The sequence below is a fragment of the Canis aureus genome, chromosome 24 (genome assembly GCF_053574225.1).
Source record: "Canis aureus isolate CA01 chromosome 24, VMU_Caureus_v.1.0, whole genome shotgun sequence".
NCBI classification, from domain to species: Eukaryota; Metazoa; Chordata; class Mammalia; order Carnivora; family Canidae; genus Canis; species Canis aureus.
Genome location: NC_135634.1, coordinates 830,356 through 893,399, shown reverse-complemented (window position 1 = coordinate 893,399; position 63,044 = coordinate 830,356). Strand labels below are relative to the sequence as shown.

The following is a 63,044-nucleotide window of genomic DNA, read 5'->3' as shown; positions in this document are numbered from 1 at the left end:
AGAAACCCTCATCCCTCTGAATTACATGTGTCAGAATATTTTAACCATAGTACTACGGATAGTAAATTATCCTTATTAACAGGAAATATGTCTCACATTGGAATCTGAGCAATCAGATGGGCAGAGAAAAAGTGCTTTGACTCCCTCTTCATCTTTTAAAGATAAAGGAGAGCTTTTCTATGTACAAAGTCAGTTGTCTAGATAGCCTTAGGGAATAAGAGTCTGCAGCATTGAATCCCACTGCACAGCCAGCCAGGACGCCGGTTCTCCAGGTCTTCTTGATCCCAAACCCCTGGGCCTGTCCCCCAACACACGCTACCACCAGAGGTCATTTGCAACTGCTCTCTTAGGAGCTCAGGGGAAGGGGGAAGGAGCTAGATAGGATGGGACATGTGGAGGCCAAGAAAATTAAGGCCATTCCACTTTAAGTTCTGCGTTAGCACATGTCCAGCCATCCCAGGCCCCTGTGAATAAGAGCTGAAATTTACATTACTTCAGTTACAGGAAAAAAAAAAAAAAGTTTACAGCTTAATGTCCTAGAAAGCCCCACATTAGAATAAAAACTGAGCCCAAGCCAAGGGCAGGAAGCCCCTATTAGAATAAGAACAGAGCTCAATGCCCTTGAAGGCCCCATATCAAAATGTAAACAGAACTTGAGGAATTGCTCCAGCCCTTCTGGAGGTCCCTGAGACCAGCCCTTAAAACTAAGCTAAAAAAAAAAAAACTAAGCTAAAACCCACCTCGGGTCTAAGTCCCTGCTCCACTGTGTCGGGTGTACTTGGATGCAAGCTCGAGTTTGTAAATCAACCCTCCTGTGTTTGCATTGGTGTCGGCTCCTTAGTGGTTTCTCGGATTCACAATCTTGAGCACAACACCCCCATGTCCCCTCCCCACCTGGGCTGACCCCCTGTCCCCTCCCACCCAGGCTGACCCTCAGTCACCTCCCCACCCACAACAGCTGGGCACAGGCCCTCACACAGGTCCCATGGGCACCGTGGGCACTGCCGCAGTACCCGGCCTCCCAGGGGAAGGCAGGAGGTTTTGGCAGGACACACTCCCATGGTGGCCCCAGGGCTCCCTGCCCAGGATGGCAGCTGGTGACAGGTCAGGGTCTGTGTCCCTGACGCCGGTTCCTCCTCCCCGGTTTTCCCGCAGGAAATGAAGGAGGAGGCCCTGGTCTCCTCCAGGGACATCTCGCAGATAGGCCTGGACGTCAACAGCACGTTCGGCAGCCACACCATGTTTTGGGACTGCTACCGGGTCGGGTGAGGCTGCTGGGCCAGGGGGGTTCGGGGCCCCAGGGGAGGCCTGGGGGCTTCTGGGTAGGAAACACGGGGTTTCTGAGGCTGGGGGAAGCAACAGCAGCCAACAACACACCGCTGCATGGTAGGGTGCTGGGGATGACCCCCGTGACCCCACCCCCGGGGTTCAGGGATGAGGAGGCCACTAGGATGGGGCCTCCAGGGGTTGCTACGTGAGCTGAACCCCAAAGGGGTGAGGGATGGCCCCCTGAAAAGCAGGGGGCTGGGGTGGGGGCCGTGGGGGGCAGTAAGGGGACCTGAGGGCCAGGCAGCATGGCCGTGGCTGGAGCAGGACACACACTTCGATCCGATGAGGGCCAGACGGCTCAGGGTGACACCCACCCTCGATGCTTTATATATTTCTAAAGTCTATGCATTTTATTCGAGACAATTTGCAATTTGTAAACATATATAGTATGATGACCCCCAGATAATGCCCCCGGTCCAGCCAGGGCCCTTCACTGACCACGCGGGGCCCGAGGGGCAGGTGTCACAGCAAACCCCAGACTGGGGTCACCTTTATCTGTACACGTCTCCGTGTGCATCTTAGAGAAAGGGGATGCCCTTTTGTCCGCAGGCCCCCCACGCCATCCCCCTCATTCCCCACCTCCACACCATCCCTCTACATCATCATCCCCCATGGCATCGCCCCCATACCATCCCCCCTACACCATCCCCCTCACACCCCCACACAATCCCCACCCACACTATACCCCCACACCATCCCCCCTACACCATCCCCCACACTCCACCACCATCATACCTCTGCCCCCACACCATCCGCCCCCAGCAAGGACCTGGTGCAGCTGCCCCCTGTAGGACATGCTCAGCCTCCCCGGGGTTCTCTGGACAGCCTGCTCCCATCAGAAGCCCTAGTGTCCCATAGAGTACCCAGGGGTTGCAAGGAGGAGGGAATGCCTGGAGCCCCCGACAGGGTGGGTGCAGGTGGGTGGAGCACAGGATGCACTGTGCCCTGCCTCCTCCCACTGTCCCTCCTGGAGGGCAGCACACCCTGCACAGGACACCAGCCCCTAACCCAGAGGGACCTGGGCTGGCCTGGCCCCGGGCTCTGTGGGGGCTGGGGTGATTTGATCCCATTAGGGATCCAGCCCCCCATGGCCCTGGCCAGGCCTGGATTCTGGCCCCGGGCTGAGCCAGCCCTCTCACAGCTGGATGTGGCCTCCTGGGCCCTGGGTGTGCCTCACAGATCCAGGTCGCTGACCTAGGGCAGCCCTGGGGATCCCGGGACACCCCAGGGTGGGGAGAGCAGGGGTAGGCCGGTGGGCCCCACCAACACCCACAGCAGAAGGCAGGCTCCTCCAGGTGCTGGGGCCCCAGGGGGCCCGAGGCCGGGGTCCAGCTGCCCTGCGGGGACCCAGCACAGGAGCCCATGAGCTGCAGGTCCAGGTCAGCTCTGCTGTCCTCAGAACCGTCTCTCAGGCTGAAACCTCAGGACACACGCCCCCACACGGAGTCCACACATGCTCCCAGGTGTGGGACTCCAGCCCCCGCCCCCCCACCCCGTGTGATTCTTGCCCTCGCCTAGCGGACAGAAAGGTCTCCCTCCCCAGGGGAAGGCGCGCACTCTCGGCTCTGAGCCCCTTTGCTGTAGAAAGTCAAGAAAGTGTTGTGCGAAAATACACAGCCAGCCCGTTTCTGTGTCTCCAGGAACTTTGTGCACGGGGTGTGGAGAGACCCCCAGAGAGGAGGAGGGGGCACCACCCAGGCCCCAACCAGCCCCTGCAGGGGCGCCACCAGCACACACAGCTGACGTCCCCACGTGCCTACCAGGGGCGGCCAGACACCAGGGTCAGGACCCCACGGACTTTACTGGGACCCAGCCTGTGCCCTGCGGGCCAGGAGGGGCTGGGACAGAGTGACAGCCAGGGAGCTTCAGGTCACCAGGGTCTGTGCAAAGCGACCTAGGAGGTCTGTGATCCCTCTGTCCTGGGGGCCTGGGCTGGCCGGGTTCTGGGGCACTTCCTCTCCTCCCCGCATCCCCGTGTCTGTGTGCCTTGGGCACAGAGGGCCTGTGGGGCGGTCAGTGTGGCCCTGGAAGGGAGGTCAGGGCAGCAGGCCCAGGTCTTGTGCCCAAGATTGCAAATCTGAGAAATCACCAAGGAGCCGACACCGATGCAAACGCAGGAGGGTTTATTTACAAGCTCGAGCTTGGGTCCAAATATACCCGACACTGCGGAGCAGGGACTTGGACCCCGAGACTAAGAGGCATAGCAGCTTTATAGGGGCCAGTGGCCCATGGGATACACAGAAAGGTGCACAGTCATGTCGGTCCACACGCAGGTGGCCGATTGAATTACATCTTACCCTATAGTATCCATTTGAGCTGGCCTATTACTTTGGTCAGAATTGGCGCGCAGTTTTGGCGGGCACAAAGCAGGGTTACATTGTTCTGAGCCGATTTCCGATTAGGGTGTGCCCAGCTGCTCGACTAGGGTGGGGCAGCGCCTTAAGCAATAAGCAGGTTATGTGGGGGTCATACAGGAGGTGGCAGGTGTAGCACAAAATGGAATCAGTCCTGCTCTGCTTGTCCAGGGGTAGGGGATTTTTGTTAAATTTCCTGGGTCCCACATTCCCCTCTTTTTCAGAGGATCCTATGCAGAATCCAATCAAGGGTCCAGGTTGCTCTTAGAGTGAGCCAGGTGGAATGATTAAACCAGGATTTTAACCAACCTTGTTGCTGTTCTCGCTCCCATTTATATTCCAGCGAAGAAGCAGCATTCTACGTTTAAGGCAGCACATAACCACCCCCCCACACACACACACCCTTTGTTGTAGGAAGACTAAGTCTAATCCCTTTCTATTTTGAAGGACAACCTCAGACTAGGGAGACTTGGAGGTGGGAAATTAGTGAGAACGGCACACTCTTAGCTTTAGGGGATTTTCCTTGTACGGTTGGCTTTTCCATTCTGGAACAAAGTTCTTGAGAACGGTGTGTGGGTCAGCTGGCTGGACGTGGGTGTAGTGGACCCAGGGAGTAATCCCGTCGACCTTGAGAGCGGTGGGAGTGGTCAGGATCAGGGTGTAGGTCCCTTCCAGCGAGGTTGAAGTGTCCGGTGTTGGTATCTCCACACGTACACACGTACACCCAGTCACCTGGCCGATATCGATGGGGATCGGGGGTGGCCCAGTCTCATAGAGGGCCCTCAGCTTAGGCCACACCTGCTCATGGGTTCAAGACATTTGGAGGGAGAAAAGAAGTTGGCGATCATCAAATTCAGCAAGCACCTCAAGTTTTAAAATGGGGATAACAGGTGGAGGAAGACCGAACATGAGCTCGTAGGGAGTCAGTCCCATCTTATATGGGGAGTACCTCACCCTATATAGGACGAAGGGGAGGAGAGTCACCCAGTCCCGGCCAGTCTCCAGGGCTAATTTAGTTAAGGTCTCCTTTATTTATTTTTTTTTAATTTTTATTTATTTATGATAGTCACAGAGAGAGAGAGAGAGAGAGAGGCAGAGACACAGGCAGAGGGAGAAGCAGGCTCCATGCACCGGGAGCCCGACGTGGGATTCGATCCCGGGTCTCCAGGATCGCGCCCTGGGCCAAAGGCAGGCGCCAAACCGCTGCGCCACCCAGGGATCCCTTAAGGTCTCCTTTAATGTTCTGTTCATCCTCTCTACCTGTCCTGAGCTCTGGGGCCTATATACACAATCTAATTTCCAATTACTTCTGAGAGTTGAGCTCTCACTCAGACCCTCACAGTTCCACACTGCCTGCAGGGTGAGTTTCGCACGTCTTCACCAGAGACGTTTGCCAGAGGCTTCTGAGACGCAAGTTAACAACGCAGACCTGGACGGTATCTCCAGGTGCAGTAGAGTGGTAATCTTGGAACATCCTGATTCAGAATACTGCTACCTTCTCACTGCCAGAAGAACACAGCTAGTTGAGAGTTGGCTTCTAGGCATGCTTCCCTGTGAGAGCTGAAGTCAGGGCATTACCCTCCCGCATCCTGCCTGAGTGTAGACGTAGCTGCTAACATCCTTATGTTAGTGGCTGGGAGAGGTTGGGAGAAAAGCATGTGTAAGCATTGGGCCTGAACTCACTTGTATCTGAGTTGAATACAGCGATTTCCAAAGGCCTTCTTCAATCAGAGTGTAGCTAGGTTCCAACTCCCATGTCCGAGTGGGTAGCAGACATCTGCCTCCCATGCATACACAATTCTGAGAGTTGAGCTTATGGCCTGTACCTCCACATCCTGCCTGCAGGTACCCTTCGCTTTTAAAAGGCCTAGGCTCGCTGCGTGACGGAAGTGTTGGGAGAGGTAATTGGAATGTCCCGGCACACAAGACTAGTGCCTCCAAGCTCAACCCAGGCTGCCCAAACAACACATGACTTAGTGAAAAAATTCTCATTAGAAAATATTTTGAAAAAAAATATTTTGAATGTAAGAAAAATGTAAACATATTAAAAACATGAGTGTGATGCAGCAAAAGCAGTGTTTAGAGGGAAATTTACATCATATCAGAAAAAAAGATCCAAAATCAATACCCTAAACTTCTTCCTCAGGAAATGAGAGTAAAAGAACAATTTTAAATCTAAAGCAAACAGAAGAGAAGACATAATAAAAATTACAGAATACATAAAACTGAAAACAAGAAAATAATGAGGAAAATCAACAAAATCAAAAGGTAGTTCTTTGAGAAGACTAAGAAAATTGAAAAGCCATAAGCAGTCTAACAAAAATGAAGGAGAGAAGACATAAATCACAAATATCAGATATGAGAAAGTGTCATCACTTCGGATCTCATGGACCTTAAAAGGATTATAATGGAATAATACAGATAGTTCCATGCCCTCAAATTTAATGATATAGATGAAATAGAATAATTGAAAAGCACAAACCAAAACTCAAACAAGGAGAAATCAATCATTGAAATAGACCTATAGCTATTAAATAATTTGATGACCTACTAATAACCAGAGCAGGGAAATGCATTACAAAAAAGGAAAACCATAGTCAATATCCTTCTTTAATACAGATGCAGAAGCTCTCAACAAACTATTTGTATATAAAATCCAATAATATATTAAAGTATTATACTTGGGGCACCCAGGTTGGCTCAGATGGTTGAGTGTCTGCATTGGGCTCAGGTCATGATCTGCATGTATTACTGTTAGCAATGGCAAAAAAATAAAATAAATGTTAATAAAATATAAAAAGGAAAAAATATATAAAAAGGATTATACACTTTAATTGCTCCACCAGTATCAAATCTATTTTTTAATAAATTTATTTTTTATTGGTGTTCAATTTGTTAACATACAGAATAACACCCAGTGCTCATCCCGTCAAGTGCCAACCTCAGTGCCCGCCACCCAGTCACCCCCACCCCCCGCCCACCTCCCCTTCCACCACCCCTAGTTCGTTTCCCAGATATCGTTTACTTTAAAGGACAGTACTGATGCTTTATTTTGGTTATCTCTTCCTAAATACAAAATACATCTTAAAGGATGTTCCTCTGCCTTGTGTTCTGGGAGAAGCATATCTTTGAACTACCTTTATCCTGATTGTTCTTTCCTTATGTCCATGTTATCAGATTTAAATTTCACAGTATTATGTAGCTATGAGTTTGGATGGTTTATTTTCATTCTTTTTCTTATTCAATATAAACTTTTAGAAAGTACAGCTGAAATGATTTCCGAAAGTCGGCTTTGTGATTTCCGGGACTCATTTACCTTTTGAACTTGCTTTCCTGAGAACATTTCTATTTGTTATCATTAGTAAAAATCAATTTCTTGAAGCTCATTGCTTTAACAGACTAATTTCCTTTTCTCTACTCTGTTTATATTTAAGGGGTCCTCCCTCAAACTTGCCTCTCTCCACCTTTGAATAATGCCCTAGGTGCCTTTAATTAATCCCATGTTATATATACAACTATATGCGTAAGTACGCCGTAGCTAATGTTTTTGTCCTTATTTGGTTCACAGAGAATGGTACTACTAGCCATTTCTAAACAACTTTTTTGTTACTTATTATTCTTTCTAAAAAGTCAGGACCTTCTAAAGTTGTTGGCATAATAAGCAAACAATCTACTTATTCTATTTGAAGGCTTTCTTTTTTTTCATCTGCCTCCTTGATATCTGGAGGAAGACTTAGTTATTTAAGCATCATATCCAACTCATAATTTAAGAAAGTGCAATGCAGGTATTTTCAAAGGGCTAATATTTTTTGTTTGTCTGTTTCTCTCTTCTTTCAGTGGGATGTCACCTTTGCTGTCTTTCATTCCCATTACTTCCCAAGTTGCCTCTCATATTTTGCAGTTTTTACATACTTATCACTAAATAATTGGTTTCTTGAACATTCCTTTTGACTTCTTTGAACTACCAGGATGGAGGCCACTGGATGGATAGTTTTGCTTTCTCATTATTAAATATAGTTCCTAACAATACGGAAAATTAGGATCCTAGCTCACAGAGAATGCAACTTTTTGAAGCAGGGCTCTGTCTTAGCCAACCCCAAAAATATGTGGCATTGATTTAACAGCTGCATGGCAAAAAGTGAGAAAACTAATACTGGAGACTTTAAAAACAGTAATCCATGTTTGTAACAGAAAAGATTTACTTAATCATCATCTGCAACAAGGAAGAAAAAAGAAAACAAACAAACAAACAAAAAACCCCACATGTATTTGCTGGGTCAAAGTTCCAGGGGAGAAACTAGAAACAGGACTCAGAATATGAACCCTTGCTAGGTTGTGCGAGCTTCTGTGGGCTGGATTAAAACCCATGTGGGAAGAGACGGGTTTATACCTAAACGAACTGGCCAGCTGGCGGGCACAGATGAAGGGATGAAGGGCTTTCTAAGCTGAAGCCACCGATTCTAACTTCAAACAATGGAAGATCCAGAGTTTCAGTAAAATATCTCTATTGGACAGTGTGAGAGAAAGGGAGAGAGAGAGAGAAGAGAAAGAGGGAGGGAGGAAGGGAGCACGAGAGAGTGCTCAAATTTGAGAACTGAATTGAGGTGGGGCACATGGGAGCAAAGCAGCAGAAAATAAAGCAGATTTGATACATATGATTGGGGAAAACTGCCTGCCATTAGTGACAAATGCAATGTCTAGTGAACTTGAACTTGTGAAGGGATCTTGTTAGCAAAGAAACCATGAGGTTTCCATGAGGTGCGTTTGCACCACTGACTTTTGGAATCACAGACCATTAGTCTTCCATAAGCAGTAGTCTTTAGAGGGAGTATGATACCAAGGATGGAGGGTCCCAGAATACCCGTTCACAGAAGCTGTGACCAAAGAGCACAACAGAGAAAGAAGAGTTTCTTGACATGTAGAGCCAGGGGTCATGACAAACAATGGGCAAGATAGTTCCTCCAGGAGAAAAGAGCCAGGGCCTCATAAATGCTGGTGTTAATTTTTATTGTGACAGCCCAACAAATGGGCCCTTGTTAGAAACATGAGTCTTAATTGTCTTCAAATTTTTAAAATTTTTTTCAAATTAAAGAATTTGACTTGATTCCCTTATATTTGAGAAGAAGGGTGACTTCCAAAATGACTCAAAGGCCACACCTTATTATTATTTATCATCTATACTCCAACAGAGGCTATATTGTCTATTACAAAGTATATCCTTTCCCTCTTCTCTACTAATCTGAACATGTAGATAAATGCACCCAGGCACGTGCACATACATATCCATGTATAATTCTCTAAGAGTATAGCTACTTATATCAATGTTGAGAATTATAACTGGTATGTATACGGACGCACATTGCTTTCCTTTGTATAAGGACATATTTTGTCTACTACCCGTAGGCATTGCTAAGTACAAAGAGAAAATTCATTTTTATGAATAAAGAAGACTTCTGGAAACAAGATAGGTGATTACACAGGGAAGAGGTGGGGATTTCTCAGTGACGTGGAAATGCACAAACATTTATATACTTATATACTGGATACTCTGTTTTGTGTTAAAAAATTTTATTCACAGTAACTACATGAGAATATTATTGTCCACATTTAAATGAGGAAATATGACAAAAATGAATTTTTTCTTCACTTTGCACAACCGATAAGTAATAGACTGAGATATATTTTATAAGTGAAAGAGGTACTGGATTGACTCAATGTAGGGGTGACTTAACAAAAGGACCTTCAGGAAAATCAGGTTACTCAAAAAGGACACAGAAGTTATTCAGGGATCATTTTACAAGAAAGAGTCAAAACTAGTATGGGAGGGGGGGGCAGACGGGACTCCAGCTCCCTCTCTGCTGGTTTTCTGCTAGGCCCCATTTACTCATGTTCCACATTTTGCCTCTGAATAAGCCAAAGACCCCACTTCCAGGGGAAGCAAGAAAGTTAATCATTCTCTGAATTTTGCCCTAGGCCCCAAACAGCCAGTTCCAGGACTTAGCTTCAAACCAACCTGGGCTGATACTGGCATCAATGCTTTGATTATTTATGGAGTAGCACCTATTGTTCACTTCACATCTGCCCTTGATTGGAACCTACCCTGAATTCCTGGAGGAATGTGTACCCTCGAACCTTTCCTAATATAACCCCTTAGCTCTACATGACATCAAGATTCACTCTCCTTTCCAAGTCCAGACACTCTGTCTGCTATACCTGTCATTTACACTACACAATAACCTCTCTTTTCAGTTCCTCTGGCTCATGTTTGAGTCCTCCCCTACACGCAGCCAAGGACCCACTTGGCTAGTCCTGTGGGACCTGCTCCTGGGTTCTGACTGGGTCTGCTTGCTTCAAAACTATTATTATATAATAATATTACCAACTTTTATTTTAGCGTGGAATTTAGATCAAAATACTGCATATCAGCTACAAACACATTGATTTTTGAAATAAATTTACCTTTCTAATCATCATAGAAAGTCTGATTTAGTATACAATATTTTATTTTTTGGGAAAGTTATGGATTTATACAGCTGATTGGAGTAGCCCTTAAAACCTTGTAATTAGGGATCCCTGGGTGGCGCAGTGGTTTGGCGCCTGCCTTTGGCCCAGGGCGCGATCCTGGAGACCCGGGATCGAATCCCACGTCGGGCTCCCGGTGCCTGGAGCCTGCTTCTCCCTCTGCCTGTGTCTCTGCCTCTCTCTCTCTGTGACTATCATAAATAAATAAATTTAAAAAAAACCTTGTAATTACAAATCTAAAATCTGAACATTAGACAAATTATTGAAGGAATCTTTGATCGATAATGACTGATTTTTTGAATGATTATGCAATTCATTAGTCTAAATTCTTTTAAACATTGCCTGCTAAAACATTATCTCTAGGTAAATTATTGATGTATTCCTTTAGTGAGAATATTATATGCAATTTAAACACCAACTATTTTAGCAGAAATTATTTTTTTAATTGGCTCAACTGCTGATTGTAATCAACAATTAATTTTTCCAAAAAAAAACAATTAATTTTTCCCTTTAAGAATCTGAAGTCTGATATTCCAGACACATACATTAGGCCAAATAGAACTTTAAAAAAAAAAAGACTATATGATGATTCTAAGACATGGGGAAGCAATATAATACAAAACTATAAAAGGATGAACATTTAGATGGATTATAAATGCAACCATTTCATGAATACTTTAAAATATTGAGAAAAGAAAAAAATCAAAGCATTTTTTTTCAAAATATTTTAATGACAAACAATATATTTCTGACAGTGTAAAGGAAAATCTAGTTGTCTATATCTGCCCTGCCATATGCATATAATAACCCTGGAAACCAGTGAGTGACAGTGACAAATGTTAATGACTCACAGGTCTATGCATTTTTGGCTGCTTCTCTACTAAACTATATGCTGTAATTTGTGGAGATGACCTCTGCTAGATTTAGCTGTGATTAGCCACAGATTAAGTGTGGGATTAAAGTCTCCTCATTCTAGGACACAACCTGAAGGAGCTCCTCTCCTCTGGGACATGGGGTTTCAGGGAAAAGGAAGGATTCAGAGGAGTAAACAGAAACATACAGTGCCTCTTCCTGTTTCTGCTCAGAACAAGCAGAAACCACTCCAGCTCAGGGAACTCCTGTGCCCTTGTTCCAGGGCTCATTTGGAACAGTTCTACCCCAAAGTTATGTCAGGTGACAGTTTTGCCAAATTTCATCCCATTATTTTACATGGGCTGAATATTTTGCATCTGCAATAACAGCCGAATGCCTGAACCATGAGTCTCTAATGCAAATACCACGCTGTTAAGGTTTTGTCCTGGCAACATTCTACATCTGGTGCCACTCTTGGCATCAGTCTGGTTCTGTCGTGATCATACACAATATTCCGCTGGCAACTTCGATGTTCATAATGCCTTGCATTTATGTCTTGCTTCAGCGTCTGAGAGTCTATTATGACTCTTGAGCACTCTACTGGGTTTATCGTTGCTGGACCTGGATGTAGGATGCAAGCTGGATGAGACACTCCTCTGTGTGTTTCCTCACTTTGGGATCCAGGATGAAGGGGCCTATCTTACATGGGATGTGTTCCCAGAGTGGTGAGTGGAAACACACATCTCTAAAAACCTCTGCTCAGTAATGGTAAATCTGTTCTATTTGCATTCCAGTGGCAAAAAAAAGAAGAAGAAAGAAGGAAAGAAGAAAGGAAAGGAAAGGAAAGGAAAGGAAAGGAAAGGAAAGGAAAGGAAAGGAAAGGAAAGAAGGAAAGAAAGAAAGAAAGAAAGAAAGAAAGAAAGAAAGAAAGAAAGAAAGAAAGAAAGAAAGAAGAAAGAAAGAGAAAAAAGAAAGAGAAAAAGAAAAAAGAGAAAAAGAAAAAGAAAAGAAAAAGAAAAAGAAAAGGAAAAGGAAAAAAAATACCTGGTCAAGGCAAAGTTCACTGGAAAAGTAGAATTTTTTTTCTCCATATTAAACCATGGCAAGAGTGAGGAAAAGAGAAGTATCATGAATAAATAATACAAAATAGATAAATATCCCTGCATTTTTTATGTGCGTTAGATCTACTTTATTTTTATTTTTATTTTTATTTTATTTTTTTTAAAGATTTTATTTATTTATTCATGATAGTTACACAGAGAGAGACAGAGAGGCAGAGACACAGGTAGAGGGAGAAGCAGGCTCCATGCAGGGAGCCCGACGTGGGATTCGATCCTGGGTCTCCAGGATCGTGCCCCAGGCCAAAGGCAGGCGCCAAACCGCTGCGCCACCCAGGGATCCCTAGATCTACTTTATTTCATAAATAAGCATTCTTGAGAAATTATTTCACGAAGCTAGATGACACCATTATCAAGCTGGCTCATGTAAGCCTCTCTATTTTGTAAAATTAATGCTATAGTAGTGTATACAAATCATCAATTTTAAATCTATAGCTTTCAATCTCTACACAATAGAACAATGCAAAGAAGACTGATGTTTCTGAAACAAGGCTGAGACAATTATTAAATAATTATAATTATAGTGATAAGTATTCAAAGTGTGAATGTTTCTAAACATGTTGTGCATCTGGCTAATCAATGTCTCCACCTATATGTTAAGATGTGTTGGAAGATGAAATTATTGATATTTTCTGCTCTCAAAGGCATGGCAGTAGCAGAGGATTTGAAGATTATTTGTTTGTTATGTGACTAATATTATGCATACGGTCATCGAAAAAAAAAGCTGTCCTTACCTACGTGTGAGGTGTCATGGATTTCATCACCAAGGAAGGATGTGTGCAATGATGGCAATTGCTATTTTTAAGCTTTGACAAAAATCTAGAATGTTATGAATCAGAACGATTCTGTAACGACTTTGAAATAAATCTGTGCACAAGTAGTTAGACATGCCTACAGGAGACATTTTGCCACTAAACTTTTTGAATGTGAAAAGTCACTAATTGTTTTGCATTGATATTTTATTAAAACATGCCATAAACTAGATTTAATTTATACATTAAAAACTAGAATCCTTGTTCATAAGACTGGTAGACACCATTTCTTAGGCACACACAATGGGAATGAATATTACAGATACCGCCTTTTAAACTCAGACCAAACTCAAGAATTCTAAAATCACACAAAATGTTTTTATACCTGTAATAGGTATACCTATTACACCGAAAGCCTTAACTGTTTGCTTAGGGAGTAGTGAGTGGTCCTCCAAAACCTGTCTTTCCTTCCTTCTGGGAACATGGGAACAACATATTTCTCTCTCTTCCCTCCCAGGGAGGAGTGTCTACCTAAGCAAATTACCTATGGAGTGTGAGCAGAAGTGATGTTTTCCACTTTCATGTTGAGTCCTCAGGATTGTGGCCTTATCCTCTCCACTGACAGAGCTGCTAGGGACCATGCTGATTCAGCTTTGAGACAATGGAAATGCTGTATGGGATGTGGTTTCATGACGCTGGAGATATCCAAGCTGCCAAGTGTCCATGTAGAACAAAATTATTTTGTGAATGTTGACAATTAATTTAGAACTATTACATAAAAGTGAAATAAACTTGCCTATTTTTTTTCCAAACACTGTGATTATGAGGCTTATATAAACACCAAAGAACTCATTATGGTCATCTGATTTAGCAATAAGGTGTAGCAATTTTAATGCGACCTTCTTACATGGCACATACAAAGAGAGGTGCTAAGATACAACCTTCTCATAATCTCTCTTCTTTTTCACTTTCTTTTCACATAGGTTAGCGAGTAGTATGTTTTTGGTAACAAAAAGGATGGATCTCATTTTATGATTTTGCTAAATCACACAAGATCAATATGCCAGGGGCAGCCCTGGTGGCCCAGCAGTTTGGTGCCACCTGCAGCCCAGGGTGTGATCCTGGAGGCCCCGGATTGAGTACCACGTCAGGCTCCCTGCATGGAGCCTGCTTCTCCCTCTGCCTCTCTCTCTCTTTCTGAATAAATAAATAAATCTTAAAAAAAAAAAAGATCAATATGCCAAACATCAAAAAGTACTATTGCTAAGTAATATAGCAATAAAAACATATCAGTTTTGATGTTTCTCATTTAATGGTAAAATTAGTTATCACAAATTTCTTTTCAACTTCATGTTTAAAGGTTGTCTTTTCAAAAAGAGATGTTTCACAGATGGAATGTATTTGAAAAATTCACTAGAAAACAAATACTCTTCAAAATGACACTTGGAAGGATTATACACAAAGCCTAAAGATTCTTATTGATAATACACACACAAAAAGGTCACTCTTCCATGTTTTAACTGCTTATCTTGAAATGTAGGGCACTTGGGTGGCTCAGTCTGTTGAACGTCTTCCAGTCGCGTCATAATCCCAGGGTTCTGAGATCGAGTTCCACGTCAAGCTCCCTCTTTCTCAGGGCACCTGCTTCTACTTCTCCCCCTGCCTGCCCCCTGCTTGTGCTCATTCTCTCTCTCTATCCAATAAATGAATAAATTAAAAAAAGAACTGTAATTTTTGAAGTTCCAGGAAAAATAACTGTTAAACATGAAATAAGATTATCTATGCTTTACTTAAGATGAGTTCTTTTCTACAACTTAAACCTAGAAAGGTACTTAGGAGTGGCAGGGATGTAGGCACTGGCATAAAGCATAAGGATGAATACACACTCCTGGACAAAACCTGCCTGAAATCTATTAGTACTTTGTAAGTATTGACTGAGTTGTTTTGATGCATAATTTTAATGACTCCTGAATTTGTTGTTTTTTTCCCCTTGATTCAGACAAATAACAAAATAAAAAAGTTTAATCATTACACACTTGCTCGTTAATGACTTTTAAGTGTCCATAGTTTGGGTTCTCCAAAGTGTAGTCCTGAGAAACCCAAGTAGAGAGAGAGGAGAGTGGGACAGAGAAGAGCCCAGAGTGAATGTATTCATGAGGAAGTTGCTCCTAAGAGCAAGGACGGCACCATCCTGCCTGGCCGTAGGGCCCTCTGAGCAGCACTGTGAAACTCACCCCAGGACTCTCTTACCTACTGGAAGCAGGCCAACTCTCACACTCTCCTGTTAACTCTCATCCTGCCCCAGGGGGAGCATTGCTCACAAGGGCATAAGCTACAGAATTGCATCTGATGGTGGAGAGCAAGCTCCCTTAGTGGTGGAGAAAGCTCTCAGGCAGAGAAGGGAGACAGACCAGGGCTTCTGATTAAGAAATGCTGCAAACTGTCTCTAGCTACCAGTGGCCTCAGATGGCCCAAGGCAGACATGCTGGCTCATCGATAGCATCTGCCCTCTCGACTTTGTAACTATTATATTGTGTCTGTTTATTCATCCAATATTCATGGAGCACCTTTCATTGGGAAAGAGTTCTAACTGCTTAGGAAATAATGATCAACAAAACAAAATCCTCATTCTTGTGGATGGTATTTTAATGGGGGAAGAGGGACCATAAAAAAAAAAAAAAGCAAATGAGTATATAATTGGGTGGTATTGATAGAATGGTTAAGATTTATTTTTTTATGTAAAAGAAGTTCCTGGGTGGTTCAGCAGTTGAGCGTCTGCCTTCAGCTCAGGGTGTGACCCTGATCAAGTCCCATGTCAGGCTCCCTGCATGGGGCCTGCTTCTCCCTCTGCCAGTGTCTCTGTCTCTCTCTGTCTCTCATGAATAAATAGATAAAGCCTTAAAAAAAAAAAGAAGTGTAAACAGACCTTATGGCCATTCACAAATATCTAATTATTTTAATAATTTTACTTAGATCATATCTACAAAGGTGATGTATATTGGTGCGTTTAATGTAACAATAAAGCCAGTACATGTGATCCATTCATTATATCTTAATCTGGTTGCATGTTTAGATTCGGTCATATTTTCTTTCATGTAACCTGGTTTTATTATATACACAGTTCCTACCATACTGTGTCAGATACTGAAAAGGCCATGGAATAAGCAAACAAAAGAAACAATTCTTGCCTTCTAATAGTTATAACAGCTTAAAATATTTTACTTAGGGATAGCCAGCACAGAAATAAAGCTTATTTTGTATTGAGGGATACTTGGTAGAACACAGTTAATTTGGGTCTGAGCTGAAGAAATTAACTAGAACCGTTTTTTTCCTCCAGCAATTTTTCATCTTCCGTATCTTTCATCTCCCCCACCCCAACCCTGCTTTCGGCTTTCCCCTTCTTGTCTCCTTCCTTGCCCACCTCCCTCCCTCCCTTGGTCTTTCTGTCGCATAATTGTATTCGATTATAGTCAGGAAAACAAATAAGAAAACCTGGCTATCCCCACCCCCACGTGACGTCCTATCACTTCCAATTTCACTAGCTCTGGTTTTGTTGTCCTTCCCGTCAATATGTCCTGTCGAGGAGAAAGCCCACGATGGGCTTGGAGAGGTCAGGCCTCAGTTCATCATCCACTGGCAATTTGTTTCTCATTTATAATCCTGAAGTAACACTTGGTTGACCCACTGCTGAATATATGGCACTTGTGCCATATTGTTTCCTGGAGAGAAATTATCTTCCTCACCTCTTACCACACAACACTTTAAAATGTTTTGGGGGATCCCTGGGTGGCGCAGCGGTTTGGCGCCTGCCTTTGGCCCAGGGCGTGATCCTGGAGACCCGGGATCGAATCCCACATCGGGCTCCTGGTGCGTGGAGCCTGCTTCTCCCTCTGCCTGTGTCTCTGCCTCTCTCTCTTTCTCTCTGTGTGACTATCATAAATAAATAAAAATTAAAAAAAAAATTTAAAATGTTTTGGAAGTCAGGCTAGCTGCTCAAATTCACTCTAACACAGATGACATGGAGAGAGAGGAACAAAGAGAAGGGCCAGGGCCAGCGACCTGCTCGCATGCACATGTGTACACAGAACAGGGAATACAGGGTCGCTAAATTTGAATGTGAATTCTTGTCTGCCCAGTGCTGAATTGAGTCGAATGCACAGATGGAAGTGAAGTGAAGGACATGAAATATTCCATATGTTGGTATTAAGCACCGAATATGTATCATGTCCTGAGGTGTATAAAAGAATGCCACACATTTTTTAATTTTCTTTTTCAGGGAAAGTTGGAGTCTATTCTTACTCCCTTTGAATCTGGGCTGGCTCAAAACTGCTTTGATCAATAGAGGTCTGTGCTCACACTCTAAAACATGTAGCAACTTCCATCTTAGCCTTTTGGAGCCTGAGTTACCATAAAAGATGTCCAAATGTCCAACTACTTAGCTGGGAAGACCATCTAGGGAGGCCCTAAAATTATATGGAAGAGGGGTTCTGAGCTCGGCCTTCAGTCTTTCCTCCCCTACGTGCCAGACAGAGGAGTGAAGCCATCCTGAACCATCCAGATCCATCTAACCACCAGCCAGATACTACCACTGGGGCATTGCTAGGGCATGAAACAGGAAAACCACCCAGGAGCTGTGCCCATATTCATACCTTACAAAACAGGGAGGCATATTCAGGTGGTTGTTGTCTAAAGCAATCAGTAATCTGTTGTTTATGAATAGATAAAGATCATGCCCTGCAAACATGAGAAAACTCTACTGAGTGTGCTGTTTATATGACTACAGCATATTTTTTTCACATTATCAATGACATTTCACATCTAAATATTGTGGTTGTGACTTGGACTGGGTCCAAGTTGAGGAAAGAGAAGAGGATAGCACTGAATGGTTTCTTCCATCAAAAACCTTGATATATTCTCTTTTCTCCTTCCTTTGTTTCATGATTCTAGAAAAAGGAACAGGGCCAGAACAGGAGTACAGATACACAAACAGGACAACCTTAGTGGAATGATTCAAAAGCTAGCCAGCTTGTTGTCAACCCCCGTTAACACTGATCAAAAGGAGAGACCCCTCCTCAACGGGGGTTCGAAGCTGTGATTCAGTGAGGGCATTGCTGCTTATAACCCTCCAAAGAAGTTACTGGAGAAGTCATGCTCTGTTCAGGCAGCTTGCCTTAAGTCTGAAAACATTTTTTGCGTGTTTCAGCAGCTCCCAGCCCTGTGACACAGTTTCAAGTTGTGCTTCAGTTTTCCTTTGAAGCTTTTTCTTTCCTTTTTTTTCCTACTCCACTGCTTATAAAGGCCCTCTTTCAGCTTTTAAAAAAGATAAAGGGTTGCATGAAAGTCAGTTATTTTCAAAAGAGTAAGATGGAAAAACAATAATAGGAATGGAGAAATTGGGTGAGACACAGTTTTGTGACCTACTTAAAACAGCTCAAAACATTTGAGATTTCATGATGTCAACTGTTCAAAATGAGTTTAATAAATGAGTTTAATAACTGTCTAAATGTAGTCTTCCAGTCCACATACATAGAGAATTCCTTTCTGTGGTTGCATTGTCCTGGGGTAGTCACATCATTATCTGTCGGCTTATGCTGGTTTACTACTGACACAGAACTATAGAGAACTTCTCCCCTGAGAAGTGTGACTAAACAGTATTGTAAAAATATCTTCTCTGCTATGACCAAATAATTTGAAAAAGTATGGAAAGCTGAGTTGGCTTATTTTGTGTTCATAAAAAATCCAAAGTAAAAGTCAGAATTTAAGAAGTCACCAGACATTTCATTGCCTAGTTTTCACAAAATATTTCAAGTATCTGAGAAAATACAGAATAGTACCCAAATTTTATCTTTACAAGGAAAAGCCAAAGTCAATCTATTGCCAAAATCTTAGATGATTTTCTAGTACCAGTTGCTTTAATGAAATATATAGCAAAAATAAAGAAATTCTACAGTTTGAAATAATGACTTCCAACAAGGGCTGCTGAGTTCCCTATTTCTCATGAAATACTCATGAAAACACAGAAAAAAGATGCAATGTTATAAAACTACTAAAAACTGGGGGTGCCTGGGTGGCTCAGTCCATTAAAGATTGACTCTTGATTTCACTCAGGTCATGATCTCAGGGTGGTTGGATCTAGCTGTGTAGGTCTCCACACCGGCAGGGAGCCTGCTTACGATTCTCTCCCTGTCCCTCTCCCCTGCATGTGCATGCACATGCTCACTCTCTCTCTTCCCTTCTTAAAAACAATTGAAACAAAAACAAATACAAACTACTAAAACCTGAACCTCTGGTCAAGAGTTTCCCAGGTCCCAAAGAAATTGTCACCAACCATAGCAGAGATAGGACCTTAACACAAAAAAATGAAAGGTGTTGAGAATATGATGGCAGATTTCCATCCAATCCCAGAGAAAACAAGTCTTCCCAGACCAGAAAGGAGAAATATATGTTCCATTTTCTTGCCAAAACTTACATCCATACACCTTACAGGAGTAGCCTCTGTTTTTTTAAATTTTGTTTTGTTTTGTTTTTCCAAGAATGTGAACCACATTGGATGCTCTAGTTCTCATTCATTTCCATTTCAGGGCTGCACTGGACATCCAGTGACCTGTTAGACCTTAAGATGTGAGGTTCATCACAGGGAGGACAGAGATAGAAAAAGCTGGAGTGTTGGTGTGTAATGGGTTACAGATGCTCATGCACTGTTTCTGAAAAGGAAGGAACTGTTTCAAATATTCCAGTAATAAATTCCTGTCATTAAAAAAAAGGAAAGCCCTTTCATTTCTTTTTTCCCCCTTTCATTTCAGTAGAATACTAGTTGGGGACACATTTTACAATCCAGATTCATTTCTGACTTGAAGAATTAGAAGAGCAGAAATAATTTACCTATTCTGTTTATGTCAAAACCTGAGCCAAGTCGGAGCTCTCCCCATTTAATGACTGGGAAACAAAGAACATCTGAACTCCTTAATAAAGCCAATGAGAAAAAGTCAACATAACAAGTAAAATAGCAGTGAAGAAAAATATAAAAAATATAATTGAGTTCTCCTAAAAATTTAAGAAAATATTGACCATATAAAATAGATAGGAGATGAGATAACAATTAACTCAAGTGAAAAATGTAAGTGACAGTAAGAAGGCATGCGGAGGTGGGGAGGAGGGGAGGGACACTCTCACTGGGATATGAAAATATTATAAGACAATTTAACATTTGTAAAACTTGACCTATTTTTTAATGAAAACAATATAAAATTTAATTTGTCATACTAATGAGAACTGTAGGAATGTCCCTTATAATCCAAAGAATAAAGACAAATATTTAAAATAGAAGAACATTAAATATAGGCTATTGATAATGCAACAATAAATAACAGGTATAAAGAACAGGGAATGAAATGCGACTAAAGGGTAACATGTATCCTTGAAAATAAAAGAAAAACTGATCTAAATAATATAAATGAATGTAAGAGTAAGAGAAATTACAAAAATAATTCTTGAGAGAGCACATAGTAATAAGTGTTCAATTACAACAGTCTGGCTAAAAACTTTTATTTTTATAAATAGAATCAAACAGAAAGTAGAATCAGTTGTATACATGTTAAAGTATTTCTAATAAAAATGCCAATGGTGATTTAAATTTGAAAAAATGAGGAATGATAAATGAGTAAGGCTATCTGAGAACATATTTAAAAACTATATATGAGGGATCCCTGGGTGGCGCAGCGGTTTGGTGCCTGCCTTTGGCCTAGGGCGCGATCCTGGAGACCCAGGATCGATTACCACGTCGGGGTCCCGGTGCATGGAGCCTGCTTCTCTCTGCCTGTGTCTCTGCCTCTCTTTCTCTCTCTGTGACTATCATAAATAAATAAAAATTAAAAAAATTTTTTTTAAAACTATATATGAAAACCCAATATGAGTATATTTTATACCAAATTATTGATATGCATTCTAACAATATAGTACATAAGACCTGATGTGCAAGAATGAAATAATATATGGAGTAGTTTAATAAAAGTCAGAATTTATCACTTAATTCCTGCTAGGTACTATCCTAGTGTTTAACACAAGTGAACTTGTTTAATATGCATGATAATTCTTTTTTTTTTTTTTTTTTTTTGCATGATAATTCTTTCACTTATGTGCTTGTGTTCATTGTCCATTATTGCTGTGGAGGAGCAAGAATTCCTGTCTCCTCAAAGGTCCTAGAATTGGATTAAGAATCCAATTGAAATGAGAGATTAACAGGAGACAATTACATTTAATATAGATATGGAAATTCCAAAGACAGATAAAATGAGGGATATACATCACTCCGAATTAAGGAGAAGGGGTAGGGGCCTGAGAGTTCAGAGGAAAGGAATGCATTTCACAGGGTGATACGGAGAACAGATGTTTGGTAATGAGATGTTTGCCCTACTATACAAATGGGTCTCAGATAAAAATTATCTCTGTTAATAGCCCTTATTTTGGGAAAGACCCTCAATTTAGATTCTTCTGTGTGGTTAAGGGAGGGACAAAACTTTCTCTTAAATCCAAAGGCTCTCATGTGCCTTCAGCTCAAAACAATCCACATGACAAAGAGGCACATTCCAGGGGGAGGTGGAGTGGGGTGTTTCCTGAACCCCCTCACTGCCATGACAAATCACCTCAAATTTAGGGCCTTAAAACAACAAACCTACTATTCATAGTTTCTGTAGGTTAGTTGTTCAATGAGATTTTTGCCAGTCTAAAATCAAGGTGTCTCAGGGCTGTATTCCTTAATGGTGGCTTCAGGGAAGAATCACCCTCTAAACTCATTTAGATGTTGGCTGAATTAACTTCCTGTGGTTGTAGGACTGAGGTCCCCATTTCCCTGCTGGCTCTCTGCCAAGTACCATTTTCAGCTTTTAGTGGCTGCACACATTCCTTGACATGTGTTCAGTCAGCAACTGTGGGATAAGTCCTTCTCACACTCGGAATCTCTCTCCTGCTTCTACTTTACACAAGCATCTCTGGCTGCCTCCTTCCTTCTTTCTTCCTCTTCTGCATCTAAGGGCTCATGCAACTACTTTTGAGCTCACCTGTGTAATTCAAGATAACCTCTCTATCTTAATGTCAGCTGATAAGTAACCTTAATTCTATCTGCAAAGTCCCAAGACAGTGATACCTAGGTTAGCATTTGATGGAATAACCAGAAGGTGAGACTCTTGGGGGGAACATCATCACAATTTTTCCTACCATTGCACTATTTTTATCTCAACTTTACAGATGAGTAAACTAGGTGCTAAGAGGTTAAATATCCACTAAGGATATAGGATCAAAGGCAAAAAAGCTGGATCTTGAACCTGAGTACTCCATCTCCAGAGTCTATGGTAACCATCATTATAGATAGAGAATTATGCCAAAGAGCAAATCCTAGCATAACACTATGTTATTGGTAATTCTAATACATCACAAATGAGGACAATTACTAGAACCCTGTGACACAGAATTCACTAACATTAATTCCGAGGCACTAAATATTTAAATATAAAAGATAACATTTCAAAAGTACTAGAAAAAAAGTGTCAGTGAATTTCTGTCATTATGAGATGAAAATGAATAACTAACTAAAAGAAAAAAACATACAGAATGAAAACAACATTACCTTTGACTATATTTATAAATCGGTACTTTATTTCCAAACCTATAATAAAGGGGAAACAATTCCTTTATAAAATTCATTCCCTAGGTAAAAGTTCTTAAAAATCAATTTACAAAATTAATTGTATTCGGAAATGCCTACGTAAACAATTAGAAGACATTAGAGATGAAAAAGGAGCTTCCTGTTGCCTCTAAATTTTGGCTTAGATGAGACAGAGGACAACAATGTGCAAAGACAGCCTTCACCTTCCCCTTGGCTCAACTAAACTTCAGACAGCCTCCCTCACTGGAGGCCCTGACCTTTCTTTCCTCAGAACATTCACTTTAGAAAAATGCGTATTTATAAATTCTTTCTCTGTCCTGTTAACATGTAAATCTTTTTAAAAGCCTCTTGCCAGCGTCACAACCTAAAATGCCTGTCTGGAGGATTGAGAGCCATCCTTCGAAATGTGCTCCTCGAGGAAGACAGTACCTATCAGGAACCAAACTCTGACTTCTAACTCTGAGAAACAAACTAGGGGTGGTGGAAGGGGAGGTGGGAGGGGGGTGGGGGTGACTGGGTGACGGGCACTGAGGTGGGCACTTGATGGGATGAGCACTGGGTGTTATTCTAAATTGAACACCAATAAAAAATAAATTTATAAATAAATAAATAAATAAATAAATAAATAAATAAATAAATAAATAAAAGAAATGAAGGTGACATAACAACAACAACAAAAAGGAACCAAACTCTGGTGGGAGCCTTGCTCCATGTTGTAAAACTACTTCCTGCTGTAACGATAAGAAAAAGTTATTTTTTCCAGTGGGTAAAGCCAATTAGCAAACACAGGTGGCCTAAGACTCCTCCCCACTCCAGCTTTTAAAAACTCTCTGAGCTCAGACTGAGCTCTGGCCTCTCTGGCCTACTGCGAGATTCTGCAATAAATCCTCCTTGTCTGTTCAGCTTTGTGCAGGGCAGTCTTTGCTTTGACAACACACTTACATTGGACAAGGGAGGGGAACCCAGAAATTGTAGAGAGGTTGGGAAATGAATGAGAAGAGACAGGGAAAGAATCTTCTTTGTCAGGTCTCCTAGGCCTAAGTCAGCCCTGAACTAGGGAGAAGGAAAATCTATGAACTTGAAGGGAGATTTAAATTTTAAATTGGATTCTACACTGGAGCCATCATTTTAATACCTCAAAGTGGGTTATAATTACTGAGATAAAATTTGTTTCTGTAACTCAAATATTCTGAGAGCGATGGCTTCTATCTTAGTGGTCCTTCACAGCAGGGGAGGAAGATTAAACGATTTATTTAAAGGCACTTGTTAGATAAAAATATAGATATTTCTTGATGTGCACTTCCAACTTCAGGACATTTAACCAGATATTTAAATTGCTTTTTAAAACATATACCACTTATGGCATTAGTACAGGAAACTATAACAACTCTTAACAAAATAAGTATAGGACTTTATTGGGGAAAAAAACAAAATAAATAAAAATGTATACTAAAATTCATTATTAGAAGACAGTGTCTTAGTATGTTAATTATTCCCAAATACATCTGTTATTTCTATTTATTGATTTAAAGATTTATTTTAGAGAGGCGTGTGGTAGATAGGAGCTGAGGGAGAAGAAAAGAGAGAATCTCAAGCAGGACTCCATGCTGAGCTTGGAGCCTAACATGGGGCTCAATCTCATGACCCTGAGATCATGACCTGAACTGAAATCAAGAGTTACACAGGTGCCCCAAATCTTTTATTTTTAAAATTCAAATTAGATTGTTAATGTTTTTCCTACTTTTTATAATTTATTTTTTTTATTTTTTTTATTTTTTATTGGTGTTCAATTTACTAACATACAGAATAACACCCAGTGCCCGTCACCCATTCACTCCCACCCCCCGCCCTAATTTTTACTCCAAAATAATGCAATGCAATCCACACAGAGTAATGGATTATATATAAAAAGTAAAAAAAATAAAAAATAAATAAAAAAATAAAAAAAATAAAAAGTAAAACCTATAGAATAAAATATAGGAACTTATTTTAAATACTTCAGATAAGGGAAGACTTCCTTCCTTTCTTCTTTTCTTTCTTTCTTTCTTTTCTTTTCTTTCTTTTCTTTCTTTCTTTCTTTCTTTCTTTCTTTCTTTCTTTCTTTCTTTCTTTCTTTCTTTAGTAAGCTCTATGCCCAGGGTGGGCCTTGAACCCACAACCCTGAGATCAATAGTCAAGAGTCACATGCTCTACCTAAGCCACCCAGGTACCTGAAGGGAAGACTTTTTAATGAAAGATATAAAAACTACAAAGCCTAGAGGGAAAGACTGGTGAATCTATCTTTTTGACTCTATCAAAAACCAGAACATTTAATTAAGAAGAAATATGAATAAGGTAGAAACAAGGATCAGGAAAATGGCAGTGAACAAGACAGATCTAATCTGTGTGTCATGGAATTCCAACATTGACAGACACTGGATTTAAGTCCATCTTACTTAACTCCAAGCTCATACTTTTTCACTATGCTAAAGTAAACATTTTTTGGTTAAATCTAATTTGTGCTTTATTATTTTTTTCTTTATAGGTCTCTATTGGCTCTTTAATAAAGTAATTGATCAAAATCTCCTCCCTGCAAAAGAAACTCAAACTTCATATACTTTGTAAAGAATTCAATTAAAATCTAAATTATCTGGATGAACTATTTCCCTTCTATACATCAGCTTGTGGATGGCCACCTGTTTATACTGTACTTAGAAAGCTGCCAAACAAATATATCCTTTCCAGTTGGTGATAGGAAACAATTTCCAGGCCATCACCTTCCACATTATGATTCATCTTGGCATTAATTTTATTGAAATAATAATGTACTTGGCTCTAGAATATCATTTGCCATCCAAGGATCTCCAAGTATGTAATAAACATTAATTAAGTTGCACAATAGCTCTGTAAGAGAAAACATCATTATCACAATCCTGGAATTGAATAGATTGTCAAACAAGGAAAATAATGACGGGGAACCCATTTTGAGCTAATCAGAAGGGAGCAGGTTGCCAACTTGAATCCTTTCAGTTCATTGCCATACTCAAGGAAATAGAAGAAGGGACAGGGATGAGTGGGGTTGAGCTCAGAAGAGAAGGAACCCTCAACCTGACACTGGGGTAAAACATCTCAGTTCGTCACTTAGTTTAATATATGAATTCCCTGTCATAATTCATTTAAAAAGATATTGGGTTGACAGTGTAAGAAACCTAAAAGCATTATGTGTAAGATCACCAAAAAGTCCCTAATTCAAACCTAGTCCTTAAAAGAAAGATGTTTGGAACTGAGGTAACTAGTTAAACACCAGGCACATACAAATCGATTAGTAAAACACCACCACCACCACTATTGTGGCTGCTGAAAATGACTCAAAACTCCCATTCTGAAATTAATTATGAGATATTTGTTTATTAAATGTAACAACATATCTTTAAATCTAATATAAAGTGCAAAGTTAACATTGTCATCAAGGGAAGTGACTTATCTGTAAATGAAGAACATGAAATGGAGGGGGTTCTTTTAATAAACAATTTTCTGTGTAACATGAGGCTTTTAATTGCTGGGTAAAGAAGTCACTATGGCATTTTCCATCAGGCGTGGTCACATTTGATTCTTCTGTTTCCCAAGGCCCAAGACAGTCGTTATCCCAAAAGAAAGAGTCAAATGAGAACTTCACTAATATGTTATCCGCACCCAACACATTTGTTTATAAGGAAGATGCCTCATTCTCTTTACCATGCAGCTTTGTATGGTCAACTTTATCTACTGTTAGTAATTGCTGGATTTGGGGTGCTTCTGCTCTAAAAAAATTTCACATGTTTTGCTGATTTGTAATTGGCAGGCCTCCCAAAGGTAGAGCTGTGAACATCTGTGTTAATGGGCTAATGTGTCACTTGGGTAACACACTACATTTGCATTCCCCGTAGCCCTTGTAATCTGCACAGGTGTTTCAAGTTTGTAGGAAAGATGAACTTAGAGTTACTTCTGTCCTTTTATGCACAAGGAGTTGGAAAACATTGAATGGAGATGAGATTGGTCATTAAGCTATGGAATATGCAGAGGACATTCTAATGCATTTCTGCATTTGGACTGTATCATCCAGAAAGAGTTCCTCAGTTATTCTGATTGCCTTTTCAAAAAAGACTTGACAGTGCATGCTCTTCCTATATTAGGGGTTTTCAGGAACAGGCACGTTTGCTTAGTTATAATGTAAAGTTAAGGTCACGCTAATAAATATACACTAAATGAGTAGTTTATTGGGCATTCTAAACTGCTTACTATGAGTTAATCTCCTGAAAAGAGAAGTGTTAATGCTTTAAGTATTGCACTTAAAAACAGAAAGGTAAATTGATTTTTTCTTAAAAGTTAAATTACTTAAAACATATCACAACACTGCTTTTTGACATCTTTTACCTGAAATGTTATCTTGGCTCCATTTATTCTTATTTCAAACTCTTTAATTTAGGTAAAACATTTCACAGATAGGCCTATTTCTTTAAGAGACTGTTACTTAGGAATCAGAAGTTTTGTGGAAAGAATACAACTAATAAAGAGGAACTAATATTTTCTTGTTCAAACATATTAATCATAATACTTAATGCCTATGGAACAAGCTTTTATGAGACATGTGGCCAATGCTTTTTAAGTATTTGCTCATTTCATCCGTATAGAATCCTGTGAAACAGGCATTATACTAGAGTTAACATCATTACATGTACATATTTGAAGAATAGGCACAAAGTAAAAATGTAATTTACCTGGAATTACACCAGTGACAGACCCATATTTTTAGCACAATACTGGACTGTGTCTAGCTAAGTGGGATCCATGAGGGATTCCAGTCACCTGTAGGATAGATGAGGGAACATGGGCAGTTCTTGTTTTCTGAAAAATGTACAGATTCAAAGCCATGAAATAGGACTTTGGTTTTCAATATTAGATACAAGAATCTCAGGTCTAGATTTTCAGATACAAGTGATAGTGTCTGTATCCGAAAAATGCCTGATAGATGTTGAAAAATATATATATATATAACATGTTGATATTTTTTTCTTGGTGATTATGTTTTCCAATGTTATTTATGCACCATCAAGCCAAGTATCTGTCTCTGTTCCTAGGTTCTGGGGAAGAACGTTTTCCAGATTGAGAGTATGAAATCTCTCCTGTCTCTCACAGATGATCACATATTGTTTCGATAAGCAGACCTGAATGAATTGATCTCTGGGATGGCTGTGCACTAGAATCACTGTAACTGGTAATGTTGACTACAAATCATAGAACGACATTCTGTACACTGTGAATTAAAGAGTTCTAGGCTGTGATGCTAAGTTTAAAAGTCTATTGCAACTGACTTTGATTATAGTTATAGTTATAGTTATAATAATATAGTTATTATTAATATTGTAAACTAAGGCATTACTATGGCAATCAGGGTCACTCATGCAACCTGCCTGTGTGTCCACATATTGAACAGATCTACTCTTCAGGGACTGGCACCCAAGGCTCATCCTGGTGGCAAAAAAGCCTATTGACAGCTGTACGTATCCTGTCACGCACACCATTTTCTGGTTAGCACCAAAGGTTGCTTTTTTTGTTTGCTGCCTAATTTTTTTCCCTTGTTTTTTCCCTGTCTTTCATTTGAAAGAAAAACAAAATGTTTTGCAAATAGTAGTACAGGTTTTCCATTCAAGTAGAGCAGAACAGTATTTATTAGGAAAAAACTAAATTGCACAAAGCGAAATGTTGCTTGGCCAGATACTTTTCTTAATTTAACCAACATACTATTATGAAATATCATTAGCATATTTCAACATTGCTCCATGTGAGAGTTAAGAATACAATTATGATCAAATATCTTGGTCCTAAATTTTATTTTATTTTTATTTATTTATGTTTTTGGAGAGAGGGAGAGGGAGAGAGAGAAAGAGTGTGAGCAGAGGAGTGGAGCAGAGAGAGAATCTTAACCAGGCTCCACGCTCAGCATGGATGACGGGGCTCAATCCCATAACCCTGAGATCATGACCTGAGTTGGAATCAAGAGTTGTACACTTAACTGACTGAGCCACCCAAGCACCCCTCTTGCTCCTCAATTTTTCTACTGTTCATGTATCCTGCTGGGGGTAGCTCTTTAAAGAAATACAATCATGATGTTTAAGCTTTGCCATGTACAAACACTATTCAAGACTATAATCTAAGGAAATAATATTGGATCAACTAACACACTGGTGAAGTTCTTATTTCTTTTCCTATTTTATTTCAAAAATCATGTTTTGTTGATGCTTCCCAAAATAAACTATGGCATTTATATAACAAATTTCCTAAAATTAAGAAGAAAATGAAAAAAAAAAAGAGGGATGCCTGGGTGGCTCAGTGGTTGAGCATCTGCCTTTGGCTCAGGTCATGACCCCGGGGTCCAGGATTGAGTCCCGCATTGGGCTCCCCGCAGGGAGCCTGCTTCTTCCTCTGCCTGGGTCTCTGCCTCTCTCTGTGTCACTCATGAATAAATAGATAAATATTCTTTTTAAAAATGAAAAAAAAGGGGTACCTAGGTGGCTCTGGCAGTGAAGCATCTGCCTTCAGCTCAGGTTGTGATCCTGGGGACCTGGGATAGAGCCCCACATCGGGATCCCTCTGTCTGCCGCTCTCCCTGCTTGTGTGCTCATTCTCTATCAAATAAATAATAATAAATAAAATCTTAAAAAAAACCAAAAAGATAAAAAAGAGGAGGAGGAAGTGAAGAAGGAACATTACATGATGTATATCCCGTAGGAGGTATTACCTTCAACACACTTTATTACCAAGGTACAGAGAAGCTACATAACTCCCCCCAAATCACATGAGTGGTGGAACTAGGATCTGAATCCCCATGATCTGGCTCTAGAACCTATGTTCTTAACTTCTTTTTTTTTTTTTAATGTTCTTAACTTCTACATCATACCACTCTTACTATAACTTTGGAAATGCTGCTTTCCTAATCTTTCACCTCTGTAGGTCTGTGAACTGTTTTTGAACATGAGAACCTACTGCTCTAGAAACAGAATATTTGTTTTAAATTATTCTTTTAAATTATAATTTAGATCATCTTTAATTGCATCGTCCATTCACATACTTGTAGTCTTTCATAATGGAAGCTTATACTAGTAAGGTAATCCCTGAATATAGCACAGCCGTGACTGTGTATATATGAGTTACCTGTAAGTATATCAATACACACACCTGTATTGTGCTCTGTCCCCAGAGCCCATTCCTTGTTCTCGGGGAATTTACAATTTACTAGGGGAAGTTAAGCACTTAGCAGATCAATGTCAGCGCAGTATCTAAGAGGTCAAGTACAGGTTGTGGAGGGGGCAGTCTCTACTTGGGAGAGCTAATTCAGTCTAGGATGCTCAGGGAATCAAGAGCATCCAGACCTGGAGAGCACGATCATCAGCTGGAAAGGTGGGAGGGGATGGAAGGGGTAGAGAAAGGAGGAGAATGCAACAAACCTGCAGTACCATACTCTACAGGATCACAGAACAGAACAATGGGGAAGGAAGATTCTTCAAAGTTTCCGAGGATTCTCCAATGATGACCCTCCAACCCCAGATGGTTAAGTCCTTGAGGGACTCTAATCGTTGCCAGAAATGTCTGTGCTTCCTTTGCTCTCCCCACCAGGGTGAGAACAGCTCTAGCCTCTGCAGCAGGCCTTGAAGGAGGCCCCAGTGTAAGAGGACAGGATTCTTCTTGTCTGCTCCACTGTGCGGTGGGCTCCCAGTTCCCCAAGAGGATTCCATTGTCCCTGCTATTTGGCCTGTGAGAGCAGCACCCTCTTTCCTAAGAGGAGAAAGCTGTGGGAGCTGTGCCCACTCCTACAGCACCAGTCACTGAGTAGTGTTCTCCTCCTCCCGCTGCCACAACTCCCACTCCCTGGCGCCTTCTGCCCGGTGTCTTCCCCTGGAGGATGGAACACAGCTGACTCTTCAAGAGAAAATCAAACCAGTCACCTGGGGTCAGAACGATGAGCTGCCAATATCTTTTTTCTTCCAGTACAGACCTCTTTTCTCTCTCTCTCTCTCTCTCTCTGTGTGTGTGTGTGTGTGTGTCTGTGACTTCGTGTGTGAGAGACCTAAAAGGCTGCCTTTGCTTAAGTCACGTTGGTAGAGCATTGTAAAAAGAAGGAATCCATCATGTTTATGAGGAAACCCACCTCTTAAAATATTTAGGGCCCTTGAACATACAGGAAACAAACCTGATTTCAGAAATTAGTAATGCACATTGGCTTGCGTGGTAAAAGCGACAAGCGATCTACTAAAATCTTGCTTCTTGTTTTTCACCTGGGCACACAGCAAAAGCCATCATCCCAACCTTTATTGCACTTGTACATGGCTATAAACTCGGTTGTAATTAAAGTAATGTGAAGGGAGTGATATGTGCTCCCTCAAGGACAGACCCTGAAATTTTTGTATGTGCATTTCTCCACGCTCCTCCCCCTCTTGTTGTCTACAATTAGAGAAGCCACATATTGAAGATGGAAGGGTTCTTATTGGTCTGGGATTCCAAATGAACCCTTGGAGCAAGACTCCCCCACTCCCTCCCTCCCTGCTACCCCAGCCCAACTGCCACACACATACGCACACGCTTTTTTTTTTTTTTCTGTCCTGGAATCCCAGCCCTAGACTATTAGATAAGAGAGAAATATGTACGGGCACCTGGGTGGGTCAGTGGTTGAGCATCTGCCTTCGGCTCTGGGTGTGACCCCGGGGTCCTGGGATCCAGTCCTGCATGAGGTTCCCTGCAGGGAGCCTGGCTCTTCCTCTACCTGTGTCTCTGCCTCTCTCTCTGTGTCTCTCATGAATAAATAAATAATATCTTTTAAAAAGAGAGAGAGAGAAATATATTGTTCTTCCCTTGAGTCTTTAACATTTTGTATGTTAGCTTCTATAGCTCAGCCTACCCTAACCGACACAGAACCTCTAAGTTCTCATTCTACATTTGTGAAACATTTTATACTACAGATAAATAAAACTTTCTGGCCTAGTGATATGATTCACTTACCTCTTGATCAATTAAATTCCTTTGATGAGGTAAAAAAATAATTCATTGTATATTTACTTTTCTTTTATGGCTTATATGTTAAACTCACACAAGTAAAACTGGAAAAATAACATTTTTCACCCAAGAAAAAATGTTTCACTTTAATGGAGAGTTCTTTTATAGGACCACAATTTGGCTGAAGTGCCCTACTACACTTAATCATGTATTTCAAATATATGAAATCAAGTTCTTGTAATATTTCTCTATAGCTCTTAGGATAAGGATTCAAAATGATAAAATTTTAATTTGGACCTCAAACTTTCTCTCTTATATTTCAGCACATCTTGTGTAAGTATGCTGGACGTTAGTGTGTTCTTCTGAAACACAGCTGTCAAAGTTTTCTTTACATAAAATTTTAAACATTTTAAAAATGTAAAACCTATTAACAAGCCATAGTGCTGGATATTATTAAAATATCTTTTCACCTAATTGGAAAATTATTAATACTGGTGATGATTCTAAAGTTACTAAAATTTTGCAAGAAGCTCTGATTTATCAGGCTGTATATATTATGCCATGAACATTCAAGGTCAAGGTTCCTGGCAGCTGTTGGTCTAGACCTATGCCTATGAAGGAGTCCTATGAACTTCCACTATATATGCCAAGGCAAATTTTTTCCCACTGTATTATCTTACTTTTTGTACAGATTAGCAAAAAAAAACAAAACAAAACAAAAACAAAAACCACAAACTCAGGAAAATTCTTTCTTTGGTTAGTCATGATCAAAATACTAAGATGCCTACAAGGATCCTTTAATAGAGAGGACTTTTATAACAGACTCAGTTTCCTGCAAGAATAGAATTGTGCATCATTTAGCTTGAAATAAAACTTAAAAATTGGAAATTGGGCTTCATATGAAGTAAATTCCTTTTTTCTCCTCCTAAGTCAGGGGTTTCTTCTTTGTTTAGTGGAACTTGTTACAACTTAGCTAAGTCAATTTTAACGCCATCTAAACAAGTCACTGCTTTTTTCTTGTATCCTGAACTGAAATTAGAAGCAAAAGTATTTTGTTGCCTATACATTCTTTTTGAAAGACAGGAAACTAATTTTTTAAAATTTATTTAAAAATGTAGCCATAGGAATCTCAGAAAAGTAGAGAAGGCAGTAAGTACAGATTCTCATAATATGTTCATGAAGTCAAGCACTCATCATCAATTCTTTGGCAAGGACCATCTCATTTCGAAACTGCCCCCCTCCCCGAATTCCAATAATATATATCCATACAAACATTCATGTGTAAACACACATAAATAATCAAAAATGCTCAGATACCAAGGGTAAACTGATATTAACAAATAGTTTAAATCAAATAATGGTGATTTCTAACATTTGCCTCTTTTTGTGTTAATTAAAAAGAATGAAGAAAAATATAGTATATTGATTACTAACTTCAGGAAGAAAATACAATGTGAGGAGATACTACTATATACTATGGGTTAACCACAGTCATTGAAAAACTGTATGAGTGAGTTGTGATTCCAGGAAGCAGAATAGAGATTCCGTTTACAGCTGACAGACTGGACAAATGCATTTATTACTTCTTTTCCACCAATTTTAAATTGAATTCCTTTGAATTAGCAGGTAAGATATTCTTTTTAAATATACAATGGCGGGATCCCTGGGTGGCACAGCAGTTTGGCGCCTGCCTTTGGCCCAGGGCGCGATCCTGGAGACCCGGAATCGAATCCCATGTCGGGCTCCCGGTGCATGGAGCCTGCTTCTCCCTCTGCCTGTGTCTCTGCCTCTCTCTCTCTCTTTCTCTCTCTCTCTGTGACTATCATAAATAAATAAAAATTAAAAAAATAAAAATAAATATACAATGGCGACATAACAGGAAAGAGTAAAGGTAACAAAAACTGGAAGAAATAAAAACAGATGAGATCATGTTTGGAGAAGAAAAGAAAAAAAAAAAAAACCCTATCAGCCAGAACAGGTACAAAATGGGACAGTTGTGTAGGTAAGAAGAGGCTTACTCTTCTTCAGGCTACTGAGAAAAGGCTACTTCAGGCTACTTCAGGTTCTTCAGGCTACTGAGAAACTGCAAGTTCAGTTTACATCAGCTGAAAGTGAGCTGTGACAAGATTTTATGAGTACCTAACTGAAGGACCACTTAAGAAACAGATGATTCACTCATTGCTATAGGAGCAACTGGATTGTCATGTTTACCTCCAGATAAACTCGTAAACTCAAAAAGGTGGGAACTTCTTTTATTGTTATTGGAGTCAGAGATAGAAACAGAGCAGCAAACATTAATATAAATCTAGATTTTCACAATAAATATGGAGAGGTAATGGGTGAGGGGTGAGAAGGAAAGTCAGCTCTGCTGCTCAAACACAAATAGCATACTCCAAGTACACCTGTTTCCAATTTAGTCATTATAGGAGTCTCCATCTGGCTCCCTATGTCTGCAACATGACGGAAAACTAGCCTGTAGGACAAGGTCATACATTTCAAGATAATTTGGCAGTATTATTAAAAGTAAATATGAGGGACACCTGGGTGGTTCAGCAGTTGGGCGATTGCCTTTGGTTCAGGGCATGATCCCGGGGTTCCGGGATCAAGTCCCACATCAGGCTTTCTACATGGTGCCTGCTTCTCCTTCTGCCTGTATCTCTGCCTCTCTCTCTCTCTCTCTCTCATGAATAAATAAAATCTTGGGAAAAAAAGTAAATATGGGGGTGCCTGGGTGGCATAGTCAGTGAAGTGCTCGACTCTTGGTTTCAGCTCAGGTCATGATCTTTTTGTCATGGGATGAAGCCCTGCTTGGGGCTCTGCATTTAGTGCAGGGTCTGCTTGGGACTCCCTCTATCTTTAAAATAAATAAATAAACCTGTAAAAAATAAATATGAACAGGTGCCTTGAATAAACATTTGCACTTCTGGTGTCCACCCTAAAGAAATACTTGTACATATGCTTATATATATATGCACATGAATATTAGTTTAGCATTTTTAAAAAAGAGGAAGCAGCACTAATGTTTATCATTAAGGCACCAATAAACAAAGTACAGTACATCCTTACAAACAATACCATCCTGTCATTAAAAATTGTGTTGCATGGAGATGAAAATAAGAACAATGTAAATATTACATATCTTGATTGGAGGGATAGTTATATGGGTATATACATTTGCCAAAAGTCCATCAAACTTATTTCTACATTTTACTGGGTATAATTACATACCTCAACACTTTAACAGACAAGCCATCATAAGTTTTGCTGTGATGTGTTAGGACATAAAGACAGGAGATCTGAGGACAAAATATTTTGTAGATATTTATGCTTTAACAAAAAGGGAGGTGCTTATGATAGCAAAGAAGAACAAAGAGTAACACAAAAATTTAAAATATACAAATGTATGACAGAGAATATAAATTACAGACTTTTCCTACCCCAGTAAACCAAAGACTATTTTGATATGAGTACCTGATAATGAGCACCTAATGGCTGGTTCTTCAACTTGGCCTCTCATTATAATCACTGGTAAGCTTTACAGGAACTACTGATGCCTGAGTCCCATTCCCAAAGGCTGTGATTCCATTGGACGAGGGTATCACATGGGCATCAGGAGTAGGAGTGGTGAATGCCTCCCAGGTGATACTACGATGCAGCAAATCTTAGGAACCAACATTTAATCATTCTCAGGTTGAGCTGAAACCAGTGGAATGAAACTCAAAGATGGCTTTAGAAGCATTTGATGTATTTCAAATATATTTGATGTATTCAGATTACTGAATAGATGCTATTGACATAAATAAATGATTTAATACATAAACCATCAAAAGATGGGTATGGGGATCCATCCTTTTTATGTTGCTCAACTAAATGATATGAGATTTGCTAAAGAAGCTGCATTTCTTTTTTTTTTTAAAGCTGCATTTCTTAAGATGAATGAAGATCACTACTTCTCAATCAATAGATTTGTTCTCATTGTTCTCATTCTGTCTTAGCCTCTTTTGTATTATCTACTCTGGCATAAGGATACTTACAAGGACACTAATTGATACAAAGTATATAGGTTTTTAAACCCTTCTTCCAGATACACCCTTCTGAATCCCATATCATGACTGAGTATGAAAACGGAACAGAAGAATACCTCCTGACCATCTCTGAAACCTTCCTCTGGTAACCTCACAGTAACATCCAAATATGACTAAGTTCTGGCTGATGGTTGGACTCCCCCCTCAGAAACACTGTTAAGAAACAGTCCCCCATCCCCAGGGACCAGTTAACAATGAGGAGATATGCAGAAAAGCATGTTTGATGACCAACTCAATCTTTTCTCCAAGGGATGGGGGCTGATGCCAATTACAGAATGAGATATTCTTGCTTGTTCTCTAGCCAACATCTCTGTGTGCCCAATCACAATGATTTATACCCATGATGGAAGGATTAAACTCACAGGGGTAAGATAATCTTATCATGTGAAAGCCAAATGCAGGTAAGCTGATTATCATGGAGGGTTTGAAGCAAGAGAAACTGGTTACAGAACTCTAAACATTTCTTATTATCAGCAAATGTGCACAGCAGCTGCTGGTAATCACCAATCACAACAAGCAAAAGGGGAAAATATTGTGGATGCACCCAAATTCCAAATCTTGGCACCTAACTGAATTTAGCACAGAGCATCAGCATGAATTCAAATATGTGTGAATCACAGTAATCATGTGAAGTGCTAAATCACACATTTCATGGTTTATTCAAGCTATCAAAAACACGGTATTCCATGTACAACAAGTTCTACCAAGCTTTTAAGGGTCAAACTTCTGGAGTCACATCACACATACATCCACACCCCCTTTCCAACAACATGATTTGTTACAGTATTATACAGCAGTTATTCAACAGAAAGCGAACAATAGGATGTATAAATTAGGGATACTGATGAGAACATTCATCAAAATTAGCAAAATACCAATTCAAAGGACTATGTATGTACATGTATGTATACATACCTCTGTCTATCTATCCATCTACCCAACCACACACATAGACACACATACACACAAAAACATATATATGTTTATGATTGGAAAATTTACTACCCAATATTTATTAAACTTATCAATAGGCCCATTTAACTCATTGAGTTTATTATACAGAGAAAGTTAAGCACAATAAAGGTCGAAGTGAGAAATCCTTGCAGTGATAGAATTGTTCCATTTCTTTTCTTTAGTGGTGTTACACAAACCTACTTGTGTAAAACTGCATAAAACCAAATAATACATACACACACGAAATACACAAATGTCTGAGTAGATCTGAGTAAGATCGGCAGATTATATCAATGTCGATTGATTGTGCTCAGTTGCGACGTTGTGCTTTTGCAAGATATTTACCATATGGGTATACTGGATAAAGGGCATGCAGGGTCTCTGTGTTATCTCTTTTCACTGTGTGTGGATCTACAATGACATCAAACTAAAAGGTTTACATATAACTGAAATGCAGGGACACGCGTGCAAAGATAAAGGGAAGCACGAGTTGTCATGGGGCACCCGGTAGGGGTATATGATCTACATTGGGAGGTGAAAGGGTTTGAGTAGAGAGGAATTAGCCAATTAGCATGCAAAATTAAAGCAATCCAGGCCAGGTTATGTAAACAATATTGTTTCATCTAGAACACACTGTTGCTGAGTATTATTAAGTAATTTTTGAATGACCTCTAGGCAAGAACGAAGAGATTCTGTTAGTAAAAGAGTGAAAGAGTTAGTGAAATGGCCAGTTATTTACAGAATATGATTACATTGATGCTTATGGATCCAAACCATAAAAGATATGTGAAGCCCTTTAAGACTTCTACCTAGAGACATTAAAATGACTTAACGCCATATAGTGAATATCATGGAGGGGCTAAGACGGATGCATGGGGAACACAAATAGTTGCCAAAATCCAGGTGAAATTCAAAACAGAATGCCTATCACAAATTGGGAACTGGGCAAATATTTGCTGAATGAAAGGAGGCAGTGGTTGTAGAAATGGTGAGAGGGAGAAGTATAGCCTTCCTTGAATATCCATCCATTGGATATAAATGGCGTGGTAGACAAAGTAATCAAATGACCCCTAGATTTCTCCTTGAGAAAATTCAGAAAGAAAGAACTCCAGGGTTACAGATATGCATCTTAAGTGTTTAATTATACCTTTAATCTCCATATAAACACAAGTGTTAGCTTGTAATTCCTTTTCTCCTTTCTCCTTTCTCTAATGAAATATTGTGATCCACCTTGTACAGGAAAAATTGCATGACATCAAAGATTAAGATAACAAGACAAGCAGTTTCATCTTTTTGTTTAGAGTATCCCAAACCACGCTAAGTTCTCCAAAAATTATAATATTGCATTACATTTTTTAATTTCACTTTGGAAAGAAGTGTACACTACACTTTTTGTCCCAAGTATTCAAATAATATGTTCCTCCTGGAAATCAAAAGTGTAGCAGTCACCTGGACTACATAAGCAATGACCCTCAATAATTTGCAATGCTTTGAAGACTGCCAAATAGGTGGCAAAAACACTCATTTTAACTTCAAGATAACATAGCGCATTTCTTTTATGATATCCCTGCAGTGGTGAAAATGGAAATTATTGACTCTGGGAACCAGGCCTACAGTGCTGTTAATCACTGTATTGCTATTAATTGATTTCTTTAAGAGTAAGCCAGACCCAGGATGCTACTTATTAGACCTCTCTCCCACTCATAATACAGTGATTTTGATATTCCTTACAGAGTTTTTAGAGGAAAATGTTTGGTTTTCAGAACAGAGATGCCTTTGTATGAAACAAATAAGAACCCAAATAAACCCTACAGTAATAGGTTGAGTCTTCCAATGAGACTTCAACTGTTCTTTTCTCCTCAGCATTCTTATAAGTAACCAATTTGAGAATATGCATTCAGTTCTGTTACATTGCACATGTGCATACAGACCTCAAGAACTTTTATTATTTTGAAATAACATTGAGGGGCCTTGCTACTTTGTTCAACATACTTAGAGAAATCATTCCATTTTGTCAAACAAAGCACCCAAATTTCTAAAAGCTAGGAGCTAAAAGCCACTACTTTATTTCATTTTTTCCCCATCCATAACTGGCAATGGAGAGCATGAGATTAGATATTAAATAAAACTATAACTCATATGAAAAACTATTTAATGGTATATTCAAAATAATAGAACACTAGGCTGACAAGAATACATTTATGGACATATATAAACAATAAACATATGTCTATCTTAACTAGGCAAAATCAGAGCACTGTTATCCAACACATTAGAGAGTTTGATTGATTGATCATTTTGCCCTTTTTCTTAATAGACTATTACAGTAGTAGACAAAAGAAGAAATAATGTGCCCAGCCAATCGATCTGTATCATATTGGAAAGGTCAAAATAGAATTGTACATTACTACTGTCAGAAATGTATAAAACATTAACATTTCCATACTATATTCTCATCACAGAAATTGTAATGGGTACTGAAGAAAACACAATATACCTCCATTCTTATGATCACAATAGCTATTAAATTGGAAATGAAATGGCATAAATCTAATCACAGGAGAGGTGCTGACTGGAAGAAAATACTACAGATTCATTCCTTTCTTTTGCAAGATCTTGAGGTCTCATTCAAGCCATCTTACAAGAACTTGGATACCTTTCTTACAAGAAACGCTAACACTGACACATGTGTACTCAGGACTTACAGAATAATATCTGCTAGAAATCAGCCAGGGCATAACAAAATACTAAATAATAGTAAATTTAATAAATATGATGAAAATAAACATAATAATTAGGAAATCAATTAAGAATTACATTTTTTGGGGCGCCTGAGTGGCTCAGTAGGTTAAATGTCTGCCTTCGGCTCAGGTCATGATTCCAGGGTCCTGGGATTGAGCTCCCTGCTCAGTGGGGAGCCCGCTACTCCCTCTCCCTCTGCTCTCTCTCTCTCATACGCTCTCTCAAATAAATAAATAAATATTTTTAAAGTCCATAACAGTTAAAAAAATGAAAAAAGATTCACATTTTGCATCTTGTTAAACTGAGGAAGTACAGAGCCCTGTAAAGAACTACACATAAGTGTAAATATTCTATGAATAGCTTCAAATTGAAAACATTATGTATTTTTAAACATTTCTTGTCACTATTCGCTCTGTCACTGTGTTATTTACAAAGGATTGTAAAAAAAAAAATACAGTATTTCCAGGGGTGCCTGTGTGGCTTAGTCGGTTGTGTCTGACCTTTGATTTCAGCTCAGGTCATGAGATCTAGGGTGGTGAGATCTAGCCTCAAGTCAGACAGGCTGGGTGTGGAGCCTGCTTAAGATTCTCTGTCTTCCTCTGGTACTCCCCTCTCTCTAAAACTAAATAAACAAATTTTTAAAATACAATATTTCTTATTAAACTCTGTTAGTACAATACCAACTTTATATTGTATTATGTGAGATTTTTAAAGTCATAGTGTGTGCATGAATTGTACACACATGCACACACATCAAACCATGCATTATGTTACTTAATTAATATGCCTAACAGGACGACACTACAAGATTCACAGAGCAAAATTTTTTTAGAGATATGAATTCTAAGAAGCATTGAAAATTTGCAGTCCTTCTTAGGCTTGAAGATAATCGTATTCTTTTTCTTCCTCCTGGCAATTCAGTTTAGGTTGAAAATTATGTAGCAGACATCTTATCATAATTCCTACCTCTGAGGGTCCCTGGGTGGCTCAGTGGTTGAACATCTGCCTTCAGCTCAGGTCATGATCCCAGGGTCCTGGGATCAAGTCCCGCATCGGGCTCCCCGTGGGGCTCCTGTCTCTCCCTCTGCCTACCTCTCTCTCTGTCTCTCATGAATAAATAAATAAAATCTCTAAAAAACATTCCTACTTTTGAAGAAACTCAGTAATGATATTTGCATGGGAGGCTGCATTGTTATTTTTAAATGCCCTTATTTTGGAAAAAAATAGGTATTAAACTCAGCATAATTGCTGAAGACACAATATTTATGAAAATGAAAACTTCAAGCAAAGTTTTGTCTTTGGAAAAAAATCAACTTAGTATTAAAAATCAAATGTAAATCAATACATATTTGAATGCCTAGAAAGTAGAACACTTATGTATTTATTACGAAATACACACATGATAAAAAAGGGGAATGTTCCCAAGGAGTTTATAATCTAGTACAGATATAATAAAAGGGCTGAATACCAATAATACTACAAAAGACATTAAAATATACGGTAGGGAAAGTTAGAGGAAAAAGAGGTAATACGGGTGAAAATATCAGAAAATGCTTCATGAAGGAAGTGAACAGAGCTTAACAAGCAGAAATGTCAGAGAGAAAGTTTGAGATGGTTATGCCAAATGAAGACGTAAAAAGTGTGCAAAATAAATGGGGCTAGTGCATGAAGAAACTGAGCAATCCAGGTCCATCAGAAAATGCTTTAAGCATATAAAAAGGTATTGGAATATGAAAGCTGAGAAGTATAGTTGGGTCATATCGCTGATTGTACTGGATTTTACTTGATAGGGAATGGGGAAATTAAAACTTTTTGGATAAAGATATGAAGGAGAAAGTGAACACAATTAATTGTTGTTGAATTGTCTGAGCCACTTTTCTAATTCACTTATTTTTCAAAAGGTTTTATGCAGATTAAAGAATAATCTTCCCATGCAAGAAAATGGACTCTTAAATTTGAGTTCCTATACACACGCTTTGGCACCTCAAATACACCTATTTAAAGAGTTTTGTATAGCGTTTGACACCCAAAAGAGAGGCAAAAAATGTTTTCCAATGATTGAAAGAATAAATGGTATAGAGAAATGGTTGAACTTGTTTGAAGACCACAGTAATTCTCTAAACAACTAGAAATTAAGGCATGACGAGAAAGGAGAACCCTCTTACATTGTTGGTGGGAATGCAAACCAGTGCAGCCATCCTGTTAAAAAGTTAACAACAGAATTACCCTACCATCTAGCAATTACACAACTATTTACCCAAAGGATACAGAAATACTAATTCGAATGGATACATGAACTGCCATGTTTATAGCAGCATTATCAGCAAGAGCCAAATTGTGAAAAGATGTCCATCAACCGATGAATGGATAAAGAAGACGTGGTATGTATATACATATATACACAATGGAACACTATCCAGCCATCAGAAGGAACGGAATCTTGCTATTTGCAATGATGTGGATGAAGCTAGAGGGTATCATGCTAAGGGAAATACAGAAAGACAAAGACATTATGATTTCAATCATATGTGAAATTTAGGAAACAAAACAAATGAACTTGGGGAGGGGGCAAAGAAGAAAACCAAGAAACAGATTCTTAACTATAGAGGACAAACAGATGATTGCCAGAGGGGAGGTGAGTGGGGAAATGGGTTAAATGGGGGATGGTGATTAAGGAGGACTCTAGTAATGAGCACTGGGTGTTGTATGTAAGTGATGAGTCACTAAATTCTACACCTAAAACTAATATTTCACTGTATGTTAACTAACTGGAATTTAAATAAATGCTTGGGGGAAAAAAGAAATTAAGTCATGAACTAGGACAGGGCAGTGGTAATAAATAGAAATACTGAAATTTAAGGTAAAAAAAGAAAATCAAAGGTTTGATTTCAAAGTTTTGATCTGGAGGACTCAAAAGAATAGAAATCGAGTCCTCAAAATACAAATGAAGAGAGAGCAGTTTAAGAGTAGTAGGATCATTAATCGGTGTTTGAGAACACGCTAGGGACACCAGGGTAGCTCAGTGGTTAAGCATCTGCCTTCGGCTCACGGCATGATCCTGGGGTCTGGGATCTAGTCCCACATCGGGCTCCTTGCAGGAGAGCCTGCTTCTCACTCTGCCTGTGTGTCTGCCTCTCTCTCTCTTTCACTCTCTGTCTGTGTCTCTCATGTATGAATAAAATCTTAAAAAAGAGAGAGAGAGAATACACTAAATTGATTTTGTATCCTGCCACACTCCAGAATGGCTTTATGAGTTCTTGCAATCTTGCGGTGGAGTCTCTTGGTGTCTAGGTACAGTATCATGTCATCTGCCAAGAGGGAGAGTTTGACTTCTTGTTTGCCAATTTGAATGTCCTTTATTTCTCTTTGTTGCCTGATTGATGATGCTAGGATCTATAGTACTCTGTTGAATTTCAGTGGTGAGAGTGGTCATCCCTGTCTTGTTCCTGATCTTTGGCACAAGGCTCCCAGTGTTTCCCCATTGAGAATGATATTTGCTGTGGGCTTTCTGTAGATGGCTCTTAAGATGCTGAGGAATGTTCTCTCTATACCTACACTCTCAAGAGTTTTGATCAGGAATGGATGTTGTATTTTGTCAAATGCTTTCTCTGCATCTCTTGAGAGGATCCTATGGTTCTTGATTTTTCTCCTGATGATATGATCAATTACATTGATTGCTTTATAAGTGTTGAACCAGCTTTGCATCCCGTGGATAAATCCCACTTGGTCATGGTGAATAATCTTCTTAACGCACAGTTGGATCCTACTGGCTAGTATCTTGTTGAGAATTTTTACATCCGTGTTCATCAGGGATATTGGTCTGTAATTCTCCTTTATGGTGGGGTCTTTGTCTGGTTGTGGAATTTAAGTGATGTTGGCCTCATACAAGGAGTTTGCAAATGCTACATCTCGTTATCTTTCAGAAGAGCTTTAGTAGAAGAGGTATGGTTTCTTCTTTAAACGTTTGATAGAATTCCTCTGGGAAAGCATCTTGCCCTGGATTTTGTGTCTTGGTAGGATTTGAGGACTGCTTCAATTTCTTCCCTGGTTATCGGCCTGTTCAGTTTTCTATTTCTTCCTGTTCCAGTTTTGGTAGTTTGTGGTTTTCCTGAAATGTGTCCATTTCTCCAAGATTGCCTAATTTATTGGCATGTAGTTGCTCATAATAAGCTTTAAAATTCGTTTGTATTTTTTGGTGTCTGTAGTGTTCTCTCATTGATCATTCATTATTTTATTAATTTGAGTCCTTTCCCTCTTCTTTTTAATAAGGCTGCCTAATGATTTATCTATGTTATTAATTCTTTCAAAAAACCAACTCCTGGATTCGTTCATCCATTCCACATTTCTTCTGGTCTCTCTTTCATTGAGTTCTGCCCGAATCTTTATTGACTCTCTTCTTCTGCTGTGTGTAGGATCTATTTGCTGTTTTTTTCTCCAGCTCCTTTAGATACCACGTTCGCTTTTGTATTTGAGTTCTTTCCAGTTTTTGGAAATGCTCATATTGCGATGCTCATATTGCGATGAATTTCCCCCTCAGGAGTGCTTTTGTTGTATCCCAAAGATTTTGAACAGTTGTATCTTTATTCTCATTAGTTTCCATGAATCTTTTTCATTCTTCTCTAATTTCCTGCTTTACCATTTCATCTTTTAGCAGGATGGTCCTTAAGCTCCATATGTTTGAAATCCTTCCAAACTTTTTCTTGTGATTTAGTTCTAATTTCAAAGCATTATGGTGTGAAAAGATGCAGGGGATGATCCCGATCTTTTGGTATCAGTTAAGTCCTGTTTTGTGACACAGTATGTGGTCCACTCTGGAGAAAGATCCATGTGCACTTGAGAAGAATGTGTATTCAATTGTGTTTGGATGGGAAGATCTGTAAATATCTGTGAAATCCATCTGGTCTAGTGTACCATTTAAAACTCTTGTTTTTAGAGATGTTGTGTTTAGAAAACCTGTTGATTGTAGAAAGCGCTTCATTCCAGGCACCAAGTATGAGTGTGTCATTATCTAAGTAGGCCTTAACTTTGGTTATTAATTGATTGATACACTTGGCAGCTCCCACATTGCGGGCATAAATTCTGGGCATAAATATTGATGACTGTTAGGTCTTCTTGTTGGATAGATCCTTTAAGTATGATATAGTGTCCCCCTTCATCACTTACTACAGTCTTTGTGAAGAAATGTAGTTTATCTGATCTAAGGATGGCTACCCCTGCTTTCTTTGGAGGACCATTGGAATGGTTCGTTTTTCTCCAACCTTTTATTTTCAGGCTGTAGGTGTCCTTATGTCTAAAATGAGTCTCTTGTACACAGCAAAGAGATGGGTTTTGCTTTTATATCCAGTGTGAATCGGCAGTTGCGCCTTTTGGTGGGGTCATTAAACCCATTCACATCCAGAGTTACTATTGAAAGCTATGTATTCAGTGTCATCATGAAACCTATTCAGTCCCTGTTTTTGTGGATTGTTCCCTTGGACTTCCTCTATTACAGAATCCCCCTTAGTATTTGTTGCAGAGCTGGCTTCGTGGTCACGTATTCTCTCAGTTTCTGCCTATCTTGGAAACTCTTTATCTCTCCTTCTATTATGAATGAGAGCCTTGCTGGATAAAGTATTCTTGGCTCCATGTTCTTCTCATGTAGGACCCTGAATATATCCTGCCAGCCCTTTCTGGCCTGCCAGGTCTCTGTGGAGGGGTCTGCTGTTATACTAATACTTCTCCCCATAAAATTTAGAGATTACTTGTCTCTTGCTGCTTTCAGGAAATTCTCTTTATCTTTTGAATTTGCAAGGTTCATTTTTAAATATCCAGGTGTAGAGAGGTTTTTATTGATATTGGGGTGGGATCTATCTTTAAATATCATTAAATAGCAGCTCCCCATCTCTTTCTCCCTAGGGTCCTGGAGGCCACCTTCCTACTTTCTATTCCTATGAATTTGACTACTTTAGATAGCTCGTATAAGCGGCATTTTAAACAAAATCTGACCTATATTTTTATTACATATACAGTCACAAAAGCCATGGCAATATGATTTTATATGTTAGTATATTAGCACGTTAATTGTTTCAAAGAGCTTGCATTGATATTAAGTCTCCCTTTATTCAGTACTTTCTCTCCTGTCACCCTCTTTCTCAGACTTCCCACTCTTCGAACCCTTTTCATCATGGCCTTCAAAACTCAATCCCACTGTAAACAAGCATTCTGTACTCTTAGTATTAACTAAAACCTCACTTCCCTGGAGAATCTTTTATCTCTCTAAACCTATAATGAAGGCTCTTTGTTCTCTTATAATTCACACAGTCCAAGGCCATGGTGATGAGGTATAGGAAGGAGTATATAAGTTAATAGTTAATAGTCTTTTGGTTAGTAGTAATAGAGACTCAGACTAATGTCTAGCATAAGCTTAAAAAATTATGGACCTATATAACTGAAGAGAGGTATTCTCAAAGATGCAAACAAATATCAGAAATATTATTCCAACTTTCAGCCATTATTTCTACTTGTCTCTGCTCAAAATAATTTTCTCAGGATTCTATGGCCATCTTCTAGGCAGTGGGCAAGACGGCTGCTGATAACAAGGTCACATCATCTTTACCCTCATCTTGAAGAGTACATCTACAATTTAGAAGTACTGTAGTTGAATAGCTTAGGTAATAAAGCTATTCTTTGATCCAGTTACTTTCTATGCAAACACTTTCCATAACTTTCTATTGGTCCAGCCTGGGACATAAGTCGACTAATTTGTGAGGCTGAACACCAAAATAGATAGCTCCTCCAAAATCACATGAAGTTCATATCTTCAAAGAAAAACATAACAGGCTATCTACTAGAGAAGAAGTGGCATTCTTTAGCACCTCATGTTAGTTTGAAATCATGTCTTCTTTATCTTCCTCTAATAAAAGCTAACAAACCTCTCCTCCTTTGAGACATGTTAGCCAGCTCCTATTCTCGGCCATCTACTGCCATTGGTCAATACTTAACTTAAATTGGTTTGGCACAAGTTTTTTGAAATATTTATCATCATAGTGTACTACTTCCATGTCCATTTGGATGACTTCCCCAATAGTCTAAAGTCTTAAGTTCATAGTTCCTTGGTCCCCTAAAATCTAGTCATCTTAATTTTCTTTTTTCTAAATCTTATCAACCATGGAAATCTTCTTTTAAAAACCTTAAGATTCTAGTGTTAATCTCTCTGACCACAAATTCTGACTTTCTCCCAACATGTCCACACAGACATCCAACAGAAACATAAAGCCTGATATGTCTAATTGATAAATCATGGTAGACTGTATTAAGATTGTGCCCCAGGTACTGCTACAGTTCACACACCTTGTCTCTGACCTGCTTGCCCACCTGACAAAGAGCCGCTGCCCATCAACAGTGATTCCAGCTCTGGCCAGATCTCCTCCTTTGGATTTTCTGAGTCCTAGTCTAGGTGTACATGCAATAACATGTAAAAGGCACCAGCTTCCATCTCAGGTCATCCAGATGTTGTGAGCATCAAACAAGTTCCCTCTGGCCACATGAGTTCTAGTTTGTTTCCTCAGGTTCCACTCTGTCTCTATGGATCTCAGCTTGCATTTTCCTTTCCTTTTTTTTTTTTTTTTTTTTTTTGCATTTTCCTTTCCTATGTGTCCTGATGACCTACACTAACTGCAAGCCCACCATGATATGCAGAGGGGACTTAAAGATATTATTTCTCCAGTTTCCTTTCATGATGATTAGCAACTTTTCTCTGATCTTCTAACATCACTGTTAAGATTTCTGTGCCTCCAGGTTCTTGTACACTTTGTATGATCTAATCCCTACAATAAATCTATTTCATATCACTCATAGGGGTACTATGAGTGATAGTACCTAGTCAAGCTGTAACTGAGACACCTGACTGGAGGTTATTGCACAAAACTCTGAGAAGTATCTATAGAAAAATAAAAGTCCTTTAAGAAGCAAAAGAATTCACATCAAAGGAGAATTTATATTCTTAGATGTGTTTGAAAAGTTCTGTATGATTGGAAATGAGAGGAATAGCAGGACTCAAAAACACTCATAAATTTTATGTCTCAAATCACTTAGGATGCTATTTCTATGTATACTCATCCCTTTTTCCATTCCACATAAAATCAAGAATCATTAACAATTTTTTACTAACTGGTCCTATGCTTTTCCCCACCAACCTCAACCAAACATTTTATGTTACATCTCAGTACAAAATGGTAGATTCAGCCTATTTTCAACTTTTCTTCTTCTGTATACCCCATAAGATTACAATAAGGATTATCTAAAATTATAAAAACACAATAACTAAAAGAAAATAGTGGGGGCATCCAAAAACAAGTACTTTAACATATTTCTGGAATATGGAAATTGAGAAAGAATACCTCTTGTGCTAAAGCTCTAACCCAAAACAAGAGAGAAGGAGGTTTCAGCAGATATGGGAAACACCTTGTCCAGCAGAAATCAAGATGCTTCAGAATAGAGACTATAAGTAGAAGAAAGGTCAGGAGAAAGTGGACATGAAAACAAGATTAAATGGAGACCTGTATAAGACATAGACACCTGTCTTTTCACACAGAATGAGTTGTAGTTAGGCATTTCACTTGTGCCAGAAAGCAAAGCCCCTCTCCTTCTAGTATTAGCTAAAAGAAAAGGCAGTTGGCTCACTTCCCTCTAATTATAATGTAAAGCTTCTAGCCACCAAACCTCTTCACATACAGAACACACCATAACCTTTTAATCCCCTCAGTTTTAAATAGAAATGGGCAACAAATGACTACCAGAAAACGGAGGGAAGTTTGCAGTGTAACAGAAAGACCAAGATAAATAGCAAAATTTTCCCCTAAACAAAAAGAATATCCAGGAAACAGCAGAAGAGAGCCTTAAGTAAAACTTTAGTGTCCTTACACAGAAGATACTAAAGAAAAGATCAACAAAATTGAGAATCAATATAAAGCCTAATTATTAAGAATTCTAAAGACATGAGAACAATTTATCAAAGAATTAAAATAAGATAATTCTCCAGAGATGAAAGGAGGACCTGTCTCCAATCTGGTAGGGTCTACTTGCAACCAATGGTATGAATTTAAAAAGATCCACACTTGGGCACATTATTATAAAAGTTCAAAACTCCAAAAGTTAAAAGATATTAAAAAGCTTCCACAGAGGGCTGGGAAAGACAATTGTGTACACAGAAATTAGAATCAGAAGCATTGATTCCTGGGATGTCTGGGTGGCTTGGTGGTGGAGTGTCTGCCTTTGGCTCATTCTGAGGTCCTGGGATAGAGTCCTGCATCAGGTTCCCAGCAGGGAGGCTGTTTCTCCCTCTGCCTGTGTCTCTGCCTCTCTCTGTGGGCTCTCATGAATAAATAAATAAAATCTTTTTTAAAAAAGCATTGATTCCTTTTTGTTTTATTAGCGACACCACATAGTACAGCAATATTTTTAAGGTTCTGTGGGAAGCTTTTTTCCAACTTAGCATTCTCTACCCAGCCAAACCATTAATCAAGTGGGAGAGAATGAAAAAGAACTTTTTGGTCTGAAAGCACTGATAGATTTATCTCCATACCCACTTCCTTGGGAAGTTCCATGAGGAGTGGTGACAGATGTGAGAGTTGTGTGAGGTAAACCCTCACGACTCATAGCAGGATGACACTAGGAAGTGTCAAAGTTGATAAGTCAAGAAATCGCATTATACATGATTTATTGGAGACATGGAGTTAACCACCAGAATAACAAAAAAATTGAAGTTGTAAAAGTAGCGACTTCTAAAGAAGGACTTAGGTGGTAGGGTAAACCCTTCAGTACAACTTTAACCATGTACATATATTAACCTGAATTAATTTTTATTTTATTTATTTTTATTTTTTTTAATTTTTATTTATTTATGAGAGTCACACAGAGAGAGAGAGAGAGAGAGAGAGAGAGAGAGAGGTAGAGACATAGGCAGAGGGAGAAGCAGGCTCCATGCACCGGGAGCCCAATGTGGGACTCGATTCCGGGTCTCCAGGATCACGCCCTGGGCCAAAGGCAGGTGCTAAACCGCTGCACCACCCAGGGATCCCTGAAGTAATTTTTAAATGTACTACCAGAGCTCCAATTAAAATTCTTTGTCTAATGTTTTATAATATTAACTACATGGACTGTGGTGAGCAGAATGATGCCCACAACAGGACCACATCTTGTGAATATGTTATCTTATGTGGCAGGAAGGGACTTTGCAGATATGATTAAGGTTCAGGATCCTGAGATGGGGAGATTAGCATAACTTAACTAGGTGGCCCTGACATAATCACAAGGTCCTTAAAAGTAGAAGAAGAGGGCAGCCCCGGTGGCTCAGCTGTTTAGTACTGCCTTCAGCCTGGGGTGTGATCCTGGAGACCCGGGATCGAGTCCCAAGTCGGGCTCCCTGCACAGAGCCTGCTTCTCCCTCTGCTTGTCTCTCTCTCTCTATCATGAATAAATAAATAAAATCTTTAAAAAAAAAAGTAGACGAGGAAAGCAGAAGGGAGTCAGAGGAGATGTGACTAGGAAGAGTAGGTGGAGAGGTGTAACTTTGCTGGCTTTAGAGATGGAAGAAGATGCCTACGTTTGTAGGCAGTCTCTGGAAACTGGAAAGGCAAAGACATTGATTCAACCCCGGAGACTCCAGATAGGAATACAGCCCTGTTGACCCCTCAATTTTATTTCAGGAAGATCCATGGCATGCTTCAAACCTGCCAAAGCATAAGAAAGATTTTTGTTTTATTTTACCATGTTTGTGGTCATTTGTTACAGCAACAATAGAAGACTAATACATGGACTTACATCTGACCGGAATTAACTACTTTTGATGTTTTCCCATCTTAGAGTATTATTTTCCTTTCAGCTATTACGATCAGGTTTTCCATTTTAAAGGGCAGCAAAACAGACCCTTTGCTTTTCCTATTTTATAGGTACTGACTTTTTTGTTTCGTATTTCAGGCAGTTTACCACCATAGTATCAAATCTTCCTTGGTCTCAATTTTGGATCCATTATAATGTGTCTATTTTCAGTGAAGGCATGATGGAACATTTTTTGATGATCTTCTTTCCTAGAAACCTGAATAATTTCATCTGATTGCCCATGTCTTTTTTCAAGAGCTTCAACATCCAGAAACCACATTTTCAGAAACAAAAAAGAAAGTGATTAAGTGAAAGAAAAAGTGATTCTGTTTTTTCTGACACAATTAGTTTTATTTCTCTGTATCGAGTCTTCTAGACGTAACTTCAGGTGTCACAGCAAGGTCAGAAGCTTTTGCTAAACACTCCACTTAACAATCATGTATTTTCATTTAATTATATCTTAAAGTAATTTTATGGTTGTCATTATATATGTACTAACCTTCACTTTCTCTAAACTGAAATTCTCTTTGCCTCTTTGTGGGGAAAACATGGACTTTGAGCTAAATATACCTCTATTCCATACCTGGCTCTCTCATTTATAGTCTACATAACCTTGGGCAAGTTATTTAACCTCTCTGAGCTTTCTCTAACCATAAATACAGAGGTTGTAATGCTTTATACTGCCTACCTCACCTCTGCACTACTGATTTATTTTAATAATAAATTTATTTTTTATTGGTGTTCTATTTGCCAACATACAGAATAACACCCAGTGCTCATCCCGTCAAGTGCCCCCCTCAGTGCCCGTCGCCCATTCACCCCCACCCCCCGCCCTCCTCCCCTTCCAACACCCCTAGTTCGTTTCCCAGAGTTAGGAGTCTTCATGTTCTGTCTCCCTTTCTGATATTTCCTACCCATTTCTTCTCCTTTCCCTTCTATTCCCTTTCACTATTATTTATATTCCCCAAATGAATGAGACCATATAATGTTTGTCCTTCTCCGATTGACTTATTTCACTCAGCATAATACCCTCCAGTTCCATCCACGTCGAAGCAAATGGTGGGTATTTGTCGTTTCTAATGGCTGAGGAATATTCCATTGTATACATAAACCACATCTTCTTGATACATTCATCTTTCGATGGACGCTCTTTGTTGTAAGGAGCTGTCCTCGTGTTTTTCAGCAGCCCTGGTCTCTCTATTCCTTAGATGTGAGTACATCCCCCACTCCTTGTTACAATCAAAATTTTTTCCAGACATTGTCAAATGCCCCCCTGGGGCAATGATTACTTGTTTGTTGAGTGGGTTAAATGAAATTATGTGAGTCATTTAGCACGTTTTGACACATAATAGGTACACAATAAATGTAATTTTTGTATTATTGGTAGACCTGGGTTCTCAATAACGACAACAACCACATTGTATTGCATAAAAACAAAGGATGAGAAATCAGAGAATGAAAATTTTTAAGTTATTATTATCAGGGGTAAGATTGGCTATAATTCAGAAAGGAAATAATTCAGTATTAGTTCGATTAGGATTATAGGAGTTTGGTTGTGCCTATTCTGAGGGAAGGAGAGGAGGGAACCTGAGTAAGTTAAAGCATTTGTGAATTTGACAGATACCAATTTCAACACTAGCTGACATTTTTTTCTTCTTTTAGTCCCCTGAGAAAAACACAGCCATTGGAATTATTTTTTTAATAATAAATTTATTTTTTATTAGTGTTCAATTTGCCAACATACAGAATAACACCCAGTTCTCATCCCGTCAAGTGCCCCCCTCAGTGCCCAACACCTATTCACCCTCATCCCCCACCCTCCCCCACCACCACCCCCAGTTCGTTTCCCAGAGTTAGGAGTCTTTATGTTCTGCCTCCCTTTCTGATATTTCCTACCCATTTCTTCTCCCTTCCCTTCTACTCCCTTTCACTATTATTTATATTCCCCAAATAAATGAGACCATATAATGTTTGTCCTTCTCCGATTGACTTATTTCACTCAGCATAATACCCTCCAGTTCCAACCACGTTGAAGCAAATGGTGGGTATTTGTCTTTTCTAATGGCTGAGTAATACTCCATTGTATACATAAACCACATCTTCTTTATCCATTCATCTTTCGATGGACACCGAGGCTCCTTCCACAGTTTCAGCCATTGGAATTTCAAATTAAATTCAAGCCTTATTTCCAACTGTCTGATAATGTAGAAAGAGTTCAGCATTGAGAAACAGGCAGGAAAATGTCTAAACATTCTGAGCCTATTTCCCTATCTGTAATATAAGGAGCAATAATATTATTACTTGATAGTGTTTTGTGAATATTCTGTATTTCATCTGGCAACCTACAATAGAAATCAAGGATTAAGCACCTGAGACCCTACCATTTATTGGTACCTCCTATGAACCAGGCATTGGTCGAAGAGCTTGGCATATATTAACTCATTTATCTTTAAAACAAAGACAAGAAATCCAAGAGCAGGACAGCACTAATCTAACCTTTTTTTTAAAAAGGCACCAAGGTGCTAAGGCACTTGCCAAAGGTCATATGACCAGGGGGTGATGGAGCTAGAATCATAACCTTCCAACTCCAAAGTCTAAACTTATAACAAGTAACATTTCCTAACTCTTATCCTCCCCTAGTTAGATATATATAGCTGGAGTCTGCATAGGGTCCCTTACTTAGGTTGATGGAAATGCCTTTTCACTTTGTTTTAAAGAATTTTGGGTTAATAAAGAAGACAGATGTGATAATTCAGATTCCAAACTCTGGATTCAAAGTCTTGTGTAAATTTGGATCACAGTGAAGGATAAGAGCCTGAACATTTAACAGACCAGAAAGGAGAGTGATTAAAGACTTACAGTGACCAAATAGCTAGGGATTAATTGCTTACAAAGCAAGTTTATTTTTATTACAAGAGGTTAATTCATTTATGGATCATGTGCAAATCTTTTACAAAGTATGGGGAGAAGTTGGAGCAGAAGCAGATATCTCTGAAATGTTCTCACCTTCCTGAGAGTCTATAGGTTTTAGAGAGAAGATGTACATGAAGAGAAAATAAATGAAAAGAATATACATGGTTTTGGGTTTTTTGCTTTTTGGTTTTTTTTCTGGGTAACTGTTTTACTTGTTGAGACACATATTAGAGATGCCCCATTAGGAAAAGTCCTTCTGATATTACATTCACTGCAGTATTTAAAACTAAATGCTTATGCAAATTTTTTATCACAATCTTTGTTAAAAAATAAATCCTATATTAAAGAAACATTTTGTTCAAAATTTGCCTAAAACAAGAAAAATACAAATATTTGCTTTATTTTATTTTATTTATTTATTTATTTATGATAGGCACACAGTGAGAGAGAGAGAGGCAGAGACACAGGCAGAGGGAGAAGCAGGCTCCATGCACCGGAAGCCCGACGTGGGATTCGATCCCGGGTCTCCAGGATCGCGCCCTGGGCCAAAGGCAGGTGCCAAACCGCTGCGCCACCCAGGGATCCCTGCTTTTTTTTTTAAACACAAATTGTGAAAAGCGTGTTGGGTTGAATAATAAATTAGAGTCAGACTAGGAAGGGCCCTCAAAGCCATTCTAAAGAGTTGTGAAGGTAAAGTAGTGAATAATGAGGGAAGAAAAAAAGAAACTGTATCTGAGGGACATCTCCCAAGGAGAGTGGATAGGTCCCCAAAACTGATTAGATTTAATGAGCGAAGCAAAAGGGGGAACAGAGTAAGACTCCAAGGTAGATAAGTGGTGAAGCCATTAGCCAAGACTAGGCAAGGCATCCCCTATCCCCTGAGAGGAGAAACAGTGGAAGAAAGGGAATAATAAGCGATAGAACGACTTCAGTTTTAGAAATGTTGAGATGGTGCTTAATACACAGGTGTAAATAGCTGATGCGATACTGGGTATATGAATCTGAGTTTGCAATGATTACAACCATAAGAATTTTTATTTATTGCTAGACTCTACGCTAAGCATTTCGTACTCTGTAGCAGAAGCTGCTATTTCTAAATATATGTGCTCCCTCAATAACTATATTCACCTTTATTGATATTAAAAGAACCCATGATTTGTGGCTAAGTACATAACTACTTGGAAAGAGACTGTGTGTCCTAATCTTGCTTGGCTAGGTGTCATTATGCAACTAAATTCTGACCAATGGCCTGGAAGTGGAAGTGTTCTCAAAAAAGCCTTTCCTTATCTTTCTTAATGCAAGAATGCAGACAATGACATGGCTAGGATAGACAGATACTTAGATATAGAAGTCATCCATAGTACAGCAACCACACAAACCAGTACCTGCATACCAGGAGCACCACGTCAGAGCCCTAGGCACCTAGTGAGATTTATTCGTAAGACAAAAGTAATTTGTCTCTTGTTTAGACTACTAATATTTGGATGTTCTGCTTTTTAAAACAAAACCAAATCTTAACTAGGTCATGTACATCATCTCATATAATCCTCATAACAACACTATCATACCTAATTTAAAAGTGAGGAATGAGGGGTGACTGGGTGGCTCAGTGGTTGGGCATCTGCCTTTGGCTCAGGTCATGATCCTGGGGTCCTGGGATTGAGTCCTAGATGGGGCTCCCAGCAGGGAACCTGGTTCTCCCTTTGCCTATGTCTCTGTCTGTGTGTGTGTGTGTGTGTGTGTGTGTATGTCTCATAAATAGATGAATAAAATCTTAAAAAAAAAGAAGGGAGGGATGAGCCTAAGAGAAATGAAGAGAGAGATTTGCCCAAGGTCATCCAAGCAGGAGAAAGTAGAGCTAGAATTTAATCCAAGAAATCCAATGGCAGAGGCCATACTCATTATCCCTAAGCTTTAGGAAACCATCTACTCTTTGATCTATCCAAAGGCATCCCACCTAGATAAAAATCAGTCGTTTCATTTTTTAACTTTTTCTTAAACTATAATATATGTAGAGAAAAGAACACGTCCCTATTTTTTAAATAAGGAGCATATTCAAAGTGTTATCTGGTTTCTAACCTATACTCTTCTTCCTCATTCATGTGCTCATTTTCCCTTGTCCCCAGATGACTATGTAAGCACCATTCTTTCCATGTTTATTTTATGACCCAGAAACACATTATTAAAGTACTCTGGAGACTTCTCTTTTGTAGGCTAGAAAACCACAGGTCCTTATGCTTTTATTTATAGATTTAATTTTCCAACTACTTGAATTATTCCCACTGTAAATCTTTAAGCATTCTTTAATCCCTCTCAATCTTTTACCTAAGTACCCTTCATGGTGGCAAACTGAGCAGCATATATGGCTTGAGAATGGGTTTTTCACAGCACTTCCTTTGTGCCAGGCCAGGATTCATGCATTAGGCCACCCATCATATTGAGTAGATTTAAATACTTGGTGAGTTAAGAAGTTCTTTCTGTTTTTCGGAGACAAAGAGAGCTTTGTGTCATTGCTGAAAAGCCACATAAATAACTTGAAAACAAAGAGTTTGTCAATTACAATCTGTTCTTTATATTTTCAGGATTTGAATTTGGTTAGCCATAATCCACTAAAAGTCATCTGTAGACAGGAAGGCATGGGAAAAAGTGGTGCAATAGTTTCTTTCTGGGACAGACCCAGGGGGTCAGCAAATAGGGAGAGGTACACCATGCTCGAGAGGTACAATTTCCATGGGTTAGGACATTGTCATGAGGAGGAATAATCTCAAGAAATACAGCTTGCTGTCACACACCCCCAGAAAAATCCAGGTGCCCAAATAGCTTAGATTCAAAAGAAAGATCTATGCCACTGTGAAATTCTAAAATTTAGAAGATAGGTCTAGAAGTTAATTTGTTTCCAGATATTTGGGTAAAAATTTTCAGAAAAGAAACATGCCTTTTGCTAAGAAGGAGTACTCAGAGGTAAGATTAGAATCTCAGAAGGTTCTCTAAAGATGCTCAGAAATATGGAAAATTGAAAGTTGAAATTCATCAACACTGTAAATTAATTACAGAGATGAAATAATCTTACAGGAAAGAAACAAAATTTACATGCAAATAGATAAATAATGTGAAAGATTTGCAAGTTCTGGAGATACTATCATTAAAAGTGATTTTTATTATTTTAGTATAATGATAGGAACATGAAATTTAGATCCAAAAGTCATGTGCATCACACAAAGAATGGATCTCTCTAATATATGAAAACTGCTGTTAATAAATTTAAAAAAGACCTATCACCCCAATGAAAAGGGACATGAAAAGATAGTTTACAGAAGAAAGACAAATAGTTCTTCTATATTTGACATAATGCTCCACTGTACTCAAAATATGACAATTAAAAATTAAAACTACCAATGAAATACTTTTCATCTCTCAAACTGGCAAGCATCAAAAAGTGTAATAAAACATTATTTGCAAGACTGTGTGAAATAGACCCTTTCATAATTGCTGGCAGGAGTGAAAATTGATCCAATTTCTTAGGAGAACAATTTGGCAATATCTATCAAAATTACAAAGGTATACATCCTCTCACCCACAAGATGCACCTACATCCTTAAGTCATCTACTCCCACATCTTGAAATGACTTGTGTTCAAGGCCTTTATATTGTAGCATTTTAAAAACCCGAGTATAGCTGACACACATTGTCACATTAGTTTCAAGTGTACAACATAGTGATTAAAAATGTTTATACATTATGCTATGTTCACCACAAGTACAGCTACCATCTGTCACCACACAAGGCTATTGCAGTATCATGGACTATATTCATTATGCTGTGCCTTTTATTTTTCTGACTTATTCATTCCCCAACTGCAAACCTGTATCTCCCACTCCCTGCACCTCGCCCCCGTCTCCTCTCTGTCAACCATCAGTTTGTTTTTTGTATTTATAGTCCCAATTCTGCATTTTTTTTGTTTGTTTATTCTTTTTTGTAGTTTTCTTTTGGATTCCACATGTGAGTGAAACCATGGTATTTGTCTTTATCAATCTACCTTATTTCACTCAGCATAATACCTGCTAGGTCCATCCCTCTTGTCTTTGAAGGCATGATCTCATCCTTTTTATGGCTGCATAATATTCCTGTGTGTGTGTGTGTGTGTGTGTGTGTGTGTGTGTGTGATATCTTCCTTCTTTCTTATCTTTTGATAAGTGTCCTATTGATGGACACTTAGGTTGCTTCCATATCTTGACTATTGTAAATAATGCTGCAGGAAACATAGCGATGCATATATATCTTTTCAAATTAGTGTTTACATTTCCTTTGGGGTAAATATCTAATAGTGGAATTATTGGATCATATGATATTTCCATCTTAATTTTTTGAGGAAGCTCTGTACTATTTTCCACAGTGGCCGTCCCAGTTTATATTCCCACCAACAGTATACAAGTGTTCCTTTTTATCCACATCCTTATCAACACTTGTTTTCTTGTCCTTTTAATTTTAGCCATTCTGATACATGTATGGTGATATCTCATTATGGTTTTGATTTGCATTTCCCAGGTGAATGATGTTGAACAACTTTTCATGTAGTCTGTTGGCCATGTATGTTTGTATATATTGTAACATTTTTACCATGATGAAAGATTTTAAACTATTTAAATCCTCACTGATAAGGGCCTGGTTTGATCAATAGTGAATCACTCAATCAATGCCCTACTTAGTTGTTTCAAATAAAAATTGAAGATGAATTCTTTATGCATAGATCTGGAATGATTTATGTGCAGAGTTAATAGGTGAAAGAAGTAAGGTACAGAATAAAATGTATAGTATTTTAGCATCAGCATAAAAAATGGTAGAGGAGATTTCTATTCACTAGTATATGCATAGAATATCTCTGCATAGATAGCCAACTAACTAATACTAACCTAATGATATTGCCCCAAAAGGAAAATGAGTGGGTGGAGGACAAATGTCAGAGGGAAATTTTCTCTGCATAACTTTCTGTATCTTATAAATATTGACCATAGGAAAGTAGTAGTTCTTTTTTATCTAAGAATAGTTCACATACAATGTGAATTGTTTTTAAATTAAATAAAAGCTAGATTAAAAAATCATCTAGGCTTGGGATCCACCTCTCTAAGAGTTATTTTAACCTATTTTGAAATACAATTTACTATTTTGGAATTTCCCTAGCAATAAATGGTACTTCTTGCCTATCACACATTATTTCAGGGAACCAATGAGAAAACAAGCATGAGAGCACTTTGTAGACTATAAAGTACTATGCAAAGGCAAAAAAAAAATTGTGTATATATAACAGTATTGACTGAGCCTACTGTACTGTAAAATAAATACCTATTTATCTTTACTGTAAAATAAATACCTAATATTCTAATAGTTTTGTTGAAACTCAGTTTAAGAATATCGTACAAATTCTAACCCATTTATTTGCAAATTGTTTATTCTGGCTCCAAACAATGACTTTTTTTAGCCTTAAACACAAAAAAGAACTCACCTCATGTCATGTAATATTAAAAGATAGTCATGTGTAACTCAAACAATAACACATTTAATGTACTAGGAAAGGGAACACCTAGGTGGCTCAGTCCAGTAAGAGTCTGCCTTCAGCTTAGGTCATGATCCCAGGGTCCTGAGATGGAGCCCTACATTGGGATCTCTGCTGAGCAGGGAGCCTGCTTCTCCCTCTACCTTCTCCCTCTGCACCCCCTTCCTGTTCATACTATCTCTCTCTCTGAAATAAATAAATTAAATAGTTTTTTAAATGTTCTAGGAAGGCTTGTGATCTCAAAAAATCCTACTGTGAGGATTTGCTTACCAGGAAGAGAACTTTTAAAGAATAAACAATTACCCCAAACATGAGAACGTATGTATATAAATGCAAATTATCATATATCGAATTTACCCTAGAAAGAGATAAATGCCCCATGTACATTCTAGAATGAGAATGCCATGTATGATTCATTTTCTTGCCAACTTCTGTTGATTGATGATATCTTCTTGTATCATTCTGTTGAATGAGATTCCAAGGCAAACTCTGGACTTAATGGGAAAATATGCAGCAATAATTATGTCTGCCATGTATGTGAGAGTAAGGAATAGTTGGAAGGCCAGACACAGTCACAACTGCTCTCTACATTCGCATATGTTTCCCCTTTCTGCCCTTTAGCACCATAATTTCCTACAAAAAGATTGCTAGGAAAGAGGTTCAGGATAGGATTTAGGCAGACTGGTAGTAAGAAAGAAAGAAGTGTTCTCCTCCCTAGACTTCCTTAGCAAGAAGAAAGGATGAAGAGATGGAAGAAAAACTTGTTTGGAGCTCAGTTAGTTTTTCACTCTGGTTATTATCATGACTAGTTCATATCAATACTACTAGATTTCATTTATATACAATGTAATCAATGAAGGTCAAGAAAGTCCAAACAGTAGCTCATTTAAATCAACATTAGAATCCACAGAAGTTGAATGATCTCCTTTTTGTGTATGTCTCCTTTTTTTTGTTTTGAGATTTTTATTTTTATGAGAGAGAAAGAGAGAGAGCGCCAAAGCCTTAACATGTATATACTTTGATTCTCTATTTAAACTTTAAGGGTATGTGGTCTAAGTAAATAAACATGGCTACATGAAGAAGATAATTAAGGAAATGCTTGTCGCATAAAAGTTTATAGCAGTTTATAAACAATAGTTTATAACTTTTGAAACAACCTAACTAGCTAAAAATTGGGGATTGGCTAAACAAATTGTGGGATATCTCTACAAAGGAATCTATTGTCATACCCATGATGTAGCAGATTATCAAATCAAAAGATGCTCCCTAATCACCAATAAGTGACAAGAGCAATTATAAATTATAAAAGGAATGCATAATATAATCTTCTTTTAGGTGATACTATAATATTGTTGAAAGCCTACATACCAAAATATTAACAGTGGTTATCTATGGGTGGTGGTATCACGGGGGATGTGTACTTCTTTTACTTTCTACATATATTTATTTCCAATGCATTCAATAGACAAGCATATCCTTTGTAGTAAGCTATACTTGAAACTTCAAGAGGAGTAGACTTTGTTATATTCATTGTTTATGTCCAAGATATAGCACAAAATATTGCACATAAGTGTTCCATAACTGTGTGTCGAAGAAAAATATATTTAAACATATATTTATATTTAGTTATTATAAATAAAAATAATATAGGATATAAATATAAGAAATATATATTCTCTAAAGCAAGAGTTGTGGCAGTCGTAATCTCAGAGGAAAGCAATATGTAACCAACACGACCATTCACAGAAGAAACAGTCACACAGGTCAGGCCAAATAACTACAGTTAAAGGAAGAAAACCACTAAGTAATCACTAAGTAAGTAGAACCAGCAACTTAGCTAAGGAAGCCAATGAGTATACTGAGTTCTAGAAACTGCATCCTCCACAGAGGGCCTAAGAAATCCAGGCTCTTGGCCAACAGGACTGACTCAGGCCTCCTTCACTTCCTTCTGGAATTCAAGTGAAAATAACTCCTCTCTTCTGAGCCCTGATCAGTAAGCTTGTTTCACACAGCTAGGGTGGGTGCTTAGAACCCTCCAGTGGGCTGGAGACATTTTGTAAGATAGGGAGTGTAGTCTGGAAGAAGGAATTTTTGGATTTTAAATGAGAAACAACTCTGCCATTACCAGCGTGTGAGTTTTGCCAAGTTGCATTTTCGTTTTACTTGTTTAGTATGAATTAGAAAAATAGCTGTTTGTCACAAGATTGAGGACAAAATGGATAATGACTGAAAAAAATTAAGAAGTACCATAACTAGGTGTTAAACTATAAAATATATTATCTTTACTACCCTAGAAAGAAATGCCCCATGTACATTCTAGAATGAGAATGCCATGTATGATTCATACGGAAGATGCTGAAATATAATATGTACTTAGGTTTTGGAGACCAGATACAAGTGGACTTGGGTGGCAGCCCGGGTGGCTCAGCGGTTTAGTGCCGCCTTCCGCCTGGGGTGTGATCCTGGGGACCCGGGATCGAGTCCCCCGCCAGGCTCCCTGCGTGGAGCATGCTTCTCCCTCTCCCTGTGTCTCTGTCTCTGTCTCTCTGTGTCTCTCATGAATAAGTAAAATCTTCAAAAAAATGAGTGGACTTGGGTAACTAGATGAACACATGCAAATCTATTGGTTAAGTCTCTGCACGGAAGCATTCCTAGGTTTTTAGGTTATGACAGCCACAAATAGATGTGTTAACTGGAATAGCAGGGTGTGATTTTGCTGAACTTCGATATCTAGAGACAGGTCCCGACAACGCACAGGAATACATTTGCATTCCATACTTATTTTCCTATTATCTGAGCTCTATCTTCTATTCCACACCAAACAGCAAGCCCTTCCAGACAGCCCCATTTGTACAAATAAAGAGCCATTACTAATTTGTCATGAAATGCAGAAGGGGGAAAGTGTGGCACAATAAATAAGTGTACTGAACAGTAACAACAAAAGGATGTGAAAGATTGCATAGGTTAATGATTAAAATGATAACCAAAGGGATGGAGTAGCTGGGGAGGGGTTAGGGATTCTTAAAGGAAAGCCCATTAGAACTATAAACAGAATGATCTTTTTTATTAAATCTGCAACTTCAACTCATTCAAGGTGGCTTTAATACAAGAACATAAGAGACAACACAGTGTGTGGCAAATGAGCTGTGATGTCAAGTGGAAATGACTTCATTGTTGGCATTGGACTTATTAGCTAAGACCTTGAGCAAGTAACTTTTCTGAGCCCCAGTTTCAATATCTGTTCAAAAAAATAAGAGAACAGTTGTAGGAATTACTGATAATCTATGTGAAGTGCCCAGCTGACATGTAGGTGCGCATTAAGTAGTATCCATTGACAGTGATGACCTCTCACCCATAAACCTCAACCAATGTACCCAAGTAGTTTTATTCAAAATAAACTCCTTCCTCTGAAAACATAATGGAATTAACTAGGGAGGGGAAATCCTCTCCTTGCGCACTGAAGGTGAGTCACTGGCAGGCAGGCCAAAATTACACAAAGGGAGTGTTACTGATTTGAATATTGCTCTAAGTGAAAATTTTAAGCAAGATTTTCCAAAACAGCTTGGTGCTCTTTTGGCTTTTCTTTAAGTGTTGTGAATTTAAAGAATTTATTCAAAGTCTGTTCCTTAGGGCGCCTCGGCTCAGTCAGTTAAGTGTCTGCCTCTGGCTCAGGGACCCTGGGATGGAGCTCCACATCAGGCCCCCTGCTCCATGCAGACCCTGCTTCTCTCTCTCCTGCTACCCACCACCCCCACCCTTGCTTGTGCTCTCAGTCTCTCTCTCTCTCTTTTATTTTTATCTCTATCAAATAAATAAATAAATAAAATTTTTTTTAAAAGAAAAAAGAAAGAGTATAGGTAAAGTAAATGAAACTGTAGACATATGCAGACAAATATTTTACACGGCTGTTTTTATGGAACTGTCAATCAATCTCTCTCTCCCTTCCCCTGCCCTCCACACACACTAAGGATGAGCATCATTTTAGCTAAACTCAATGTCAGCCTTGCTTCTTTGTTACCTTTACCTGTCCTTACTCAAATTATTCTCCTCAGATTCCAAACTGGTCCTCACTATCCGATTGTGTGAATCCAAGATCAGACATCTCTAAAGCTTATTGTCTACGTGGCCATGACATTATTGTTTGGCTGTCTTCATTAACATGACTTCTATTGTCTTCATCAACACAACTTTTTTATTCTAGGAAGCTCTGGAGCAGAGAGATAAATGTTTATCGATTCTCAATGCTTTTTGAAACACTCACCTCAAGACACTCATCTTATGTCCACCAATCCAAAACTAGTTTATCATAATCATTAGCTAATTCTAATTAAGCCCTTGTATTGAAAGA

The 63,044-nt window shown here is 39.0% G+C and overlaps 1 long non-coding RNA gene and 1 pseudogene across 1 annotated transcript; both read left to right on the top strand.

Annotated features, from left to right (window-relative positions):
* Window positions 1-14,456: 14,456 nt before the first annotated feature.
* On the top strand, window positions 14,457-27,885 carry LOC144296414 (uncharacterized). The gene is made up of 3 exons (XR_013363537.1): window positions 14,457-14,850; window positions 25,113-25,435; window positions 27,685-27,885. It is a non-coding gene; the product is annotated as an uncharacterized LOC144296414 (long non-coding RNA).
* Window positions 27,886-56,076: 28,191 nt separating this feature from the next.
* The window catches only part of LOC144296589 (uncharacterized), a 12,998-nt pseudogene continuing 6,030 nt past the window's right edge, over window positions 56,077-63,044 (top strand).